Genomic DNA, 72,089 nt, shown 5'->3' on the forward strand with positions numbered 1-72,089 from the left:
TAAACTATTACGAGATCGTCATTTTTAAGGATAGACCTCTATAAGTGATAAATATCCAGTAAATGAAAATATCTTGTAATCATAGAGGCCAGCTTCATGAAAAATATTTTTCCATTCTTCTTCGGTTCTCTCTTTTCCGTGAATAATTTGCATATTTATATTCATAAGAAATTTGAGTCGAGTAATTTCAGGTTCATCTTGTTCTTCATTTATCACGGTCTCTAAAATTATTATTTTACCCTTTTTATCCTTGCTTGAAACCTTAACAGCATCTTTGCAATTTCTCAATATTTTTATGCAATTGTTGTCGCTCCAATTATGTAAGACTAGCTGCATAAGAAGATAAAGATATACATCACAACCATTTTACAATGTAAAACAATCACTACAAGAAAAGAGAGCTATTTTAACATGATTTTTTTTAACAGTCATAATTAAGTGTAAAAATTAATATATATTTTTGACAAATATCACAAATGTCAAATTCTCTATGTTTTTTGATGAACAATTTGATTGTAGAAAATTACTCCTCAATTTTGACACTCATTTGTTTTCAACTTACTCTATTATTCATTTTCTTCGTTGAGCTCCATCAATTTTGGCATCACACTGCTCTCAGTTTAGGATTATTCTACTCATTCTTCATTTTCAAAATCTCAGTTTATTCTTCAGTTTCAAGATCTCGTCTCATTCTTTGTTAAAAAATTTTTATGGTCAATAAGTGTTAAAATAAATAGTATTTTTGACGGTTAATAAGTATCACAAAAAATATATTCTCAAATTTTTCTAACAAATTATTTTTGACGGCCAATATTTATCAAAATAAGATTTAAACTTTTTTTTACAATTACTTATATGTTAAAAATACTATTTTTGACAAAATTTTTATTAACATATTTTCATAATTAAAATAGTGTCAAAATTTATTTTTTTGACAAATTTTAATTTTTTTGACACATAATAATCCTAAAATATAGTCTATATTGTTGTAGTGAATTCCGCTGACTAATTTTACAAATGAAATTGAGTGTCTTATTATTCAACTAGCTTTTTTAATTTGGTAAAAGAAAAAAGTTGACTTCAATTGTGTGATTTTTTGACAAATTATTGTTTTTAGATAAAAGTAAAAATAAAAAATTACATTTATATAAACTTTTTAAGAATAACCATCTATTCTGAATAGTTACTTAACCATTTGAAGCTATTCCATCCAGTGTCACCAAATGAAATGGCAAAGCATACATGGTGTAAGAAGAAAGTGTAGGGAGCTTTCCAAAGTTTTCAACTAAATATATATGTAAATTCAATTAATTAATGGCATGCATCCTTTTACTTTGGTATATATATAGAGGGTAAAAATTATTCAAAATTACTATTTGTAAATTAAAATTAGTTTTTATATATTTATATATAAATATATATTATATAATTTATTTTTAATATATATTTGAATATTTCAATTTATATTTATACTAGTGGCTCACGATTTCAATAATTAATTTTGGTATATAGCTAAGATAATTAAAAATTATTAGTTGTTGTAACATCTAAAAATTTAAAATATTAAAAAATCTAATTTTAATTACTTTGAGATTAATTTTAACAAATTAAGAATGATTATATTCTAATTTTTTTAATTTATTAAAGGTAATTATACTAAAACAATATGTTTTCGAAACTCTTATGAATATATATATATGGGTGTTTTGTTTGTATTTTTATTTTTTGTTTTTAAAATTTTATAAAAAAAAAAGAAAATAAGAGAAAAAAATATATAATTTTATTATTATTTTTATTTTTTTCACAAGATTTTAACTTAAAAATACTAAAAATATAAACAGAAAATAAAAACGTAAATATAGTTCACAATAAAAGAAAGTAACTTCAATAATCTAATCTAATTTTGAAATTAATTAAGACAAACATACTACTAATAATCCACTATAAAATGGTTACCTTAAGTAGAATTGCATCAGCCTTAGGAATGGAATCAAACATGTCTCCACCAACAAAGCTCAAATTGTTGAATCCCTTCAAACTTTCCACAACCATTGGAAGATCAAATACTATACATTTGAGTGCTGGAAATTTCTCACTGATAATTAGAGCTGTGGTTCCATTTCCACCACCAACATCCACAATTGTTTCCAACCCCTCAAAGACCATGTTGTGATCCTTTAGTGCCAACTTTATCATCTGAGAATCACCGGCCATAGCGTCATTAAACAAACCCAAGAGTCTAGGATTCTTGTCAAGATACTCCCACAAAGGTTTCCCCAAGGTGATCTCGTATAGACGGCGATCTTCGTCGGAAAACCACTTGCTCAGATAATTAAAGGAATCTGAAATAAGTGGATCCATAACGAACTCAACCAATGGAGCTATACAAGGGTTTTCAGTGCCTTTGATCAAGAGTTCTGATGCTGCTGTGAGAGCAAATGCTTCCTTTTCTTCTTCTTCATTGCCATCATGGATTCTAACCTTTGTCTTATAGATACAGATATAAATATTAATCTTTTCATATAATTAAAATGCGAATATTGAAAATTTCAAAATCAAAGTAACCTAAGTAAATACAAAATTAGAGAGATGGGAAAACATAAAGATATACAAAGTGTTTATATAAACACCTATGATTACAAGATATAGCAATGTGTATATTATAAAAAATTTCGCTAGGGAGCCAATGGAATATTTGTACGGCTATTTATTTGGCCGAATATGAGTTAAAAAATGAACATTCAAGATAAAATACTACTAATTTCTCAAACACAATACACCCATATTATCTAGAATAACCATCCGGAAATCAGGGATAATAAACATTTGATATCCTAATGAATCGAACATTCCTAAACCCTCATTGTATACATTGTACAGATATTTCATTGGCTTCTTCTATTATAAATACTTTTATGTGTTCAATAATTTTTTCATGATAAATATATTTAGTACTTATTAATTTTTTTGGACAGACGAATTAAATAATATATAGTGAGATTTAGGTTAATATCCAAAATAATGAGAATTGAAATCTTAGGTTAATTAATAATGCAAACAAATGAATTAAATAAGTAAATACATAAATAAAAAATGAGAAAATATTGATTATTTCGAACTTTATTTTGGAGGAAAAAAAGATGAATGAGGGAATTACACCTAATCTTAAATAATTTAAGATAAAACTTTTTTTTAATAAATTAAAGAGAAAAGAGGTAAAGTGATCTGAATTATAGAATCTTACTATATCAAAGTATCCAATATACGCCATGTAGCGCATGAAAACATGAATGCGATCAACTTTAGTTGATGGAATTTTGAGAACGGAGACCAATTCTAAAAGAGTAATAGGTTTTCCATGGTCGTGGATTATGTTTGGTATGCGAGAGTCAATGATCCACTTGAGACACATAGAGTCTAGGATGCTAAACATGTGCCTATAAACAAGTGCTTGAGCTTTGAAGCTCTCACTTGCGCTGCGCCCATTGTTTGAAGCCATAACCCTTTTGTGAATAGTTTTGATTGTGCTGGTGTTTTTTTTTTTTTTAATCTTTTTGCTGCATGCTCATGTTGAACTCACATTGGTTTAATTTATAGTATAAGGTTTCATCTTGCATGCAGCAGGTCGTTAATTTAATAATTTTCCTTGTTTACCCCGTTTTTGACTGTTGAGGTTGATATAGTTATTTTAAAATCGCTAATTTATATATTTATTGGACAATATCTGATGTTTAGATTTGAATATTTGCAGCTCCATTATGACGAGGTTGTTGATCTAGAAGGTAAGTAATTTTTTTTTATAAGATAAAGTACTATTTTAATTTAGGGGTGTTCATGGATCGGATCGTATCCGTAAATTCGCGGTAAATATCCGTGTCCAATTTGCGAATACGATTCAATCCGCAGTCTGATCGGATTGGATAGGATCCAATCCGCACTCTTTACGGATCGGATCGCAGATATCAGCTCTATATCCGCGGATCCGCACAATAATAACTAAAAAAAGTATATATATGGTATTATATTTACTTGTTTGTATGTTTTAGTTAGTAGTTATTATTTATATATTATTTTATTTTATTTTTGTTATTTAAAAAAAATTAATTATAAATATTTTAGGAATAAATAGATTTAAAAGTGTGAAAGAAATATTTTTATTGAATTTCTTTTACATAGAAATATGATTAAAAAGAGAATGTTCAATTATGCGGATATACCTGATATCCGATCCGATCCGATCCGCAAATGTGCGGGCGATCCGCAAATGTGCGAATCGAATCGGATCAGATCTGACACTAAAAAATGCGAATTCCGTATCCGATCTGATCTGCGTACACCCCTATTTTAATTTTTCAAATTTTAATTAAATCTTAATTTAATCTCTAACATTTTATTTTTATTTTAAATATTTTGTTTTGTTTTATTTTTTATCAAAATTATTTTTTTAAAATATCATTTATTTCTAATTTCTATTTTTTTTATATTAAAATATTAGCTGGTCTATTGTTATTGCAAATAAGAGCAAGGTTCAAAACCAATGCAAATTCCTATATATGGTTAGTTTCTTAGACTCACAGCTCAATCTGGAACATTTTTTTATAACTTCCAATTTGTATCGTACAATTGTGGGAAATTGGAATATGTGTTGACCATTAGACTTGACATTGCTTTTTCTATGAATAAATTAAGCCAATTTGTGACTACTCAACATTGGACAACAATTAAGAGAGTACTTAGCATCTCCAACGGGCAAATAAATAGAGCCCTCCCACTGTGCCTGTCAGAGAGAAAAGAGAGATTGGCGTTGGAGAGGAATTCATTTGAGTTCCTTCACGTGATTCAAAGCAAGGGAGTCCCTCTGAATGGGGACTCCCATTAACCAGTATAAATTTGCCAAATGGCAAATAAAATAAAAAATAAATAATTATATAAAATATTAATTAATTAAATAATTATATTAATTAATTAAATTATTATATTATATAATTAAATAATAATTAATTTAATAATAATTATAATGATTAATTATATTAAATATTGATATTTTTATTTAATTAATAATTTATATTAATTAATTAATTAATAATTTATATTGTTATATTAATTTAGCCGTTGTAAAACTAACCGTTGTAAAAATAGCTGTTAGAAACTAGCTGTTATTATGTTACCATTATTATTAATAAATTAATATTTTTTTACTCTATATATACCACTTAGATACACTTCTATTCTCACACTCTCTACTACTCTTCTTCATCTTCTTCCAAGTTTACAAAATCAAAATTCTGCTACTATTATTTTTTGTTCGAAAAAATGGATCCAAACCAACTCAACTCTTTCTTCATATGGCAATTTCACAATGCTTGTCGTCAACTATAGAATTTAATTATATATTTTTTTTGTATTAAGTAATTTTATAAATTAGTGTAATCCCGAATTATGTATTGTGTATTATTGTTATATATAAATTTATTTAATATTAATATCTGTTAATAGTGAATTATTTTTAAATTTAAATATTTAAATTACATTATTAACAAAAATTAATTACATTAATTTCAAGTATTTTAATTAATTAATTAAGTGGGACCACAACAGGGACTAAAGTTAGTTCCTCCTAATGGAGAAGAGAGAGATGCTTTGAGTTCCTATTTATTGTTTATGACGCAAAAGCTGATGTGGAGTTACTTTTTATGACAGGTGGGCCATAAACAGGAACTGAAATGAGTTCCCTACTGGAGATGGTCTTAAATATTTTGCTACGTCTCAAACCTGAATTTCATAAATCATCTAAAATAAGATTTATTGTTTTTTCAGATTTTGATTAGGCAAACAATTTAGAAGATTGAAAATCAGAAACAGATTATTATATTTATTATGGAACAAATCTTGTAGCCTGAAACACAACAAACAAATTATAGTCAGCAGAAACTCTCTGCTGAAATAGAATTTAGAACTTTTGATTGAACTAAATTCTTGTTTTCTTTATTGAATTGGTAAGTGAAGCTTAACTAATTCTGGTAGTTAGTTTAGTGTATGTTATAAATAGCTAGTTCTTTGTATTCCTTAATTGATTAACAAGTTACTGAGAAAATCTGTGTTAGGTACCAGACAAATGACACAGTAAAATATAAAGATGAAAAATTAGAAATTTGTATAAAATATGAAAACAATTAAATAACTTTTTTTTTTGAGAATTATAACTTCTCTTTATCATAAGGAGACTACAATAACACTCTCTCTTGACAAAAAAAGAACACACTTCTCTCTATCATATATAGAAAAAAATTATTCAAAGAAATATTATGTTATTCTATCTAGATGACTTGATTGAAATGAATTAAAAAAAACTCAATTTATAAGTGAGTCTCTTTAATATGAACCATCCGTTAATTAAAGGTATATAATTCTTCTCTTTTTCAACCATTAAAATTCTAAAATTATAAATTAAAATTATTTATTATCTTTTATTTTATTTAATTATTATTTATTTATTTTTTAAAATTAACTTTACTAATTTTCACCATCTGCAAATATAATTTTCATTCTTTCATATTAGTTTTCGTTCTCTCTCAATAATACTCTTACATGTCATACATGTTCGTCAGAAATTTGGATCCTCTAATTTATAATGTAAAATATATCGCAACATAAGATCATAAAAAACTTAATCTGATAGGCGATAGCTGCGATTTTTCACCACATAATAAATAGAATACAACACAGTTCAACAACGTACATAAAATATCAACTATATTAAACATGGTGGAAACTCAGATACAGTCGACTTCATGTGAAATTGATATCCGAAAGCCGTTAGATGAAAATTTAGTCAAATCAACTTGAGAACTGTTAAATGATTTGACTAAATTTTCATCTAACGACTCTCAGATATCAACTTCACGTGAAATCGTCATTCACATGGAGTTTTTACCATTAAACGTATATATATACAATTTAGAGAAAGCAAAAATTAAACACTTTATTGTCTCTAAGTCTATTATGTCGGCTCCGCATATAATAATACATAATTACAATTCCGACTGACAATATTTCAAGCGTCCAACACTTACAAGAAATTGAATGGTCCGTTCATATCTTAATTATTTTTTGGGTATGCCAGTCTCTATGTTAATGTGAATTTTTTATGAACTCTTCTGTAATTTTTTGTGACAAATTTAAAGTATTTTATTCTTAAAAAAATATCTGAAACAGGAAAATAAATATTGAATTATTTTACAAATACGTATAATTTTTATTCGATTTTATAGCCTATAAATTTGGAATATTGAGATCCGTAATTATATTTTGTGTAAGTTTTTCATTAAATTTTTATATATAGTTTAAACTTTTCTAATCAAGGTTTTATAAAATATAAACACGTAACACTTTGCAATCAAATCTTTACACTACACATATACATGATAAATCATTCAACGTTGTTCTACAGTCAAATTATTCATTGATACACTTGTCTAGTGCACAACATACATGATTTGCTTTGACCGCAACAATTAATATATTGATAATCAAGTAATCAACTAACTTTTATTCTCTCTCTCTCTGTTGCTAAAAAAACGTTGTATTTATTTATGTGAAAGTACAGAAGAGATGATATAAGGTAGAAGAGGAGAGTAAAAGAATGAGAAATTCTGATCTTAGACCTGAATTGAATGTGTGTATTTTTCAATATCTAATACAATTAGAGGGTAAACAATTAGTATGCATGTAAATATCAACATTGATCAAATGATTTCCTGGGCAGGTAAACCAACTTCTTTCAATTCTGTCCAGACAGTTATAACAGAATTGGGTGAGTTTGGTGTTGCTGCACTACTACTACTCCTCTCTACAATTTATTTTATTTTGGACAAATCGTTAAGAAAAACAAATTAATTTTCTAAATCGACAATAATGTATTCAAGTTGTATACACTTACGTTAATTATTAATGTAAGGTTTAATTATTCTGTTGCTCGTTATAATTTTATTAAATTTGTAATTAAGTATTTATATTTTTTTTCAATTGAATTCTTATGTTTACTTTTAATTTTATAATTAAATTCTTTTTAGTATAAAAATATTAGAATTAATCGAATATTTTTTTTGTAAATTAAAAATATTTATAATTACAAATTTAATTAGATATTTAACTGCATGTATTTTGAGAGAAATTTTTTATTAATTTTAATATTTTTGACATGAAAATGACTTAATAATTACAAAATTAAAAGTAGTATAAAAATCTAATTAAAATAAATACAAAGACCTAACTAAAAATTTTAATAAAATAAGTAAATCTTAGTATAATTACTAAAATTGAACTAGTAAATAGTAATTGACCAATAATATAATTTTGGCCACTAGTTCAACCTGTGGATTAGGGTGTTCAAAACTAAATCGATCTGAATTAAACTGCTTATCCAATTCAATCCAAATAAAAAACTGATTAAAATCGTACTAATTTGGATTTGATTGGATTCTATATTTTTTGCCAACCGTGGATCGGATCGAATTTCAGATCTAATTTTCATAACCGATCCAATCAAATCCAAATCGCACAATGTGTTATAATATTATTATTTTATTATTATATTTACAATCATATTTATAACATGTTTAATTTGTTATATATTTTTATATTATTTATGTATGATTATTTAATAAATATTTTATGTTCAAAATGTTATTTATTTATTTATTTTAAATAACTTATAGTTTAATTTCTATTGTTATGTGATTGTTGATTTTTAAGATATTATTGATACTTGTTATGTTATTGTTAGTTATTTAAAATTTGATATTGAAACTTGTTTTATATATATATATATATATATAATTCTTTTAATTTACAAAATCGTAAATCCAATCCAATCCAAACTACACCATAAATAAAATTAGTATCCAAATCAAATGAATTTTACTCAAAATTGATCCACACCGCAGACACTCCTACTATGGATCAGCATGGGTAACTTTGCACGGTAGTCTCAAGAGAGGGATACAAAAGTTGAGAATAATAAACCTGGGTAACTGTGCCACGGTGGTCTCATTCCTGTAAAATTCTGTAGAATGCTACTGCTATTTGAGTTTGTCATAAAACTTCAATCAGATCATAGCTAAAATTTCGTGGCTAATGACAAGTTTTTAGTAGTACAAATCGAATCGATTATTTTAAACTCGTATAAAACGCATATATAAATTAAACTTAAACTTATTTTAATACGTGGAATATGATTTATATTTTAAAAAGAGCAATATTATACAACTAATAAAATTTAAAATACTACAAAAAAAGAGTTTAAAATGGTATTGATATTTTGACAATTTTAAAGAATTGCCGTAATATTTAAACATTATGATATTTTTTGTTGCTGCCGTAATTGACTTTATATTTAGTGGCGGTTCTGGTGATTATGATGATTTTGAACCGCCATTATCACACATATAAAAATGAGAAAATTAAGATCTCTAGCTCATTGAAACACAGATACGACGTCTCGCTCTCGATCTCCTTTCTATCTCTCCCTCGTCTCGTCCTCCTTTATCCGTCGCTACCGCCGCTTTCAGCCTCCACCGTCGCTTCTTCTTCAACGGAATCGCAGGTTCCAAGCCACACACACCTTCTCGGATGTCTCTGGCCAGTGCAACAATCTCGGATCTTCTCCTATGACATCTTCTTCGACGAAAACCTCTTTTGGTGACATCTCCTCCCATGGTAATCTCCTTCGGCGAGGTCTCCTCTAGCTTCCTCTCCTTTCCATCTTAGTTCTGCGTCTTCTCCGCCAAATTCCTCGACTTCTCCCTCTGTGTCTCCTATTTGTTCTTGTGTTGCTTGTTCAATTTGAATAATAATTGTAGGTTTTGGCATGACATCTTAATTGTATAACTGTCAGGGTTTTGAGAGATAGGAATTGACGCATTGTGCGGCTTGGTGCATTGGTCACCAAGCCTTCTTGATTATATGTCACTTACCTTGTAGGTATGTCTTCTTTTTATTTTCTATTTTTGTGTCTATTATTGTGGCCTCTGTTTTCTCTTGATTTAGCTTTTTTTTTTCATCTTCGATTGTTTAATATAAGGATGAATCTTAAGTTTGTGGTAGTTAGTGATTTGATTTTTTTTATTGGTTTGAAATTGAGCTTTGGTTTGAATCTTTCATGTTTTGGTTACAATTTATTGATTTGCGTGTGTAAATTTGTGCTTTTACCTCAATTATTCATTTTGTCTTTTTATTTACGTGAAGAAGTTGAAGGAAAACTATTCGTGGTTCGCTGACTTGCTCTTGCGTTTCAAGCCACCAAATCAGAAGTCAAAGGAAGCTTTAAACTCGAAGAAGCTGAAAATTGGATCTCACAAGCTCACAATTCAACCTATAAAGCTCTTCAGATTAGCTCCCACTTAGTGAATTGCTTACTTGCTTGCTTATGTTATCATCATCGCGCTATAGTTTTGGTTTGGATTATTAGTTATGATATCGAGTATCTGAATTGCTTATATAGGAAAGTTCAATTATGTTTTGGAATTGTAACTTTGAAAGTTCATGGCAAGTAATGTTGTTCTAACTTATGAGATTGTGGCGCTGTTAGATGGACAAGTTTTTGATGTTTTTTAACGCATGTCTATTTTTTGTTTCAACTACTAGATGAGGTTCAATCATACATACTTGTGGAAAGGTCCATTAAAAATAATAGTGTGACTCTTAATTTGATGTTTTCAGAGTTTCTTCACATGGTTAATGTCATTCAGTCCCCTACCTACTATCCTTTATAACATAGATATAGTTAGATGCTGTCTTTGACAGTGGCCAATTGTTACGCAATTAACTTTATTAAATTGTGTGAAGTCATAAGCGGAAAAATTCTCTAAAATTACTGTTTTGTTTGGCTATTGTATAATAATTGATTATTGTTTTTGCCATGGTTGTCGTTGTTTAATAAACTGAAGATACCAGGTTCGGTTTCCCACAGTAGCCATTTTGGAATTATTTTTAAAGGCTAGCACAAACGACATGGTTTAACTTACTGAATCAAACAAATTCGTTCGTACTCAACCTGGTCGGATTTAATATCTATAGTAATATATATGTATAGATATGAAAAATAATAGAGAGTTGAGAAGAACTGGTGATGACAAAACCTAATTCCCAAATTTATTGATAGAATAATAGAATATATAGTCATATGAAGATTATAAATAGGAGTAGATAAAGAATCTAAATTTGTTAATTAATTCAACTACCAGAGTGAATAACTACTACTATTTGCACTTTTCATTTTAAGCAGATGGCAAAATTTTGGTGGAAGATATTTTGAATTGAGCAACCAGAAAGAAGATACACAAGAAAAAATAAGATCATGATATTATGTTATTTTTCTTACTTTCAAGGTATTAGCCAAACTAGTTAGGGTAAAAACGGCGATTTTAAATGCCGTTTTAACCAATAAAAATACCACTGTTAGGGTAAAAACGGCGGTTCAAAATGCCATTTTAACCAACCAAAAATGCTACTTTGTCAAGGTAAAAATGACGGTTCATAACCGCCATTTTAATCAACCAAAGACCCCATTTTTACCCTGAAAATAACGGTAGTTTGAACCGCCGTTTAAACCTATCCAAAACCGTCATTTTATTTGAAAATATTGGCGGTTTGAACCGCCATTTTAACCTATAAAAAAACAGCCGTTTTAACCCAAAAAAAATTGTGGCGGTTTTTTAAAAACTGCTGTAATAACCAAAATGGCGCCCAGAATTACGTCGCTTTCTAAACCACTATTCCTGGTAATAATGGCGGTTCAAACCTCCGTAAATACCCAAAAAAACTGCCGTTTTAACCAAAATTTTTTGTAGTGGAATAAAGTAACAATTAGGTTATTGAGAATTTTAATTTTGAACTAATTAGTCTTTGAAAAAAAAAGTTCTAATCAAGTAATCAATCTATGATAGTAAACAATGAATACGTTATGTCCTTAGTCAATTCATCATGTAAAATTTAATGATGGTGCTTATGTATACCATTATTTAAAGTGAGGTGTTTCATTACTGCCACATGAATATGTAGACAATATCATTTATAATAGTTTCTATATATATAATCCTCATCAATTACTCTTTATTTACCACAAATCCTAACGAAGCAAATAAAGTTATGCTCGTTGCTATCTTCGAGGCAATAATCTTTCGTAAACAAACATATTACTATAGTTAATGGTAGAGATGAGTACTGTTTTGGTCCCTAAGATTTAGGGTTAAAATCAAATTCGTCCCCAACATTATTTTGGATTTAAAATCATCCCCAATGTTTCATTTGGTATTAAAATCGTCTTTTTGACTTTTTACGAATAAAAATACCCTCCATCACCACCACATCCTTTACTCCCACCAAATACCAATAATCAGATTCAATAACACAATATTCAACACTAACAATAACACATTATTCAATTTCATAAACAACAACATCAAATTCAACAACAAATTCAACACAGAACAATAATGAAATCAGAAAAATAACAAATCAAAATCAGAATTAAAAGTAGAATCAGACGCAGAAGCAAAAGCAAAATCGAAAGCAGAAGCAAAAGCCGAATCGAAAGCAGAAGCTGAAGCAGAAGCCGAATCGGAAGCAGAAGCAGAATCGGCAAGGACGCGAAGTGGCAGCGAGGTCAATAGCAACAGCGGCAATGGCGGAGCGTGACGGCGAGCTCTCTCCCTGACTCGCATCTCCTCTCTTCCTCGCGAGCTCTCTCTCCTTCTAGTTTTGATTCCTGACAGTGACGGCGACTCCAAGCTTCGTCGGCGCCGTCTCCCCTTCCCCTTCCCCTCTTCTTCCTTCCCCTCATCTTCCCTTCCCCGGTTCCTTCCCCCTTATCCCCCTCTTCCTTTCCCCTCTTCCTCCTCTCCCCCTCTTGTTCTTTCCTTTTTTAAATTTTATATTTTTTTATTAGGGATAATTTAATAATAAAATTAAAAATTTTATTAAAAAGGACGATTTTAATACCAAATAAAAGGTTGGAGACGATTTTAAATTCAAAATAATATTGGGACGAATTTGATTTTGATTCTAAACCTTAGGGATCAAAACAGTACTTATCCCTTAATGGTACATATAAGCACGATTATTAAATTTTACTTGATGAATCGACGAAAGAACATAACATGTCTACCGTTTGTTATTATAGAGAACTTAATTAGTATTTTTATTTTTTTAAAAATTAATTAGTCCAAAATCAAAATCGTCAATGACCTAATTATCACTTTACTCCAAAATTTATTATTTTTGGTCAATACTCTAAATAATAAGTACTAATTAAATCCTTAATTTTCAACTTTAAATCCTATAAAAAAGAAAATTTATTATTTTTGGTCAATACTCTAAATAATAAGTACTAATTAAATCCTTAATTTTCAACTTTAAATCCTATAAAAAAGAATAATAAGAGTGTAAGAGTAATAAAATATTATTTAGTTAGTAGATACGAGTGTAATCAAGATTCTGTCAAAGATTGACTTGGTGGTTATAAGGTTCTGGTAGTTGTTAAAAGTTCCTATATCAGTGGCTTGTAACCAAATTAAAGTGACAATTGAATACAAACTGTCATTCTTTCCTTCAATAATAAGTGCTTTTGGCCATGGATCGATAATAATTCTTGATACCATATAAGATTTGTAGTAGTAGTAGTCACAAGTAGAAATAATAGAGTGAAAAGCAGAGAAAGAATCAATGATATAGTTTGTATTGAATTGTGTATCTTTAGTACAACACTGATATATATAGTAAAATTCAGGGACTTTTAACAACTAATAGAACTTTATAATCACCAAGCCAATCTTGGATATAATCTTAATTACACTCTTATCTACTAACTAACTCAACAATATCTTAATTATTCTTACATAGAGCGAGATTGGCTAATATTAATAAAAGTATTGGTCTCCTATTATTTTTCTTTTAAAAAAATATCGCAATAGGAATTCTAATTCAATAGCTATAAGGTTTAGGTGGACAAGTTGGAATCTCCTTATTACTTTATTAGTTACACTTATACAAATATTTCACAAAAAACCAGTGTAACGAATTTTCCCCTTCCAGCCAATTCATCCCAAAGTTTATCTGAAGACTGAGTTTAGGACCGAGTCAAACCGAATTTAATTACTATGATTCAATTAACACCGTTTGAACGGTAAAAAAAACCAATAGAAAAAGGATTTATATCTATTCAAGTTGTATAAAATGATAAAATATAGAAGAATATTTATAAGTGTTAAGAGAATCGAAATAATAAAAACGTAATATTCTATAATAAATATTTAGATATGCTAAATAATTTTAATGAATGCTAATTGATTCTAAATTTCTAATATATTCTAATAAATACTATTAGTTATTAGTAATTTTTTAAAAATTGTTATATTATTTTTAACTATATATATTATGAACGTTTAGTCCTTTTTTTTGGGCCAACCGTGAGAAGCTCTCGATCACCGGAAAGATTTCGAGAAAGAATCAAGTGAGAGAACATAAGATGAGAAGACACCACATCCAACTCAAAACCTTAAGGTAGTAAATTAATGAGTCTCTCATCTTATAAACTCCTCACTCTTTTATACTTTCGTTAATGTGGGACTAACTTCAATATCCCTCACACTTGCAACCCTAACACTTTTTATACTGTGTTGACAAAATAGTACAAAATTTTTTGTTTTAAGCCACACGTTTTAAGATTTTGATGTAGTCTTGTTCCAAGTTAAATTCTAGATCTCTTCAATCTCTGTTGTTGCCATAGAGTTTATCTAGCTAAACCTTATCTAGCGATTCCTCAAATTAGAGAGATCGATGAATTTCTGAAAATGACCTTAACCTAGGTGGCTTATTTAACATATATATGGATAATATGAACAAGCCGAAATATTTACAAGAAAAAAAGTGATTTAATTCATTCTTAGATACTTGACATTCTTCTTACATGCAAGTGGATATGTAAATCCCATGATAAATGCTTATGTGAGAGGAATCTAGAAATTTTAATTAATAGGAGTAAAAATTTTACACGTAGGCGCATAAATACATATAATCTAACATAATTATATATATTAATCTAAGATTTGTCATTTAATATATAAAAATATAATGATTAATCTAATTTGATTAAAAAATAAATTTATAATTAATTTTTTTACTGTTTATATTATAAAAATATTAAATAATAATTTTAATAATATTTATATTAGATCAACAATGGTATATTGAATTTATTTTTTTAGTACAATATTTAAAATATTTACTTTTTTACTATAATAATAATAATAATTTTTCGCACAATTAAAATTTTGTATCTCATTTGAATTTATACATAGTATGTTCTATCTTTTTTTTTTATCTTTAATTCAAAGATGTAATTTTTTCATAAAAAAAATACGTAAATAAAATAAGATTATTGTAGTTTTTTAAGATACCAAAAAATATTAATTATTATATTTTTTGTTAAAACTAACTAATTAAAAAATAAATAAGTCACTAAAATTTATCTATAGAAATTATATTTTAAAATTTAAAATAATTTTAATAATAGAGGCAATTAATAAAACTAATATAAACATCTATTATATATACTTATATATTAAGTAAAAGAATTACAAACTCTTGTAGGAGCACTTGCCCCAGCCTCTTAAACGTAGATTCGACTCTGCTGAAAGGGATATTAATTGTTTAAAAATCTCTCGTTCAACAAACTTATACAAAATACTATTAAGTACTAAAACCTTAATTCAAAAGCGAAACATTTAATTAGTAACATACATCAACTTTAAGGCTGTGTTTGTTTTTGAAAATAGAATAAAATAAGACATTAAGAATAAAATTTAAAAGATAAAGATACAAAATTTAGTATTTTTATATTTTTGTTGGTAATAAAGTAGAATAAATTATAAAAATATAATTTATTTTTATTTTTTTATTTAAAAAATTTTAAAAAAATATAATAATAAAAAGTATAATTATAAAAAATTAACAAGAATAATAAAAAAATAAAAAATAAATTGTGTCTCTTGTTAGTGTCTTTGTGTCTTTCCTATCACGATAAACACAAAATACACTAATTCAATATCTCTGGACAAAATATCTCTGTCCATATTTCATATGTCAAACATAATTGTGTCTCTGTGTCCCTATCTCAATGTCCCGTCTCTATAAATGCACATAGCCTAAATTCACACTATTAAGAGAGCTGCTACACAGTCAAGTCTTTTTGACAACCAAGTCCAATAAAGTTGGTCTAACCCCAACAAAAATCAATTTCATTAGTGGAGCATGAATACACGCTCCAACTACGTAAACGTTTCCGCGTTTCTTTCCTCCTCCACCTTCTTCTTCTACTTCTTCGCATTTTTCCTCCTCCTTCTTCGCATTCCTCTTTCTTCTTCTTCGTGTTCCTCTCCTCCTTCTTCTTCGCGATCCTTTTTTTTATTTTATTTCTCTCAAGAGAGTAAATCAAAAATAATTTTGAGAAAATAAAATAAGGAGAAGATGACAAAAAAATGACGAAAAAGAAGAAGACAAAGAGGAGGATGAGGAGAAAAAATTCAAGTGAAATAGAACCAAATGAACCTAAATTAAACTAAGAAATGAACCAAAATTTCTTAAGAAATAAAAAATTTGGTCAATACTTAACAGCAGCATCAAGTAAACCTCAGTTAATTCACAAATGAATCAAAATTAGTTTCGATTTGAACAAAAACTAACTAAACAATTACACATGAATAAGTTCAACAAATTCAAGGGAAACAAAACCAAATGAACCTAAATTAAACTAAGAAATGAACCGAAATTTCTTAAGAAATAAAAAATTTGGTCAATATTTACAACAGCATCAAGTGAACCTCAGTTAATTCACAAATGAACTAAAATTAGTTCAAATTTAAACAAGCAGTAAAAAAAACTCAATCATCAACAAAACCACATAATATTGGTGTTGTTGGTGATGATGATAATGAAAGAGAAAGAAGAAGAAAAAAATCCTGCTTGCGCGAATTTAGAAGAAGAACAACGACACTAAACGGTAAATTATTAGTTAATAAATTGAATTTTAATTAGGAAAGCTAAAAATACAAAACTAATATCAAAATAGGATAGAGCTCGTCAAAACGAGAATTTTGATACAAATTTCAAAAATTTAGCCCAAAATCGGACCGGAAAGGCCGAACCGGGGCCCAAACTGGGCTCGTGGGTCCAACCGGACCCAAACATTTAAATGAAACAGCAGCTCTCTTCTTCCTCATTAGCTGCTGGACGCCATAACAGAAAGGGAGAGGGAAGAAGAACCCTAACCCTCACCATTCCTTCCAACTACCATAACTTCCTCATCCGGGCTCCGATCGCTGCACCATTCGCGGCCACGCGCTCAGCGTGTCGAGCTCTACCTTCCTATTCGAACAATTCCACTGGTAAGTCTCCTATTAAGCCCAGAATCTCTATCCCTCTTTCTTTGGTAAACTTGGAAACCTATAGTGAATCTTGTCCAATTTTTGTGTTATAGGTTCAAGTTAGTTTCCAGAACTTGTGGGCTCAAGCTATTGAGCATATGGGTATGGTAAGAACACCCTAACCCTAATTCAATCTTGTTTTTGGTAATAGAAAATTGGATTAGAACATATATATATATATATATATATATATATATATATATATATATATATATATGTATTAGGTGTAGGTTAAGTGGGTGTTTATGCATTGGAATTGAATTGGGATCACTTGGAGGTTTGTTGGTGACCAAGGCTTGATTTGGGGCTGTTTGATTGAGCTTGGAGGGGCTGTAATTTTGCGTTGTGAGGCTGCCTTGGGTGAATTAAGTGATCGGCCAAGGTATGGTTTAAGTTTCGCACGTATAATAATTACGGTTGTGTGAAAACTTAGGCTAGAGTATTATAGGATATGTTGAAAAGCTTTGTTATGTTAAATGGTTAGTGTTTGTGATGTTGATGAATAAATTGATATGATATGGTGTTGAGTAATTAATAATGGGAATCAAATATATGTATGTGTATATGCTTGTATAATGGTGATGATTATGGCAAGGTAATGGTGTGGTTGAGATAGTAAATGGTATAATTTGAACTTGTTGGTATTGACTTGATAAATTAGTGTTGTAATGAGGATTGAAGGATTGTATGATAAGGGTAAGAATTAGTATGTGTAGTACTATGTGGGTTGTGGCTAAATTGGTAAAGTGGAAGGAATATGATGTTATTGAGCTAGGTTGTAAGAATGGTTGTACTATGGTTAAGGGTTGTTATATTGATGCTTGTGGTATATTAGGTTGGCTGGAAATGAGTTCTTGGAGGAGAAAATATGGTTTTTGGCAAAAATAAGGTTTGGGATACTTTTTGGTAAAATGTGAATTTTGACGAACTTCTGCAGTCCATATCTTGCTCTATAAATTTTGAATAAAGATAAGGTTTGTTTTATATTAAAGAGGATTTAACAAGCTTGAGATTGATATAAAGTTTGCAAAAAATCGAATTTTGTAGAAAAAGTTATGGTTGCCGGAGAATTGGTGCGAAAAACTGAATTTTTGTAACTTGCAGCAGAACCAAGTTTTCTGACGTGTGCCCACGCACAAAACTGTGCGCATGCACCCAACAGAAGCAAAAATCTACTTGTGCATACGCACGCCCCTGTGCGCACACACACCTGGTATTTTTCACAAAAGTGTGCGTACGCACACCCTTGTGCGCACGCACACGTCAAGATAGGCTTTCTGTTGGTGGCGCTAGCACAAGCGAAGCGTACGCACACGTGCTGCTTTCTTGTTGAGCTGTGCGCACGCACAGGTGTGTGCCTACGCACAGACCTGTTTTTCAGCACCTTTATTTTTCTGTTCTAAACTTGATTTTTAAACTCTAAAACCCCTATTTTTGCCCTGTTAACCCTAGATCCTACTAGTATGTTTGGTAAATAGCAGAAGTTAGAAGTATGAGATAACTTGAGAGTGAAGAAAGAGGCAAATGTTATGAAAAGTGTGAAAAGAAAGTGGTTAATGAATGAGGTTAATATGCCATGGCTTGATGAATGATTAAATAATGATTATGACTATGAAATGGCTTATGAATAATGATATCTGAGATACGAGTTTTCCTGGATAAAAACCGTGGCTTGCCACCACGTGTTCCAGGTTGAATCTCGATACTCTGTTGACCCTACGTCGTAAGGGTGACCGGACACGTATAAATTCTCGGGTATGGATAGCCCCCATTGAGTGATTATACGATGAATAAATGTGAACTCTATGCATAGACTCTTGGGGATGCGCGACGGAGGACAGTCTAAGATTTTCGGACTTGTTGGGTTGGTTGGATAACCGACAGATGGGCCCCATCAGCCATAGAACAGGCATGCATCATATGCATTTATTTGTTTGACTGCTATGCATTTCCTGGGTTTGCCTAATTGATATATATCACCTGCTATCTGTTATACTTGCTATTTGTATTATCAGCTCACTACTTGTGCGTGAACTTGTTTGGTTGCCTGTTGCTGTTGCATTCTGAATGATGAAAGGATGGAGGAAACGGAGGAAATGGATTGGTGTTAGGTTAAGTTTGAACTTGAGTAAGTTAGGTAGAATTAGAACACCTACCTCTGTTTATGGCTTCTGGTTAGTGCTTAAGTTGGTTAACTGAATAACGGAGTTCTAGGATTGCCTATGGCATTCTCATGACCTTATTTATTTACGCGTGGCACTTTTACCGTGCTGAGAACCTCCGGTTCTCATTCCATATTGTATTGTTATTTTTCAGATGCAGGTCGAGAGGCTCCTCGCTAGACGTCTGGATCCTGGAAAGCGAAGTAGTGCTTGGGTGTATTTTGGTTTCTGGTTGTATATATGTTTATATATGTTTAGCTTACTCTCCAAGTAACTTATGTATGCTGCTCCTCTTAGAGGTTGAGGGAGAGATAGGTGTTTACTTTGATATTTTGGTATATTTTGGGATATTTTGAGAACACTTATGTATGTTTATATGTATATATATATCCTCCGGCCAGCCTTAGCTTCGCAGGCTGAGTCAGGGGCTAGTTGTGCTGCTTCCTTGGTTGTCCTTTATTCTTTTGCTTATCTTTATCATGTTCCTATTAGGTTTCTTAGCACGCAAGTAATCCTTTCCTGAGCGTTGCGCTTTTTATTTTGCAATTTTGTTTTACCCATTTTTTTTCAAGGCTCCTAGTTAAGTATCCTTTTCTCTATTATATATATATATATATATATTACTATTTTTAGAAGTCGTAATACCTTACTATCTTAGTCTTATGACTTAAGCATAAGTTTAAGTATGGTAGGGTGTTACATTATAGTATCAAAGCAGTTTGTTCCTATAGAGCCTGAGGACGGACTGATTGTGCTTTTGTGCATTCTCTGTGTATGTGTTTATGTGCTATTAGAATATCTAACTGATATATGTGGGATAAACATTCATGAGCATGCATTTGGGACTTAAAGCACTGAACTTGAGATATTGAGACTGATCAACTCGATATCACTTGTTTGGTGTGTATAGGGACCAGATGTCTACTCGTGGACGCGGACGCGGGCGAGGTAGAGGCCGAATAGGCAATGCTATGCCTGAGGCATCAGGAAACACTGCTAACCCTATAGACTTCATGGCTGCATTAGGCAATATGGCAGCAGCAATGCAAGCGACAGCTGAAGCCCTGGGAAATCAAATTAATAATGGAAACAATGGTAACAATGACGAGAATGGTTCAATGTCACTGCATTCCTTCCTGAAGGTTCACCCTCCAAGTTTCAGAGGGACCTCGAATCCAACCGATGCTGATAACTGGATATAGGCCATTGAGCGAGCATTACAAGCTCAGCAGGTTCCAGATGATCAGTGGGTTGAGTTTGGAACCTACCAATTACATGGTGAAGCTCAGCACTGGTGGCAGGGCATGAGGCACATTCTGCAGCCTGATGGGATTGTGATCTCTTGGGAGTTGTTCCGAGATGAATTCTATAAAAAATATTTTCCCACTTCAGTTAGAAATGCCAGAGAACTTAAACTGCTTTAGCTTAAACAGGGACAGATGACCATCACTGAGTATACCAGTAAGTTTGAGGAATTGTGCCGCTTTTCCCGTATCTGTCATGGAGCTCCTGAGGACTTTGCTGAGTGGAAATGCATAAAGTATGAAGGAGGCCTTAGGAGTGACATTCAGAGCTTTGTGGCGCCTATGCAGATTCAGGTGTTTTCTGAGCTGGTTAATAGAAGCAGGGTGGCGGAGGATTGTGTCAGAAGGGATGCAGCAGAAAAAGGGGGTTTGAGGATGCCATTCCAGAGGACCACAGGGAGAAATTTTGCACCTAGGGGTAGACAGTTTAAGCGTGGTGGCTTTGTCCCTCAGAACAACCAGGGGCAAGGCAACTTCAAGAGGCCTAATGCTAGTGCTAACCAGGGAAGGAGACAGGGGAAGCAGCCACAGCAGGATATGAGTTGCCATAGATGTGGAAAGTATCATTCTGGGCCATGCAGGTTTGGGATTAGAGTTTGTTACTCCTGTGGGCAGCTAGGACACTTGGCTAGTAGTTGCCCAGAGAAGAAGAGGTATGAGACAAGCAGAGTGCAGCAACCATGAAGGGTATGCACTACTTCTTCTATAGGCGCTGAGGGGTCAGAGGCATTGATCCGAGGTAAATGTGAGATGGCGGGTAAAACTTTGAATGCTTTGTTTGATTTTCGATCTTCACATACTTTTATTGCATTTGAGAAGGCTGATGAGCTAGGATTGAAAATAGTAGTACCAGAGTACGATTTAAAGGTATATAATGCTACCCACGAGGCTATGGTGACTAGGTTAGGGTGCCCCCAAGCAGTGGCGGAACTTGAAACAAAATTTTGGGGGGGCCAAATAGAAAATAATTGTCAAAATATTTTTTTATATGGACCTCATTTAAGATAAGCTCGTCTAATCTCATCTCTCTGGTTTGGGTGATACTGCCAAATTTAAAGCCCTTTTTCAAGATCTCGTTCCAAAAAGTTAAAGTTAAAGTTATCAGATATAACTTTTTGAACTTTTGAAGGTTATATCTCACTTTCTTCGTGATTCATTAAAGTAGAAGAACTATCTACATGTGTTGATATTGTAAAAGTTATATGTTCTCCTTCTTAAATATTAGCCTTCCTCAAAATGTATCAATTCTTTGATTTTTCATTATTATTTTATAAAAATTTGAATATATATCCTGTAAAATATATAAAGAAGAAGTTAGAAGGACAAATATTAAAATTTATAATATTTATTGAATCTTTTTTATCAATCTATATAAATACAATAATATTAATACTTATTGAATATTCTATTATTTTTTATCATGTAAAAAATTAAATTAAATAAATAGTAAAATATAAAATAATATTAAATTAAATAAATAAAAGATATCTAATTTTTTATATTTGAACCTAAAGATAGAGAGAGTGTTGTTTATTGAATTTATTAGATACTTTAAGTCATAGTAATTAGTAAAGTATTTAAGTCAATTGAACTATTTTTTATCTTTTAAAAAAGTACTACTAAGTTTTTTATAAAAAGTTTGGGGGGCCATGGCCACCCCTTGTCTGAACTAAGCTCCACCACTGCCCCCAAGTTCCTTTTCGAGTACAAGGGAGTGATTTCGTGCATAACTTAATTTGTTTCCCGATGATTTGTCCTGATCTCATTCTGGGATTGGAATGGTTATCCAAAAATTGCGTTCTACTAGATTGCTCGGCAAAAACAGTGTATTTCATGCCTGAAGGCACTGAAGGGCCGGTTGTAGTGAATAACTACTACTTGAATTCCATGATGGTGAACTGTTCTGGGGCTGAATGTCAGGGGATATTGTTGTTAGCTGTGGGTATTTCGGGTGATGATCAGAACTTGGAACAAATCCCCGTTGTGTGTGAGTTTCCGGAAGTGTTCGCTGATGATATTGATGAATTTCCACCAAAACGGGAAGTTGAGTTTGCTATTGATTTAGTACTTGGGGCCGGACCAATCTCGAGCGCTCCTTACAGGATGTCGCCTCTAGAAATGGCCGAATTGAAGTCTCAACTGGAGGATTTGTTGGATAAAAATTTTATCCGACCAAGTGTATCTCCGTGGGGTGCGCCAGTATTACTGGTGAAAAAGAAAGATGGAAGCATGCACTTATGTGTTGACTATAGGTAGCTAAATAAAGTTACAGTGAAGAATAAATATTCGTTGCCAATGATTGATGACCTGATGGACCAATTACAGGGAGCTGGTGTCTTCTCTAAGATTGATCTGCGATCCGATACCACCAGATAAGGGTCAGAGATGAGGATATCCCAAAAACTGCCTTCAGAACGCGCTATGGTCACTATGAATATACCGTGATCTCCTTCGGAATAACTAATGCTCCAGCGATATTCATGGATTACATGAACAGAATTTTCCATCCATATCTGGATAAGTTTGTTATTGTGTTTATTGACGATATTCTTATCTATTCTAAGACCGAGGAAGAGCATGCTGAACACTTGCGAACAGTGCTACAAATTCTGAAGGATAGGAAGTTGTATGCCAAGTTATCCAAGTGTGAGTTCTGGAAGTCTGAGGTGAAATTTCTTAATCATGTGGTGAGTAAGCAAGGAATAGCAGTGGATCCTGGTAAGGTTGAGGCGGTGATGAATTAGGAGCGGCCAACTTCGGTAACGGAAATCAGGAGTTTCTTAGGCTTGGCGGGTTATTATCAAAGGTTCATCAAAGGGTTTCACAGCTTGCTTTGCCCTTAACCAAGCTGACCAGGAAGGATGTTCCTTTTGAATGGACTCCCGAGTGTGAGGAGAGTTTCCTTGCCTTGAAGCAGAGATTGACTACCGCCCCTGTATTAGTGTTGCCTGAGCCGAGAGAACCATTCGAGGTATACTGTGATGCATCCTTGAAAGGTTTAGGATGCGTGTTGATGCAGCATCATAAGGTTGTAGCTTATGCCTCACGACAGTTAAGGCCACATGAAAGAAACTATCCAACTCATGACTTGAAACTTGCAGCCATTGTCTTTGCCTTGAAGATTTGGAGGCACTATCTCTATGGAGTGAAATTTCAAGTTTTCTCGGACCACAAGAGTCTGAAGTACCTATTTGAGCAAAAAGAATTGAATATGCGTCAGAGGAGGTGGATGGAACTCCTAAAGGATTATGACTTCAAGCTAAACTATCATCCGGGAAAGGCGAATGTAGTGGCGGATGCCTTGAGTAGGAAATCCCTATGTGCGGCTTGGATGATGCTAAGAGAGGAAGAGTTGTTAAGAGCCTTCCAATGATTGAAACTGGGAATCAGAGAAGAATTTGGGACTTTATGCCTAAGCCAGTTACAGATCTCAAGTGACTTCAAGGCTGAACCGATAAAGGCTCATCAGAATGACCAAGAATTGTATAAGATTTTGCTGGCGATTGAGAAAGGCAAGCAATGGAGAGTGTCAGAAGATAAAGATGGGTTGTGGAGGTTCAAGGGCCGGATAATTGTGCCAGATGTCGGGGATTTGTGACAGAGCATATTGGAGGAAGCTCACAAGAGCAGGTTTTCCATTCATCCTGGAAGCACCAAGATGTACCAAGACCTCAAGATGATGTTCTGGTGGCCAGGAATGAAAAAGGATGTGGCGTTACATGTTTCCAAATGCCTAACTTGTCAGAAAGTCAAGATTGAACACCAAAGGCCAGCAGGAACCCTTCAACTTTTGGAAATCCCACAGTGGAAATGGGAGAGCATTGCTATGAATTTTGTATTGGGCTTACCAAGGACTCAGACAGGTTGTGATGCTATTTGGGTGGTTATAGACCGACTGACCAAGTCAGCTCATTTTCTGCCTATTCGAATAAGTTGCACTATGGAGGAGTTGGCGCGCTTATACATAAAGGAGATTCTGAGGTTACATGGCGTACCTTCCACCATTGTATCGGATAGAGATCCTCGCTTTACATCATGGTTCTGGGGTGCATTTCAGCGAGCTTTTGGCACTCAATTAAGCCTAATTACTGCCTATCATCCTCAGACAGATGGCCAATCCGAAAGAACAATCCAAACCTTGGAAGACATGTCAAGAGCTTGTGTTTTGGATCAACCGGCAAGCTGGGATCGATATATGCCTCTGGTAGAATTTGCTTATAATAATAGCTATCATGCGAGTATTGGAATGGCTCCATATGAGGCTTTGTATGGAAGAAAATTCCAGTCTCCATTATGTTGGTATGAGGCAGGAGAAAAGAGCTTGATAGGACCTGAAATGATAAGTGAAACCACTGAGCAAATAAAAAGAATCCGGAGTCGAATGCTTGAAGCTCAAAGCCGTCAGAAGAGCTATGCAGACCGAAGACAGAAGCCTTTAGAATTTGAGGAAGGAGAGCACGTCCTCTTGAAGGTTACTCCAACCACTGGAATAGGGAGGTCAATCAAAACCAAGAAGTTAAATCCCCGTTACATTGGGCCATTTGAAATCCTGAAGAGAATTGGACTAGTGGCGTATAGGATCGCGTTACCACCACATCTTTCGAACCTGCATGATGTGTTCCACGTATCGCAGCTTCGTAAATACACTTTTGATCCTAGTCATGTCTTAGAACCGGAATCAGTCCAAGTGAGAGAAGATCTGACGCTTCCAGTAACTCCGGTTAGGATTGATGATACCAGCATCAAGTGTCTACGCGAAAAGGAGGTTTCCTTGGTGAAAGTAGCTTGGAGTCGGGCTGGTATTGAAGAACATACCTGGGAGCTTGAGTTAGAGATGCGGAAGGACTACCCACACCTCTTTTCAGGTAATTCACTCTGAATTTTGAGGGCGAAATTCCTAATTAGGTGGGTAGGATGTAAACCCCGCTAAAAATGGTAAATTATTAGTTAATAAATTGAATTTTAATTAGGAAAGCTAAAAATGCAAAACTAATATCAAAATAGGATAGAGCTCGTCGAAACGAGAATTTTGATACAAATTTCAAAAATTTAGCCCAAAATCGGACCGGAAAGGCCGAACCGGTTGAACCGGGGCCCAAACTGGGCCCGTGGGTCCAACCGGACCCAAACATTTAAATGAAACAGCAGCTCTCTTCTTCCTCATTAGCTGCTGGACGCCATAACAGAAAGGGAGAGGGAAGAAGAACCTTAACCCTCACCATTCCTTCCAACTACCATAACTTCCTCATCCGGGCTCCGATCACCGCACCGTTCGCGGCCACGCGCTCAGCGTGTCGAGCTCTACCTTCCTATTCGAACAATTCCACTGGTAAGTCTCCTATTAAGCCCAGAATCTCTATCCCTCTTTCTTTGGTAAACTTGGAAACCTATAGTGAATCTTGTCCAATTTTTGTGTTATAGGTTCAAGTTAGTTTCCGGAACTTGTGGGCTCAAGCTATTGAGCATATGGGTATGGTAAGAACACCCTAACCCTAATTCAATCTTGTTTTTGGTAATAGAAAACTGGATTAGAACATATATATATATATGTATTAGGTGTAGGTTAAGTGGGTGTTTATGCATTGGAATTGAATTGGGATCACTTGGAGGTTTGTTGGTGACCAAGGCTTGATTTGGGGCTGTTTGATTGAGCTTGGAGGGACTGTAATTTTGCATTGTGAGGCTGCCTTGGGTGAATTAAGTGATCGGCCAAGGTATGGTTTAAGTTTCGCACGTATAATAATTACGGTTGTGTGAAAACTTAGGCTAGAGTATTATAGGATAGGTTGAAAAGCTTTGTTATGTTAAATGGTTAGTGTTTGTGATGTTGATGAATAAATTGATATGATATGGTGTTGAGTAATTAATAATGGGAATCAAATATATGTATGTGTATATGCTTGTATAATGGTGATGATTATGGCAAGGTAATGGTGTGGTTGAGATAGTAAATGGTATAATTTGAACTTGTTGGTATTGACTTGATAAATTAGTGTTGTAATGAGGATTGAAGGATTGTATGATAAGGGTAAGAATTAGTATGTGTAGTACTATGTGGGTTGTGGCTAAATTGGTAAAGTGGAAGGAATATGATGTTATTGAGCTAGGTTGTAAGAATGGTTGTACTATGGTTAAGGGTTGTTATATTGATGCTTGTGGTATATTAGGTTGGCTGGAAATGAGTTCTTGGAGGAGAAAATATGGTTTTTGGCAAAAATAAGGTTTGGGGTACTTTTTGGTAAAATGTGAATTTTGACGAACTTCTGCAGTCCATATCTTGCTCTATAAATTTTGAATAAAGATAAGGTTTATTTTATATTAAAGAGGATTTAACAAGCTTGAGATCGATATAAAGTTTGCGAAAAATCGAATTTTGTAGAGAAAGTTATGGTTGCCGGAGAATTGGTGCGAAAAACTGAATTTTTGTAACTTGCAGCAGAACCAAGTTTTCTGACGTGTGCCCACGCACAAAGCTGTGTGCACGCACCCAACAGAAGCAAAAATCTACTTGTGCGTACGCACGCCCCTGTGCGCACACACACCTGGTATTTTTCACAAAAGTGTGCGTACGCACGCCCTTGTGCGCACGCACACGTCAAGATAGGCTTTCTGTTGGTGGCGCTAGCACAGGCGAAGCGTACGCACACGTGCTGCTTTCTTGTTGAGCTGTGCGCACGCACAGGTGTGTGCGTACGCACAGACCTGTTTTTCAGCACCTTTATTTTTCTGTTCTAAACCTGATTTTTAAACTCTAAAACCCCTATTTTTGCCCTGTTAACCCTAGATGCTACTAGTATGTTTGGTAAATAGCAGAAGTTAGGAGTATGAGATAACTTGAGAGTGAAGAAAGAGGCAAATGTGATGAAAAGTGTGAAAAGAAAGTGGTTAATGAATGAGGTTAATATGCCATGGCTTGATGAATGATTAAATAATGATTATGACTATGAAATGGCTTATGAATAATGATATCTGAGATACGAGTTTTCCTGGATAAAAACCGTGGCTCGCCACCACATGTTCCAGGTTGAATCTCGATACTCTGTTGACCCTACGTCGTAAGGGTGACCGGGCACGTATAAATTCCCGGGTATGGATAGCCCCCATTGAGTGATTATACGATGAATAAATGTGAACTCTATGCATAGACTCTTGGGGATGCGCGACGGAGGACAGTCTAAGATTTTCGGACTTGTTGGGTTGGTTGGATAACTGACAGATGGGCCCCATCAGCCATAGGACAAGCATGCATCATATGCATTTATTTGTTTGACTGCTATGCATTTCCTGGGTTTGCCTAATTGATATATATCACCTGCTATCTGTTATACTTGCTATTTGTATTATCTGCTCACTACTTGTGCGTGAACTTGTTTGGTTGCCTGTTGCTGTTGCATTCTGAATGATGAAAGGATGGAGAAAACGGAGGAAATGGATTGGTGTTAGGTTAAGTTTGAACTTGAGTAAGTTAGGTAGAATTAGAACACCTACCTCTGTTTATGGCTTCTGGTTAGTGCTTAAGTTGGTTAACTGAATAACGGAGTTCTAGGATTGCCTATGGCATTCTCAGGACCTTATTTATTATACGTGTGGCACTTTTACCATGCTGAGAACCTCCGGTTCTCATTCTATATTGTATTGTTATTTTTCAGATGCAGGTCAAGAGGCTCCTCGCTAGGCGTCTGGATCCTGGAAAGCGAAGTAGTCCTTGGGTGTATTTTGGTTTATGGTTGTATATATGTTTATATATGTTTAGCTTACTCTCCAAGTAACTTATGTATGCTGCTCCTCTTAGAAGTTGAGGGAGAGATAGGTGTTTACTTTGATATTTTGGTATATTTTAGGATATTTTGAGAACACTTATGTATGTTTATATATATATATATATATATATATATATATATATATATATTACTATTTTTAGAGGTCGTAATACCTTACTATCTCAATCTTATGACTTAAGCATAACTTTAAGTATGGTAGGGTGTTACAACGTATGTGCTTGAATATAGAGCTTTATTCATATAATACCATATTACAAAATTTTAGTCATAAAAAATACCATGTAAACAATAATATACAACTACATAAAATAATAATACTAAAGAAACAATATTTAAAGTTATCTTATATTATATAACATAACATTTATAATTTCATACATATAGCATTCATAATTATATATTTATTACATCTAAAAGTACATATTTATTTTAACAATAATTCATAAATACTAAATAAAAAATACATTTTTAAATTTTATATTCAAAGTAGACATTTTTTTTTCTTAGTTGTTTGCATAATATTTATTTTATTCATAGAGCTGTAAAAGCTATTATGAGGTCATTTTTAAGGATAGACCTCTATAAGTGATAAATGTCCTGTAAATGGAGATATTTTGTAATTATAGAGGCCAGCTTCATAAAAGATACTTTCCCATTCTTTTTTGGTTCTCTCTTTTCCATGGAGAATAATATGCATGCTTATATTCATAAGAAATTTGAGTCGAGTAATTTCAGGCTCATCTTGTTCTTCATTTATCACCGCCTCTAAAATGATTATTTTACCTTTATTTTTATTTTTACTTGAAGTATTAACAGCATCTTTACAGTTTCTCAATATTTTTACGCAATTGTCGTCACTCCAATTATGTAAGACTAGCTGCAAATGAAGAAAAGAAATGTAACATTATATATACTAATATTATTTCATTCTTTATTTATTAAATGTATATAAAAATAATAAAATTAAAATTAGTTAATATGATAAATGACTTATAATCAAAGTTGTAAAAATCAAATCAGTCATTAAACTAATAAAATTAAAAATTTAAAGATTTAAAGGTAAATCGAGATTTAACCAGGACTGAGTCGAATATAATAGTAATATATTTATGTATAAAATATATTATTTAAAAAAATTATATTTTATTATTTAAATCAATTAATCATTAAAAAATTGTAATGGTTATCAATTAACCAAAATTTTTAATTTTTTAACCAATTCATTGTCAACCGATTTTTTATCATTCTCAATAAATTTAATTAAACCGACTAGTTCAATCTAATTCTCAAATGCATGCTTATAACTTAAGTAGAGATCTTAATTTTAAGACTTAAAAATAGCTAAAAAAAATATTTAAATTAATTATGGCAAACACACTACTAATTAAATGCTTACCTTAAGTAGAATTGCATCAGCCTTAGGAATGGATTCAAACATGTCTCCACCAACAAAGCTCAAATTGTTGCATCCCTTCAAACTTTCCACAACCATTGGAAGATCAAATACTATACATTTGAGTGCTGGAAATTTCTCACTGATAATTAGAGCTGTGGTTCCATTTCCACCACCAACATCCACAATTGTTTCCAATCCCTCAAAGACCATGTTGTGATCCTTTAGTGCCAACTTTATCATCTGAGAATCACTGGCCATAGCATCATTGAACAAGCTCAAGTTTGCAGGGTTCTTATCAAGAAACTCCCACAAAGGTTTTCCCAAGGTGATTTCATATAGAGGGCGATTTTCGTCATAAAACCACTTGTTTAAATGATGGATGGAACTTGAAAGAGTTGGATCATCGAGAAACATCTCTACCACCGGAGATATAGAAGGGTTTTCAGTGCCTTTGATCAACAGCTCTGATGCTGCTGTGAGAGCAAATGCTTCCTTTTCTTCTTCTTCTTGGTTGCTATCATCGTCACCATGAATTGTCACCTTTGTTGTACAGATGTAAATACAATATTAACTCCATATGCATGGTATATGATATAGTTGCAATTATAACATTTTGTTAAGAAAACTAAGATAGATAGTGCCTTATATATTAAAGAGAAAATCAACAAAAATATTCTCAAATGATCAAATTGCTGATAGAAGTGCCTTTCGAATTTTCTAACCATGAAAATATCTTTGAAATATTGTAAAATACAATAAAAATAATTAAATAAAGTACAATTTTTTGATAAACAGAAAATGACTTTTATATTTGGTAAATTTAAAAAATTTGAATAACTATTTAAAAAGGTATAAAAATTTGAAACTAAAATTCGATTTATAGATTTTCTTTTTACTTTTTAAAAATATGTTTTTTTTTAATTAAAAAAAATCTACTTAATGTCAAATAATGAAAATTTTAAAATAAAAATATTTATCTTTCTAATAATATTTACAAAAAATTACTACAACTTGATCTCTAAAATCTTTTAAGAATATATATCTAACAGTTGAGTTTTTTTTTTTTAATATTTTGGAAATATTTTTATTGTTATCATCAAATTTGAAGAATACTTTTTTTTATCAACAATTTAATAGCTTAGCTTTGAGAGCATATTTGGTGGTTTATTCTGTATTAAACAAAAAAAAATGACTTAATTAAGACAATGGGATTTTTTTCCAAAGAAATTATATAGTGAAAATATAAATATTTATAAAAGGACAAATTTGGCAAAGAATATGTGAGAATTATATGTGAAGTATATGTGAGAATTGTATATTCTTACTATATCAAAGAATCCATTATGTGCCATGTAGTGCATGAAAAGATCCGTGCTATCAACTTTAGCCGATGGAATTTTGAGAACTGAAACCAATTCTAAAAGAGTAATGGGTTTGCCATGGTTGTGGATTATGTTTGGTATGCGAAAGTCAACGATCCACTTGAGACACATGGAGTCTAGGATGCCATACATGTGCCTGTAAACAAGAGCTTGAGCTTTGAAGCTCTCACTTGCCGTGCGGCCATTGTTGTTTGAAGCCATAGCTCTTATTATGAACAGTTTTTGTATGTTAAAAACTTAAAATTTAATAAAACAGAGAAAGCTAAGCCTAAGAGATCTTTTCCTTTCTTTCTCTTTTCACAATACTAAAACAACACGCTTAGCACTCTTTATATAAGCATGGATTGCTAATATATAAAAAAAAGGAAACTATTGAACTTCACACCTTATTGCTATAATATTTATGTAAAAAACCGTGGCTTTATATAAGAAATTCGTTTCTATTACTTCAAATAATGGTGGCCAGCCATTATGGTATTATCTATTCCAATATAGAATAGCGCGCCTTCGTACCTAAGGTCACGGAAATTAATTAAAACCGCTGTCTTAATTAATATAATAGAAAACCCTTTTACAACATTGTCTTAAGGAACAGATTTTATTACTGTTGTCTGCTCTCGTGCAGTGGGTTTAGAAGATCATAATAAATAAGGAAATGGATTTGTGTGCTGCCCATATATATATATTGAATAGCTTTCTAAGGACTTATTGTATGGCGTTAATTAATTGATTGTAAACAAATTGTATATTTTTTTGTTTATAGATGTTAACAGTCATATGTAAAAAACTTTGCACATTTTGTGTGTTGGATTTTCAGGAAATAAAAACATTTTATAAGTAATTTTACGGTCAATTTTTATTTCAAATATATAGAAGAATGAAAGATTAAATGATAAATATTGTGAGCAAGAGATAGTATTAGTGTATTACCGTGGTCTAAACTGTAATATTTAAACATTGGCAGCTTCATTCTCGCACTGATCATCTAGAAGGTCAGAACCATTTTTTTTCCCGAAAAATAAACACAACATGCCATTTTATATATATATACACTTTGAAAACAGCATGCAAGGCCATTTCTATTTTTGTAAATTTGATTCTTGACAAATTTGATGTTAAAGAATTATATATTTTGTAGTTTAATATAAAGGTGGATGGTAAGATGAAGTGGAGACCAAGAAACGTTTTCTGATAAATTGGTAAGATTAATATAATTGATTTTGTTTGGTTAACAAAGGGGCTAGAGGCCCAAATTAGTACTACAAAAATTGTAAGCCCTCAGAATCTGGTTTATCTTTATCCATGAAGGAGGAAGTCTAGGGGTGTATATGACCCATCTCGGTCCAAAGATTCGATCCGGATCTGAATACTTTAGCAGCTAATTTAGTGTGATTTTATCAAATTTATAGTCGGGTAAATATCTCAAAAATAGATCCGATCATTATTTAGGACTAAGTCCGGGTCAGGACGAACCCGACCCATGTGCACCCTAAGAAAACTCAAAAAAGTATATATATTTTAAATTAATTCTAATATTATATTATATTAATTATAAACTTATTAATTTATTTTTAATTACACTTGTTGAATTAGAAAATAGATCAAAGAAGCATGAAATTAGAATTTATGGACAAATTCAAATTCAAATATGGATATCAACTTTTCGGTAATAAGTATTTTTTTTCTTCTTTATAAATAGAGTACATAATAATTTTTTGACATAAAATTTATCAAGACTCGTACTTCACCGGTTTAGACCCAGTTTTAGTGTGACCCGAAAGTAGTAAGATTTCACCAGATTTAAAGTTGGGTAAAAATCTCAAAAATAGACCCGGTCATTATTTAAGATAAAATTCGGGTCAAGACGAACCCATTTTACCCGTTCAATGTACACCCTTAAGAAGAACATTGCAATATTAAATAACTAAACCCTGATCTATGCTTATGTTGTTAGCCTCCCTATAAGTGTGGATGATACAAAAATTCTACGTGTATACTAAAATCAGTTATCAGTATAAAATACATAATGAAATATAAATATACATTAAAAATAAATTAAACCACGTATATATTTACATAAATATATTGATAACTGATTTTAATATACGAATAACACCTTTAGGAGATTCCGAAATCCTATGATAAAGAACGGATCCTGAATCCACTTTTAGGAGATTCCGAAATCCTATGATAAAGAACGGATCCTGAATCCAGTTTCTCGTTCAAACTCAATAACAGTACTAGAATTGCACTCCATCCACACTTCCAAACTATTGATATGGGCATTTTCTGTTAGGGTTGATCCAAATCACAATTTGGATGCAAAACATATTTGTTGATTTGAATAGATCATTTGTTGTTTTGGGTTTAAGATAGATTATCTTTGTCCATTGTTATTGTTTGGATTGAATTTGGGTCATATTTTGATATACTTTCATCGTTTAACCATGGAAAAAACTTGTAAGACCAAAAAAAAAACATGGAAAATACTTGAGACAATTATACATGAGTATCATTTGATAATTTTTTATTTTTTTAGTGAGTTGTGTTAATAAAAATAGTAGTTTTTCATTAATTTTCTCATAATTTTATCAAGATATTTTGAGTATTTTGTTTTTATATGTTTTACAGAGAATTAGTGAAAATTTGTCCAATAACAAAGAAAAATTTAAAGAAAAGTTCAAGTTACAAACCAAAGTAAAGTTAAAGAGCAAACAAAAAAATAAAGAATTAGAGAAAAAAATAGAAAAAAAGACACAAACAAAAACATGCAACGTGGAGGAGCCATGTTATACGTTGAGCTTAACTCTAGGAACAATTTCAAGTCACTTTGTTTCAAGGACGTGCAACATGAAGAAACCACATTACACGTCCAAGCTTATTTTCATCCATACATGCATCCATGTTTAATATGCACTATCTATATTACACGTTGGGCCAAGAACCAAGAGCCTCCCAGCACTCAGCCATTGCAGACGTGTAACGTGCATTATTTACGTTACATGTCTAAACAATTCAAGCCTCCCGAGCAACTTAAACGTGGGGAGTCCATGTGCAACGTAAAGGCCTCCCGCTCCATGTGGGTTCGAGCAAGTTAAATGTGGGGGAGTCACGTTACACATTGAGCCAAAGGCCAGTGGCCCCTTCCTCCCCTCCCCCTCCCCTCCCCCCTTCCCATCTAAGATCGCACATGTTTAACGTGGATTAGCTACGTTAAACGTTGGGCCAAAGGCTAACAAGTCCCCTTCCAGGTGTTGTCACACACGTTTAACATAGACCAGCTACGTTAAACGCTGGGTCAAAGGCCAGTAAGTTTCCTCCTCCTTGAGCTCACACACGTTTAACATGGGAAAGACATGTTACACGTTGGATCTCCTCCTCTTCTCCTTCTTCGCACACGTTTAACATGGATGGTCCAAGTTAAAGTTCCTTCATACCATGTTACACGTCCAAGCTTGCTTTTTCCACGTCCAAACTTCTTCTTCATCCAAGTTAAACGTGGACTATTCCACGTTGCACATGGGCTCATCTAAATTTTCTGGGAGTAAAAAATTATGAATAAATAAAGATTTGCTAAAAGAGTGGGCCTCAATTGAAAGGAATGATCTTTGTTTATAGAATTTAATTAAGGAAAAGATATTAGTTGATTTTGTTTCAATTAAGTTTGATTATTAGGTTTTGAATTTGATGAGTTTGGAAAACTTGAAATTATTGTGATGATCAAACATAATTAAAAATGTTAATTAGAAAAATTGTTAATTTAATTAATGCCAATTGTTTGTATGATGATTTTGTTTAGTGTGCAGATTTTGATTATTGGACCAAAGTCACATGAGCCCAAATTAATATATGAATTAATTTGCTTTGTACCAAATTGGATCATTCAAGTTGTTGAGGCTTGGATTGGAGAAAAGTCCATACCTCAGGCCCATTTTGATAAAACAAATAATAAAGAAAGTGACCCAAGAAAGTCATACGGTGATGATAAAACAAAGGGGTCCAATTTGTTGTTACACCATTCGGTTACCTACTTCCATGGGATATGGAATTCAAATTTTAATTAAATTAAACTTATGCATTGGTAACTGAAAGAGAAAATTTAAATTGCTTTAATTACATTAAATGCTCTACATGTTACTCACTCCTTGGGGATTGTTAGTGAGATTTCAATTTTATTTAATTGTATATTGAAAGCTTTGTATCTTCTCTCTTCTCTCTCTGTGTGTTTCGGTCATTTCATTGTCAGAGAAGAAGATAGCAAGAGCAAGTTATCAGAGATACAGTGATGCTATGAAGAAGCAAAAGGCTAGGATGAAGAAGGTCAGTAAAGAAAAAAGAAGATCCAAAGCATGGTGTGGATAAGATCTTTTCCGTTGAAGGCAAGATCTCAAGAAGAAGTTTCAAGATCTTCATGCCAAAAATAGAAGCAATCGGCCTCGGTCAGAGAAGAAGATCTCAGTGGTAAAGCTCGTTTCCATTTTTGTTCATCCAAGACAGAAGGTAGCTACTGGAGCTACGTGGAGGAAGAAGAAAATATGGAAAGGAAGGAGCTGTCAAGGATCAAAGATTCATCAAGGGTCAGAATTCATTCTTGGGGACAAAGTCAAGATGAAAGGCTTAGATTGATGAAGTTTGATGAGAAGGGATGAGAGAGAGGTACATGCATGTTGATTTATTTTCGGTTTTTCCTCTCTCTTCTCTTTGTCCGAACCGGCTATGTGTTGGAGAAGATGTTGGTGGCTTGGTTGAACCGTTTCAACCTTGGAAGCTTCCCCTTCTATAATAAGAGTGAACGGCCAAGGGTTGAGGAAAGGAGAGTAAGCACAGAGTTCTCATAGCTACCCTAAGCTAATAGAATTCTTTTCCTTCAATGGGTTTCATTTTGTTTTCTTTTCTTTAGTTTTGTCTGTCTGAGTCTCATGGTAAAAGGCAAACAGAGTGAGGTTTGTAAGAAAAAGCCAATGAGAGGAAAAAGGCAGAGAGAGAAAAATTAAAGAAAAAGCCAGAGATGTCTAAGAGTTCCTTTGTACATCTGTATGTTGTGTTTCATGATCCTGTGGGGATTCCCTTGCAAGTTGGGCTAGCACTTTGCGGTTGAAAGCTTGATAGGTGTCCAAGTCAAGTTCAAATTTGGGGATAGAATCTGGATTTGTCCTAGATAGGAATGGATAGTTCCTAGAGAAGAATTGGTGTATATAATCTGATGATTATAGTGAAATTTCGTCACTGTTGTGATAGAGATTGGATGTAGGCTGCATTGCACTTAGCAGCTGAACCAGGATATTTCTGGGTGTGATTCTCTCTCTCTTCTACTCCTATTATGTTTCTGTTACACTGGAGACAAAATTGAAAAATATCTCCTAATCGGTTACGAGACAAAAAGAAAATGTCTCTTGACTGGTTATGAGACAAAAAGCAGAAAGTAATATACAGCAAAAAAAAGGGGCTAAGATTCAACTCCCCTTCTCTTAGCCACTGATTACCATCAGAATTGATTAGTTTTTAGAGGTATTTAAGGGATTTTTAGAAACTCTTAAACCTAGCCAATTCCGCACACTTTTAAAATCTTGATTTGGTTTTTTTTATCATGAACAACAAATCTCCTCTGTTAAGATTAGAAACTTTGTTGATTCTTATGGATTAATGTTATTGCTTTTCTATTCTTGATTTATGCATTGATGTTTCTTAAGAATTAAGTTTCGCTCTTTATCACAAATATTTGAATATATTGAAAAATAGTTTGAATCTAAATTGAATTCTAAAATCACTTTGAGAAGGTTATGTGTTAGAATTAAGCTTGAAACTTATTCTCATGATTCTCTAAGTTTTGAAACTAGTTTGATAAGCGGAAGTAAATCATCTAGGGTTAGGACTTGTGAATTGTGTGGTTTTGAATCTATGCATGTGCTTAATCTCTTGTCTTAAATAATTGACTAAGGAAATAGTGATTAATTAGGTTAAAGAGAAATTGAGTTACCAAAAAATTGGAGGTTTGATTAATTGTAATTCACCGTAAGAAACATTCTTGCATGATCAAAGTAGAAAGTGAAAAGCATTATTCCTAAAAGTTTCAATATCTTTAAAATCTTAACGTTTTACTTCAAATTATTTTCTACATTTATTAACTGTTGCTTTCAATTACTTTGCTGTTTAGAATTTAAGTTATCTCAAATCAAAATTTTGATTGTCTGATTAGAATAATCACTTGATCATTGTTGCTTAGTTTGTTAATCCTCGTGAAAACGATAATTCACTTACCGTGACATTACTTAATACGATTCGGTACACTTGCCGATAGTTTGTGATTTTATAAAAGCAACATTTTATTTTATAGTCATAAAAAGTACAAAATTGGCTAGTATTTATTTATTAGCAAACTAGCATATTTGTTATTCAATTTATAAAAGAATTCCGCTAGAGAGACAATGAAAAATCTTGACAATGTGTACAATGAAGCTAGTTTACTGGCCCATGGTGGATTAAAAAAATAAGAAAACACCCCCTAAACTCTAGTAACAAAAAACTTTTACCCCCAACTTCAAATTTTAACCATCTCCTACCCACTACCAAACCCTAGCAGCGCCTGACCCCTCAGCAGCCCCAACAACGTCGTGACCCCCCTTTAGCAACCCTAGTAGCATCGTCACCCACCCCCAGCTAGCAGCCCCAATAGCGCCGTGACTCCTCCAAATTAAAATAACCATCCAGTTACATATAAAATTGATCACCCCTGAAAATGTTAAGTCTTTATGCTTCAACCAAAACTAATAAACTAATCATCCAAATGCTCATTAAAACAACCATGTGCATATCTACTACATTGAACAATCAGATTATTTTAGTTATACTTACGTAAATAACCATCCGCATCAGACATAAAAATAACTATCCGCTGACCTAGTGTAATGATCATTCGCATAGAAAAAGGCTTTCACTTTTGTACCTAATTCCCGTGTTGCGGGAGTTGTCAAATGCAGGATGGTGGAGCATTTTCTTCTCCCATAGTGATTGCGTGAGGAGAATGCAGGGGTTTGCTATTTATGAATTTCTTCCCACAGTGTCACCGCGTTGCTGTGGCGGCTTCCGCACAATCGCCAGGAGGTCCAGCGGTCAAGGGTAGCGACTGTGGTGGGATCGGGCATGGCAATGGGTAACGGATGCAGCGGAACTACGGATTACAGCAGAAAACAGTTGCCGATTGCACAGGAAATGAGAGTTGCAACGGTCTCGAGGGCTACACAAACGCCGCATTGAGGGGCTGCACGAATCACTCTTTGTGTGCGAAGGGAGTGCTCGGTCATCCGCGATGAGCAGAGCGGCGTTGGCTGGTGCTCTGGATGGCGGCGGCTTGTGTTGCTTACGGCAACGGACCGGTGAGAATGGAAGAAAAGAAATAAAGAAAAATATAGGTAACAAACAAGATTTTTGAACAATGTGTAAATAATATGAATTAATATGGTTAAAAGAGTAAATTTAATTAGTAGCATTAAATTAGGATGTAGTATATTTTCATTTGATTGGTGGTAGTTCATATTATTCAAAATTTTCATTGTTTAATTTTCATTGTTTACCTAGCACTCCCAAGAAATAAAATCACATGCGGAGAAAGTGGGATTGCTGTCTTTGTAACCAACCCCGGGCAAATCCTAATTTTAGTTTCAATTCAAAAAAGTAATTATTAAAAATTAATTAAATTAATTATTATATGATTTTTTTTTATTGTATACATTCTCCACTAAAATGATTGTCTCTCTATACCTTTTTTTTATAAAATGGCTTAGATGAAAAGCACAGCTAAAAAAAGAGAAACAACAGCACTATCGTAGCATGGATCACTTTCTTTATTCAAGTAATGAACTGTAGAATCACGTGGATTACAAAGGACAAAATAAAGCTTATTAATTTGATTCAATATAAGCCAGCATGAAACAATTCATTAAACAGATGCATCACATGCTTATTAAGAACGAGCCCCACTTGAATCCCCCCACTCCCATCTTTACTCTCTGCCATGCCAATGGTGATTCCTCTGTCCACCGAAGTTATCTCTACCTTTTCAGGCTTCCCCCATCCAAAATCGATTCCATAAACACCAAACCTCGCTGATCCCGCTACTCCTAGTGCTTTCTTCCCTTCTATCACCATCATCGCCGCTCTAAAGAACATCGTCTCTATTCCATCAAGCGCTCCTTCCATAGTACCAACCGATCTTATCTTATTGTAAATATTTTTCGCAACAATTACCAACGCGTTTTCTTCTCTGAAGTCCTCTGCTTTTATTGCATCAACGATATGTCCGGCAACACAGTTCCCAAAGTAGTTCTCGTGAACCGGAGGGTCCAATTTAGCCCTGCAATCCACAGTGAATCCAAACATGAATTTATTTTCATTATTGTTACCCCTTTCTTTGGATTCTTCATCAGTTGCTTTTACGATGCAAACAGAAACATAGGCACACGTGAGAAGAAAAGTCGACAACTTTGGTTGTTGCTTTGTAGAAGAATCATCCACCGTGGTGTCCCAATTAGACAACACCCTGTTCCTTATCTTCTCCAAATCTCCACGTGTTAACTCAAACGTGGATCTAACCCTGTCATCCACCAATGGAGGAAACGCAGCTGACATGATCTTAAGGGTTCTTCCTTTGCTGCTATCGTTGTTGTTCGGGTCCAACTGGGACGATATTTGTTTCCAATTGTTTATGAACATGATGCCACGCCCATTTGGGTCTTTAATGGCTTCCTTGTCAAAGATGGGAACCAATTCAGGAGCCAAACGTGGTGATTCTTCATTGGATAATTGACCTTCACGACATAGATAAGCCCAAGCCTTAACGAACATGATTGAAGATTTTCCATCGAGGACAGCATGGTGAGAACTGATCCCAATACTGAAGCCACTCTTTGGAAAGAGTGTGATCTGAAGAGAGATTACAGACGCATGAGAATCCGATGATTCCAAGTGGGGCACCAAAGAGCGAGAATCCAAAGCCTCAACGGGGGAATTCACCAAGAAATGGTTCAAGTCTTCAGTAGACTCTGCTACAGTGAGTGAAACACCATCGCCAACGTTATATTGGATTAACGGTTTGTTGGAATCAGAAGGCCAAACTATGGTACCTGCAAGAGGAAGGAAGTGTTGGAGGGTAAGAGAGAGAGAGTTTTTGAGAGTTGGAAGCACTTGGTGAAGGAGGGAATCGAGGGTTGAATGTGGAGTGGGAAGGGAATAGAAGAAGATGCGTTCAACAGGGTGGAACCTTAGCCACATGAGGTCGAAGAAAGTGAGTGGGAGAGATAATTGGGGAGAAGAATTAGGAGGAGGAACGAGACATTTTTCATGGATTTTGATGGCACTAGTGTTGTTGTTTGCAGAAGAAGCCATGCGTGAAAAAAAATGAAGGAATGAATGAAAAGAAAGAGAGATACGAAGATATAGAATGGAAGAGAAATAAATAAAAATAGAGGGAAAAAAAAAAGCGACCCTCTCTTAAACTGAATAAAGGATAACTTATCTCTACCGGTGGCAACCCGGCGGGTAGGAGCGGATTTTTGCTCTATCCTATTCTATCCCGTCGTACAACAACTCCCATAAAATTCATCCCGCTTTTACTCGTGAGTAGTAAAATACTAAAACGTTGAACTCTAATCTACTCCTGTAAGTACCCGCTCCGCTTCTATCTGCCTCTATAATTATTGAAATCCAATAAATAAAATTAAATTTCAAAATTTATATAACCATCATCACATACATAACATAAATTAAAGTAAAAATTTAAATATAATACAATATTATTAATCATTTACTTATTATTTTACATATTATATATTAAAATTATATATATAGCGGGACGGGTATTACCTAAACCCGACTCCGCTTCGTCCCTCCCAAAAACCCGCTCCGATGCGGGGTGGATAATTACCCGCCCTGAGTGAGTAGGAACAGAGTGAATACCCGTGAGTTCGAGTGGTATTGTCATCCCTAGTTATCTCTATAATATATCTAAAATAAGAGTGAATTTTATAGTTGTTAACGAAGTTGATATAAAAATTACCTAATTTTGTAGGTACAAAATTTAAGTAATTTTATTATAATTAATTAATTTGATTGTTAAAATTTAAATTAAATTAAAAATTAATATTAATCATTTTGATGATGTAATTTATTTTATTCAATAATTAATAAATTTATTATAAAAAATAATTTATTTTTTATTTAAAAAAATTAAATAAAATTTACCAAAAAAAGGCTTATGGAGCTTATGAACTAGCACGTATTAAGGTTCTATTATCTTGTCTATAATGTTTATATTTATGATTTTTTATGTTAAATATATATTAAAATTAATTATTTATATAAAATATATATTAAATTATAAAATATTTATTAAAAATAAATTAAATAATATATATTTATATATAAATATATAATAATTTAATTTTAATATATAAATAATATTTATTTAAGGATTGTTCAGAGTTGGCGGAAAGCAGAGTCTTAAACGTTTGTGCATATTCTTTTTGGTGCGGTAATCTAACTAAAGTCAAAAGAAGAAAAGAAAAAGCAACTAAGCTTCAATTTTTGTGCATATTTATTAATCTCTATTGAAAAGTAAAAGTTTTAAATTTTGAACAAAATTCAATGTATGAAAAATTGAAAACCGTATTTTTTTTATCTGAATAATAAAGAAGAATACAAAACAAAACATTTATCCTAAATCAAATATAATGATTTGTTAGCGAGTTTTATAAGACTCAAATTAAATAATATGGTTGAAATTATTTTTTGTTTTAGATATTGTCATTTAATCTACAATTTTGTTTGTTTTTTTACGTATCTAATCAAATTGTATATATTAGAGTTTTAATAATAGTTTTTGAATCTTATTAACTAAATCAATAATTTTTTATTTACACTCACTAAGAGAGTCATACAAAATATAAAGAATATTCAGATAATTCGTTTCACACATTATATCTCTCAATCTGCAATTCCAAACTAAAACAAGATTCCTAAAAATCATAAAAAACTCACATTGAATAATGAATAAGGGAGGATAACTACCAGAACAACTCACAATCCAATTCTCATTAGAATTTCTAATAAGACAACCAAATTCAATAAAGCTTAAATCCGTAACTAAATTAATATCACAATTAACTTTAAAGTTATTATCTACAAGAGGTTTCCAGGACAAACGGTTCCTGAAGGTACTAAAAGAAGTACACCTATTCATATATAACCCTAGATTTATGACCGTGCTTCTCATGAGAACAACCACCTTGTGATCTTTCCAATGATTTTCAGCATTGAAAATGTAATTGCAACTATACCTCCACAACTATCACACTTCAGCCCCTAAAAGAGCCTATTTACCAGATATGACCTTCCGAAACCAAGCTTCCATAGAAAAGTCTTCAACTGAATCAATAACCCGAGGATCTAGCATCTACCAAATAACTCTAAAATATACACAATCTATAAAGCAATGTTCTACTGTCTCCGGAGTCGCATTGCATCTCTGGCACATAACCGAACTAGCTAGATATCGCCTGAAGCGGAAGACCTCCATCGGGAGAGTGTTATGAACCCCAAATCACACAGTCAATTTGATCTTTTTCGAAAGATTCAAGTGTCAAAGTCAGTTTTAGTTGCTATTTTCATTCCAATTCAATTTATTTTTTAACAATTAACGATAATCCTCTCTTTTTACTATACCCTTTTATCCTTGTAGGCCACCAACTCCACTCCAGTTTCATGTCAGTCAAAGTCGGATAGTGCAAACAGTGAATGAAAATGCTTGACTTCAGGAGGAATTGTTGATGTAAGTCTCTCAACCTCTCAAGATCCATCATGCCAGAAATTTGCCATTACAAATTCATACTTAGATATGTGAACATAAGGAATAAGATCACAAAGCCTTCCAAAAAGAGTCCACTCATCATACTACACAGAATATTGCACATCCCCAATATTTCATCTAAACCCATCCTAATAGCATCAAATACTTTGAGAATGAACTTTCAAATGGCAGAAGCGTTCTAACTGTTGTGTTACCAAGAAAAGTTAAATTCCGAAAATATTTATACGTCATAACCTGAACTCACAATTTGTCTCTATTATTAAAGCAATCCCAAACCAATTTGCCAACAAGCGCCGTGTTAGTTGAGTAGGTATCTCTAACACCTAAACCACCCGTCTTTTTAGGAGTTATAACAACATCTTACTTAACCAACAATAACCCTCTCCCATTAGTTTGGCCTCTCCATAAAAATTATCTCATAAAAAAATCAATCTTTTCACAATCATACTTTGAAAGAAGAGCAAGCTGCATGTTGTAAACCAGAATCAAAGCCATTCCTGATTTAACCAAACAAAGTCTTTCTACCTTATTCAATAAACACTCATTCCAACTAGTAAGCTTTTTTTTGAATTTTTTCAATAACATCATGAGCCGTTCTCTTAGAACACCTTTCATATCCAATATTCACCTTTAAATATCTTCTCAAATCTTGGCAAAAACGAATAGTATAAACTCTCAAAAGCACCTCTTTCCTTCTTTTAGAAATATTCTTTGAGTACTAAGTCTTGGATTTACTAAGATTCACCTTTAATCCTGATATTTTAAAAAATAACTCCATAGTCTGGATAATATTTCCTACCTAAACTTTTGTAACTTTAAAAAAAGCATAAAAACAATATTTTAATGTAATGAAGTAATGTTAAGGTATTTTTTGTTGTTTTTTACTATACTTTTGTTTGGTTTGGAATGATTTAAATTAAATCATTGGCTGTCAGATTGTTTATTGGACTTTTTATACAGTGGAATGAGTAGGTATGAAAATGTCTCTCTTTTTATTTGAAGTATTTTAGAGTTTAATAAAGAGTTAATTTTGTTTAACCAATGACAAACTCTTAAATAGAGTTTTGATCCGCGACGGATTAGTGATTGAACGGTCATATTGAGAGATACCAGAAGTAACAAAAAAGAGTTAATTTTTTTAACCAATATCAATTAATTTTAAAATAATTTTTTATTTTAAATTCTAAAATCTAAATTTTAAATATTAAATTTTAAACCATCTAAAACATAAAAATTACAAGAATAATATTGTAATAAAAAAATAAAAATTAATTAATATTAAATAATTAAAAAGTAATCATTAATATTTTATAGTTATTCAAAATTTTATTTGTGCAAGAATTGTTCAGAATGGCAATCTTAAACAGCAAATCCATCCCTTAGTCTCTGCATGCTTTGGACTCTAACTTAATTCGTAATGGAAACTAGGGGCGTTCAAAATCAATTCGAACCGATCTAAACTGACCAACTAAACTGAAAAAATAAAAAATTGAACAAATCGAAAATAATATGTTTTGCTGTTTTTATTGTGGTTCGGTTCGGTTTCGATTCTGACAATGAAAATCTCAACCGAACCGAACTGGTATATTAAAAACCCTAAAAAAACTAACACCCTCCGTCCTCCCACATCCCCAAACGTGACTATCCTCTCCCGACTTACTCGTGACCTAACCCCACCCCCAAACTAGATCTAGGCCCCTAGCTGCTCTCTTCTCTCAATCTCGAACTCTTGCTCTCTGCACTGGAGTCTCGAGCTCGAAGCCCTTCCTCCCACCACCTGGCAGTGCCGCCAAAGCCTTCTTTCTAGCGAGCACCAACCCAGCAGCACCGAAGCCTTCTTCCCAGTTCCCACCGAGCCACCCAGCACAGCACAGCACAACACAGCACAGCCCAGCAGCACCGAAGCCTTCATCCAAGTCGCGTTTCTAGCCACCCACAACACAGCACAGCACAGCACCAACCACCGAGCCATCCAGCCTCCGATTCAAGTGAGATATGGAGCCCGAGCCTCCGAGTCAGGTATGTAATTAAGTAATTTGACTAATTTATGTTCAATAATCATTGATTCATTGTTGCTGGTTGTTGTTTAACTTGTTATTGTTTTATTTGTTTTTCATTGTTTAGAAAAATTGATTGTTTTATTTGTTTTATTATTTTACTTGTCACTGATTATTGATTTCATTGTTGCTGGTTGTTGTTTTATTGCTGGTTCAGTGATTGTAAGTCCTTTTATCTAGTATAGCACAAGTCAGTTAATATTATGAGATGCTGATTTTAATTTAATATTTCTGTGTTTTGCTACTCCTGCTCCTGCAGTTCATCCTAAAAGTTGGAATCCTATGTGGTCTGTTTCAATGTCAGATTGATTTTAGTTATGATGTTTCGTTATGTGATTTATTTTTTAATCTATTCATTTAACTTTTAGATTGTGGTTATATGCTTTTACACAAGTAACCTATATCTAAGAGTAGTTGTAGATGTTGGTTACTTTTCTGTAGTCTATACAGCTTTTTAATAGTCTATACTAAACTTTTTAATTTACGAATGCAGCATACTCATAGGACTTCTTTCATTCATGATGAGTGCCTTCTTTATATTCTAATTAAATTCTTATTCCTTTCATTTCCTATCTTATTTCTTTGTTTAGAAAATAGTTATCTTGACTCACCAAATCAGAGTTATGGGGTAAAAAATGCAAGTTATTATTCCTTTATAGCTTTAGTAGCTTGCAGTTGGTACCTTGCCATGTATAGAGATTTTCTTGAGTTTTTGGTATCTGATGGACTTCATTCTTTTAGATGGACAACAGCCCAACCATCGGCATTGTAAACACCACCACCGCCGAGAAGCAGCATTTAGCAAAATCTTCCCTTTCTTTCAATTGCAAGAAGTAGGTCTATTGCATCATCTTTTCACAAGTCACCATAGAATTTAGCAAGGTCTCTACAATTTGTCTCCCATTTTCTTTAATTGTTGTATTTGAATTTCTTTTGTTGTTAAATTTCATTGGATCAAGATTTTGTTAAATATTGTGTATTTGTGTTTGTCGATTTTAATGTTATGACTTTGTGAAATAGTATGGTAGTATTTTTTTTGAATTGACTGGAAAAATCGAACAAATCAAACCAAACCAAACTGATTTTAATTAGTTTGGTTTGGTTCGAATGGCTTCGATAAAAAAATTGAACCAAACCAAACTGCAATTTAATTAAACGATTGAATCGGATGACTTTTCTCTCAAAAACCGAACTAAACCGCACCACAAACACCCCTAATGAAACCTCCAACTTGCAAAACCAAAGCTTGACATGCCTTCTTATGAATCGCTACAAATATAGTTTACCTCTCTTGTAAATATATTTTAAAAAACAATTATACGTGACTAATAAAATTTAGAGAAACATAAAAGGGTTGGCAAAATTTATTTATTTATTATGAGTAGTTAATCAATAATATTTAAAATTATAAATTAAAAATATATTATTAAATTATTAGACTAAAAAAATTATATTAATATCTAAAAATATTGACAAAAACAATAAATTTAACTTTTTTTATTTTTATTTTTAGTTAATTTTTATAATATAAAAATAAAATATTAACCAAAATATTATTATATTAATTAATATTAATAAAAAGTATTAGTCTTCTAACATTACTTAATTTTAAATATTCACCATCCAATTAATTATCCTTACCGAGTTATTGTCATCATAATAGTTAGGGCAAAAAACAGAAATAAACCAATGGGGGGAAGAATATACACAAATCAGCCAAACTGAAAATTGCTTCACGAATGAGCCAAAGCACATTAATATATAATTCGAACCAGCATGGTTCGAACTACAATAACACATAATTCGAACCGAATCAGCTCGAATTGCTTAGGAAAAATTCACACTAATTCGAACCAATATGGTTCGAACTAAAAACACACATAATTCGAACTAGGTGAGTTCGAATTATACAAGGAGAAGCTTCCCAAAGTAATTCGAACCAGGTTGGTTCGAATTACACAAAACATATTTCGAACTAGACTGGTTTGAATTAGTGAGCACCAGACCTGTATATATATGGTTGTAAACGTGAGTTGCTCTCATTAGAGGGTGTAAGATGGCTAGTGAGGAGATTTTTGTAGTGTTGGTTCACCACTGAGAATCGATTAAGAGAAAAACTCGTTCCGGTGTTAAGTTCACTGATAAGGATCCTCTCTGTATTATCGTGAGGCCTACGACGAGCTATGATGACCTTGTTAGGTCTGTACTGATGAAACTTGGTCTGGAAGGTGCAAAGCGGGTTAAGAAGTTTTTCTATCGCATTCCAATCACGGTGCTCCAGGAAACCGTGAAGTATGATTGTTTCACGATCGGGAGTGAGGACACTGGAACTGTTGGCAAAGTTGGTTGATGTGGTATCCAGCTCAGGGGGTTCGAACCGGAATACCACCACTTTAGCCACGGCAGCCGGTTCTAGCTCCAGACCTGCCGTTGCTTCTTCGTCCGTCCCTGCGTACGAGCCACCGGTCCAACCTGTCGCCTCCCCTTCTTTCGCTGTTGATCTCAATGGCAGCGTAGGCGACAAGGTCGGAACAGGGAAATTTCTGTCGACCTCTTTACAGTGCGCTGCATCGCTTGGGGTTGGAGACGGATTGTTGGGTGATGCAGAGGATGATGACGTCGAGCCGGATATGATTGATGATGACAGTGGCGATGATATTGAAGCGAATGAGCCTGCCGGGGTGGGAGATGGTTCTAGCTCTAGCACACAGCAGTATCCACCACATTTTTCCTTTTTGGACTTGGATGCCATGAGGCAGGAGGGGGTTTCTGGGCAGCCTGTTGGATTTGGAGCTAGAGATGCGGAAGGGACTACTGGTCTGACAGAGTTCCAGGTTGGTCAGTAATTTCAGGATAAAGATAAGGCCCTGTTAAGTGTGAAGACTTACAGCATCCGCCGAGGAGTACAGTACAAGGTAGTGGAGTCTGACTATTGCCGGTATGTGGGCAAGTGTTCTGAGTTCGGGAATGGGTGCACATGGTTGATTCGGCTGAGTCTCCGGCAGCGCAAGGACATTTGGGAGGTCAAACGGTACAATGGACCTCATACCTGTCTTGCCACCTCCATCTCGAGCGACCATAGGAGTTTGGATTATCATGTGATTTCGGCGTTCATTATGCCAATGGTTAGGGCTGATGCATCTGTCAGCATCAAGGTGCTCCTAAATGCCACGGCCGCACACTTTGGGTTTAGGCCGACGTACAGGAGGGTCTGGTTGGCGAAGCAGAAGGCTATTGCCCTCATCTATGGTGACTGGGATGAGTCGTACAATGAGCTCCCCAGGTGGGTGTTGGGAGTCCAGTTGACGATGCCTTGTACTGTTGTAGTCCTAAGGACAAGCCCTGTTCGAGTTGGTGGACAACTCAACGAGTCTCAAGCTTATTTTCACAGATTGTTCTGGATGTTTTCACCGTGCATCGAGGCATTCCGTCATTGCAAGCCGCTGGTTAGTATTGACGGCACCCATCTGTATGGCAAGTACGGGGGAACGTTGCTTATCGCGATTGCACAGGACGGGAACTCCAACATACTACCTGTTGCATTCGCACTAGTTGAGGGTGAGAATGCTGAGTCTTGGTCATTCTTTCTCTCCCACCTGCGTCAGCACGTGACACCGTAGTCGGGTCTGCTGGTTATATCGGACAGGCATAACGGCATCAAGGCCGCGCTTGAGGCTCCCGACGGAGGTTGGTTACCTCCATCTGCATACCGTGCATTCTTCATTCGACATGTAGCGGCTAATTTTGCCCTTACCTTCAAGGGCAAAGATGCACGGAGGCTTCTTGTCAACGCGGCGTACGCCAAGACCGAGGTTGAGTTTGATTACTGGTTTGATATTCTGCAGTCTGAAGACCCGACGATGTGTGAGTGGGCGAACCGGATTGAGTATTCCTTGTGGACTCAGCATTGTGATGAGGGGCGGAGATTCGGGCACATGACGACGAATATCTCCGAGTGTGTGAACTCAATCCTGAAGGGTGTCAGAAACCTCCCTGTGTACTCGCTGGTGAAGGCAACATATGGAAGGCTCGCGGAACTCTTTGTGATGGTCTAGGGTCGGCAACAACATCAAACCTGAGCACGTGGTCCGCACGGGACTCCCAATGGAGATGCCATGACTGCAAAGCGTACGGGAACCATCGATCACCGCCTCTGCCGTCTTCGACATCAGAAAGTCGATGTTCAGGGCGGGATGCAGACAGGGCTGGACCCCGCCGAACTGCGGTAGAACCTTATCTATCTGATGCCACTTTATGACGGCAAAGTATATCAGTGACGTCACAGACCGCCACAACGCCGTATGCCGAGGCTCCAAAGCCTCTGGATGCACAACCTGAAGTACCTCGGGGCTGCTATATGGCATCCAGATAAACTGCACAGAGAACTCAACATTGTCAGGCCAACTCATGCACCCAATTCATAAAGTTTGGTTAACTAAATAAACTTAGGCAGTAGCGTACTCACCTCCCTGTCCTGTAACATATCTATCCTCAGCCTCCACATCTGCACTCTAGGACCCTTCTCGCTACCGGAAGGGTTGTAACCTGGCCACCTGCATCTCACTTGTGTCTTATGGCTAATTAAATGTGTGAGAGATTTGTAATACATTATTAATGAACATGGAATTAGCTATGTTAAATTGAAATAGAGAAGCCTGAATAAAGTACCTCGAGGCCAACGGCCAGCTGAACGTGTCATACCTTGCAGGCCTAAACCTAGGAAAGCGCCAGAAGATCCAGGACTGAAGTAGCTGTAGTGGGCCCGCTAACTTGACCACATGTCTGTTCGCCACTCGGTACATGCACCGGTACAACCATGCCAGTGCTGCAGACCCCCCAGCTATAGGTACCCATCTCCTCAAGCCTAGCTACGTAGGGAAGCCATCTGATGTGAATGTGGTTGCCGGACTTGTCGGCAAACAGCTGCGTGCCCAACAACATCATGATGTAGGCACGAGCAAATCGCCGCACAGTCTCCTCATCGGCTCCCTCAGGGCACTCTCCAAAAGTCTCCTGGAACCAGCTGCAGTTTACTGCGTACTTCTGAACTTGGCTCGGAGGAGGAATCACTCCAAGCAACTTCTGGAACCACACCCAAGCTGGACGGCCACCCTGGATGTATATCTGGAAATCTGAAAGGCAGCCGCTGACATAACGCCCGTCCACTGGCAACCCCAACTGGTACGCCACGTCCTGAAGTATGATCGTGCACTCTCTGAACGGTATATAGAAGGTGTGCGTCTCTGAACGCCAGCGCTCGACGAAGGCACTGACAAGGGCCTCATCTAACCAGAACCATCTATCGTTCAGTCTCGCAAGATGGTATAATCTGGCCATCTGCAAGTACGGAACGTATCTCTCATCGAGTTGCATGCCCAGCTGCCGCCGCATGCTCCTGATGCATCGCTGTGGCTGCGCATTACATGCAACGCATTATTAGAACCAACTTAATAACCAATGACAAAAATAACCAACACCATAAACCACTAAAGGAAACCGCTAACAGAATCTACATGCAAAACCAATATATCAAACCACTTGGAAAACCACATGCTCAAACCGCTAACATAAACCACAAAGAAATCCACTTATGTCAAACACATGCAAAACCACTATCATGAATCGCTTACAAAAGCACATGGTCAACCACTTCCAATACCACCAAAATAAACCGCCAAAGTAAATCATCAACAAAACCGCATACAAAAGTACTAACAAAACCAATACTAAAAACACCTAACCTAAACCGCCAACAAAAGCACATGAATAAACCACTATTATAAACCGCATAAAAATCCATTAACGAAAACCACATGCAAAACAACTATCATAAACCACACAACTAAACCACTAACATAAAACAACTAACAAAAACCACTAACATAAAACAGCTAACATAAAACAACTAACATAAACCACTAACATAAAACAACTAACATAAACCACCAACTAAACCACCAACTAACCCGCATGCAAAACCTCTCAACTAAACCACTTGCAATACCACTACGATTAACCGCTAACATAAACCGCCACTAAAACCGCATGCAAAACCACTAACTCAGATATACCGCTAGCACGAAGTTTTTTATGTACTAACCTCGTCGTTGATGACCCCGGCTATATGAGCAACTCCATCCAACCGATATAACCTTGCCGGATCGTCCCCCATCGGCTGAGTATTCCGTTCAAGTCTTTGTCGGATCGAACCCGGGTCGTTTTCTCTTGGATTTGGTGGGGTATGAGGATGGAAAAGTGATTCGAGTGGGGCTGATTCGAACTCCTTTTATAGCTGCAAAACGTGTAATTCGAACCAGCCCGGTTCAAATTACTACTCGAGGAAAACTTTTACTAATTCGAACCAAGTAGGTTCGAATTGCTTTGTGAAGCGTGCAAGTACGTAATTCGAACAAGCCTAGTTCGAATTACTCTCAAATCTAGTTCGAACCATGTTGGTTCGAATTACATTCATCAAGTGTTACATCCTAATTCAAACTACTCTGGTTCGAATTATGTGTTATTGTAATTCGAACCATGCTGGTTCGAATTATATAGTAATGTGCTTTAGCTCATTCGTGAAACAATTTCAATTTTGACTGATTTGTGTAAATTCTTTCCTCCTTGGTTTAATTTCATTTTTTGCCCTAATAGTTAATTAGACTAATCAGTAATATCCATGTTATTATCACCTTTTCTTTAGTCAAAGTTAAAAAAAAAAAAAAAATCTTGTTTGACAAGTGCATACGTTGTGTCTTGTCCGGCAAACTTTCCACCATGACCACTAAATCAGCCATATCTAAAGTTAAAATTAAAAAAGAATAAAAATAAAATTTAATATTTAAAGCAGATAAAAAAAGTTTTTGACATTTGTATATTGAGATTAATAGATTTGTTCACATTGTTAGATTCAAATCATGGCCGGAAAAACTTTCTATATTCTCTATTTAAAAATATAAAAAATTTATTTATAATTAAATTTGATAAAAAAAAAAGACTTAATTATTTTTACAATAAAAAATTGGGAACTTGCTATTAACAGACACCCGTGATATAGGGAAATCCTGAATTAGAATGATTGCTTGCATCAGAGTGATAGAAGTTAGACAACTAACTTAGATTTATTAGTCTTTTTCAAACCTTATTTGAGACGAAGTGTTTTGATATTTTCTAATTATTTATTACATGAATATGACAACCAAAAAGCAAAAATGCCATTCTCCGGCAAAGTGGAAAACATATCTAGAACTATAGAAGCCGTGTCAACCATGTATTTGACAACGAATATAAAAATATATATTAAAATTAACTGTTAAAATTAATTATTAATATAAAATATATATTAAAATATAATAATATATTAAATTAAATAAATTTAATTATATATATTTATATATAAATATATTAATATTTAATTTTAATGATTAATTTTAATATGCCTATAATATTTTTGCAAATGTAGACCCCTCGTTTTCTTTGAATAATTCGTCATCTGTGATGTAAACTAGGCAAGGCCAAGACAACAACAAAAACGCATTTCGCTACCATGCATACTTCTCTACTCTTAAGTTTTAAAAATTAAAATTATAATATCAAAGCTCAATTCCACTTAAATTTCTAAAATACATGAAAAGTATCGACTACCTGTCTACGAAAAATTAACAATTAAAATAATTATTTATATAAATAATATATATTTATGTTGATATATACTATGACTAATCTTTTATGTATATATTAACTCTAATTTGTATGTAGCTTATTTAGACTTATGAAAAGTTAGCTCATTTATCTAATTTTTTTATGTATATATTAGCTCTAATTTGCATGTAGTTTATTTAGACTTATGAGAAGTTAGTTCATTTATCTAATTTTTGGCACATATAAATAAAAGTTAAATTAAATTAATGTAGATGATATTATGCAAGTACTTAATAACAAAAATTTTATTTATATATTAAAATTAACTATTAAAATTAATTATTAATATATTTATATATAATTTTAATTTATTTTTAATATATATATATATATATATTTTAATAAATATTTTATACTAATAGAATTGATTGAATGATTTTAATATATAGCTACTTAATAATTGTGATGTGACCATAATTTATAGAGAAAATCTAGGAATTCAATAAAATTTATCCAGCATTTAATCAATAAAAGAAAAAGTCTAAGAAGTCAGTATTTTTATTAAAATTTAGTTGATACTTAATCAGTAAAAGAAAAATGAATAATCTCACCGAATTAGATGAAATCTCATATCCTTAAAAATACTAATAATAACTAATTAATGACTACAAATCACAAAACTGATTAGGACTAGCATTCCTCGTATTTCATATAATAATGAGCTTTCTCATCACATTCCAATCACATTATTCTACAAAAAGGGATCCATTATAACCGCCATTGCAGGCCGCCCAACCATACCATACATTTTTCCTCTGTTTCTCAAATTTCCACCATCATCATCATCATCCATGGCTTCTTCTAACAACAACATCTCCATCAAAATCCTTGACAAATACACAGTTTCTCCACCACCAACGCCATCAACCGGTGTTACTGTTTCTCTACCTCTCACTTTCTTTGACTTGTTCTGGGTTCGCTTCCACCCCGTTGAGCGTGTCTTCTTCTACAAACTTCACTCTCCTCCATCTTTCTTCATCGAACATGTGCTTCCCAAGCTCAAAACCTCGCTCTCTCTTACCCTCCAACACTTCCTCCCTCTTGCTGGAAACCTACTTTGGCCTTCTCATTCAGATAAACCAATTCTTCAATACAATCTTGGTGATGGTGTTTCACTTCTCATAGCAGAATCCGATGCAGATTTCAACCATCTTTTGGGCTATAACTCACCGCGTGAAGCTTCTGAAACTCGATGCTTTGTACCAGAACTGGAAACACTGGAATCTCGTGCTGCTCTTATGTCTCTTCAGATTACTCTCTTCCCGAACAGTGGATTCAGCATCGGAATCAGCACCCACCATGCTGCTCTCGATGGGAAATCTTCCACCATGTTCATCAAAGCATGGGCTTCCATATGTCAAAGCCTTGAAGAAGAACAGAAAGAATCACCCACTTTGGTTCGCGAATTCGAGCCTTTCTTTGATAGAGAAGTTATCAAAGATCCAAAGGATGTTGGACTCTTGTTATTGAACCATTGGTCGGATGTCATGTCCAAAATGTTCCCTGATGAGAACAACATCAAGAAAAGCTTGAAGATTCTACCGTTCGAACCCAAGGTGAAGGACTCGGTTCGTGCAACGTTCAAGCTCACGCGTTCAGATTTGGAGAAGGTGAAGAAAAAGGTGTTGTCCAATTGGAACAGCAACGTTAATAACGGTAATGATGAAGAATCTACAAACACACCACCTAGTACTCTTTCTACTTTTGTTCTAACATGCAGCTATGTCTTGGTTTGTATCGCTAAGGCGATTAATGGAGTTTTTAAGGAGAGACAAAAATTCGGGTTCGCTTTCACTGGTGATTGTAGGAAGAGGTTAGAGCCTCCAATACCTGAAAATTATTGTGGTAACTGTGTGTGGGGTAATTTTGTGGATGCAAAACCAGAGGACTATGTTAAAGAAAATGGAGTGGTTCTTGTCGCTAAGGGAATTTACAAGACGACAAAAATGTTGGGTATTGAAGGTTTTCGTGGTGTAGAAGCATCAGCGTTTGATAAGTACATGAATATGGCTAAAGAAGGAGTTGAAATAATTGGTATTGCTGGTTCCAATAGGTTTGGTGTTTATGGTATTGATTTTGGTTGGGGAAAACCTGAAAAAGTTGAGATAGCTTCGATTGATAGAGGTCTAACGATGGGTTTGGCTGAGAATAGTGATGGCAATGAAGGTGGGGTCGAGGTTGGTCTTGTTCTTAACAAGCAGGTGATGGATCTGTTTCGGACTTTGTTTCGTGAAGGACTTGAAGATGATTAATTGTTTGATTAGTGATTGTTATCGGACTTAGTTAATCAACTAAATTAGGTCCTGATGATAATGAGTTTGAGCCAGCAGTATTTTATTGTTGTTCTTTTTTTAAAAGAATAAGAAATGAGTAAAAGATTTCTCTTGGAATTTCCAATGTTTTTTATTCAGTTCATGCTTTCATGCCTGAGACGACAACGCATCAACCTATCATATACAATGTATGTGTGACTTTCTAAGATTTGTTTGACTTGTTTGTAACCATTATCATAAGCAGCACATTGCACAGTACGGATTGAATGATATGATCCGCGTGGAGATTTTCTATATAGATTTTACCCCAATAAATTAAAATTATTTAATTTGATTTATATGAATACTATATAGCATTATTTTATATGTTATATATTCAAAAAAAAAATATATATATATATATATATATTATTAAAAATATTATTTATACGTTAAAATTAATCTATATATATTTATGTACAACATATGTATAATTTTATTTATTTTTAATATATATCTTATATTACAATGTGTATTTTAGTATCTAATTTTAGTATATATTTATCATGGTTAATATTTTATAATAATAATTTATGAATTTGATTTTGATGCACTATTAGTCTAAAATAATTTTACATCTGTATTTAATTACATAATGGCACATCAGTAAAAATAACCACTTTTTACATTGATCGTATAAATGATCATAAAAAATAGATGTGATTATACAATTGTGTAAAATATTTTACAATATTAATACATCAAAATTAAATTTATAGTTAATTAATATCTATTTTTAATAAATAATAGGGCAATTCACATAAATAAATTGTTTCACTTTTAAAATTACGCAAATGCATTGTTTTCAAAACGAAGACGCAAATGCATTGTTTCATATATCAATAGCGGTTTATACAAAACACAGAATCCGCTGCTGCCAGCCGCGGATTACGTGTGATTATAGTTGGTCATAAACTACTATACTGCCAGTAGCGGTTTATGTGCATTGGGACACGTGTGAAAACCGCTAGAGGCAGCAGCGGTTTACGTTGAGTATGAAAATAAATAGTAAAACTAATTTTTATCTAAAAAAATAATTACAAAACAAATAATTAATTGTATATACTATTTAAATAATATCATAAATAAAAAAATTTAATTTATCATTTCACAATATAATTTAAAAAATATAAATATGCATGTAATAAATTTTTTATTTGTATTTATTATTAAAAGTGAGACCAAATTACAAATAAAAAAATACAATAGTACTCAAAGTATTAAATTATATAAACCAAGACTAATTTTTTTTATTCTCATCTCTTTTAAAATTTATAAATAATAAAATAATTTATTTTTAACCAAAAGTTCATGATTTTTAAAAGGAATGAAGATAAAAAAAGGAATGAAGATAAAAAAAATTATTTTATAGAAAAAATGTATGCTTTAGTGAATTTTTTACTAAAAATAAATTATTTTATCATTCATGAGTTTTAAAAGGGATGAAGATAAAAAAAATTAGTCTTAGTTTATATATTTGAGTACTCTGTCACTCTTTGATTTGCTATTTAGTCTCATTTTAATAATAAATACAAATAAAAATTTATTGCATGCATATTTATATTTTTTATTTTATTCATCAAAATTATGATGCTATCACTATTATTTATCCAATCAATCAACTATAAAATACAAATAATTTTTATTTTTTGGCATAAAACAAAAAAGTTGCACAATAAAAAAAAAATTATTTAGCTAGAACCTCAATTGCAAATCAACAGCAAAGAACACAACCCATGTTCCAAACTCTCCTAATCTCCTTTGTATGGTTGATATAAATAAAAGAGAATGAAATGATTTTTAAAGAAAAAAATATATGATTTAGTGAACTTTTGGCTAAAAATAAATTATTTTATTATTTATAAATTTTAAAAGAGATGAGAATAAAAAAATTAGTCTTGGTTTATATAATTTAATACTTTGAGTATTGTATTTTTTATTTATAATTTGGTCTCACTTTTAATAATAAATACAAATAAAAAATTTATTACATGCATATTTATATTTTTTAAATTATATTGTGGAATGATAAATTAAATTTTTTAATTTGTATATTATTTAAATAGTATATACTATTAATTATTTGTTTTGTAATTATTTTTTTAGATAAAAATTAGTTTTACTATTTGTTTTCATACTCAACATAAACCGCTGCTGCTGCCTCTAGCGGTTTATACACGTATCCCAATGCACATAAACTGCTACTGGCAGTAGCGGTTTATGACCAATCATAATCATACAGAAACCGCGGCAGTCAACAGCGGTTCCATGCTGCCACAACTCAACGTAATCCGCGGCTGGCAACAGCGGATTCTGTGTTTGTGTAAACCGCTACTACCAGTAGCGGTTTCTATAGATATATGAAACAATGTATTTACGTCTTCGTTTTGGAAACAATGCTACATAATTTTAAAAGTGAAACAATTTATTTAGGTGAATTGCCCTAAATAATAATCATTTAAAAATTGACGAATTCTATCCATGACCCAAAGAATTTTGGTTGTGAGGATAAAAATATACCAAAATAAATTTTATTAAATATTGATATATTTATATTTTGAAAACTAAAATCATATATATAAGGGAATAAGTATTGTTTTTATCGCTAACGTTGAAAGTCAGAATCGAAACCGTCATGATATAATTTTTTATTTAAAATTGCTCTTGCATTTTATTTTAAAATCGTCATTTTTAATAAATTTTTTTAAATGACAAAAATATCCTTTTTTATAAAACGTCTTTTTTATTAAAAAAGATAAAATAAAAAAAGTAAAGATACGACGGGGAGGGAAGATAGGAAAAGGGGAAAGGACGCGCGGGGCAGAGAGTAAAAGGGGAAAGGGGGAAGGGGAGGGGGACGCCGCCGGCAAAGTTTGGAGCCGCCGTCGCGAGCCAGGAAGAGAATTTCTGCTTCTGCACTGCTGCTCCTCACCGCCGTATTCTCGCCGCTGCTCCTCGCCGCTTCTACTTCTTGCTTCGACCTCTGTTTCTGCTTTCTCCTCAGCTTCTACTATAACCAACTTCCTTCTTCCTCCTTCATTTCTTATTGACCAGTATTTTTCATACCTAATTAGATTATTCTCAAGTTTTGTTAAGGTATCTCCTACTGTTTCTCTACAAACAAAGACAACTATTTGAAAAATACCATAAACTTGTAAAACCATTCAATGGTGTTTTGTTTTAAATACAGGATTTGCATAAATTGGGAGATCTTCATATTGTTGTGTTTGATATTTACAAGTCTCTCTATAACCTTGTTTAATTTCCTTCAAAATTTGGTAAGACTGGAATACAATAATCTCATACATGGCATTCATGTCTTGCTGAAAAATCATGTTGTCTAATCTTTTAATTAACAACATAGGTTTTGCGAAGGCAAGGAAAGGCTGATGTGGTATTGTGCAATCCAAAATCACTAGGAGTTTGCTCCAATGCAACTCTGTTTCAGATTATGGGATTCATGAGTGACATTGGAAATGGATTTGGCCATTTTTTTTGTTTCTTTTGGTGATCAGGTGATGTAAGTTTGCCTAACTTTTGTGTCAACTATCATGTGCTGTGATTTTTATAAATATATTGGTCCTCCCAATTTGTTGGTTTTGTTCTTGTTCTTATTTTTAAATTTCTGGATTCCTGTTGCTTTTCTTTTGTTTTTGGATTTCTTCTTTCTCCTTAATTTTTAGTCTTATTCTTGTATTTGATTTTTTGGTAATTAAATTTATAGATTTTTTATTTTTATAATTGAAGATGAATTTGGGTATTTTTAATTCTTGTAATTGAATTTTGTTAATGGAAGAAGAAGAACAAGAAGAATGAAATGGTAGAAAAAGGGTAGTTTTGTCATTTATAAAAAAATTTATTATAAATGACGATTTTAAAATGAAATGCAACATTAAGGACGATTCTAAATAAAAAATTACATTAGGGACGGTTTCAATTCTAACCTTCAACGTTAGAGACCAAATCAATACTTATCCCTATATATAAGTATCCAAAAAAAATTAGACCCATGTATAAAAACTAAAAAGTATATTAATTTAAAATAATAAAAAATTAATTGAAATATTTTCTTCTCTTTATTTTAAAATAATTAAATATTATATTTATATATTTTTTAAAATTTAATTTTGATATATTATTAATTTAAAAAATATTAATTAATAGATAAATAACATTCTTTCTTATCTTAATTAATTTTTGATAAAAAAAATAATTTTATTTTTGTTTAGAAAATTCAGTTTTAACTTAATAATTAATTACTTGGTTAGTTTTAAAAATATATTATTAATATTTATTTAATGTTAAATTTATTTAATTATTTATTTATTTTTAATTTTGATATTTATAATAAGATAAATATTGTTTTATGTTAAATTTAATACAACAACAACAAAGTCTTATTCCACTAGGTGGGGTCGGCTACATGAATCAAACGATGTCATTGAGTTCTATCATGTATTATGTCAATAGAGAGATTGTTTACATGTAGATCTTGTTTGACCACCTCATAGATGGCCTTCTTAGGTCTTCCTCTGCCTTTCATCCCTTGTCCATCTTTCATCTCATCCACCCTCCTGGGTGCTCTGTTGGTCTTCTTCTCACATATCCAAACCACTTGAGACGCGATTCTACCATCTTTTTCACAATAAGTGTTACTCCAACTCTTTCTCTTATATTTTCGTTCTTTATTCTATCTAATCGCGTATGATCACTCATCCATCTCAACAGTCAACATCTTTATCTCTGCCACACTTAGCTTATGTTTGTACTCCCCTTAAGCTGCCCAACACTCTGTACCATAAAGCATAGTCGGTCTGATAGCAGTGCAATAGAATTTACCTTTAAGTTTTAAAGGCACTTTTTTGTCACATATAAACCAGGCGCACTCCGCCATTTTGACCAATCTGCTTAGATCCTATTATTTACATCCTGTTAAATCTCTCCATTATCCTGTATGATGCATCCAAGATAATTAAAACTTTAATTTTTCATATGCTATTTTCTCCAATATTCACTTCTATATTAGGGTTTTCCTTCGCAGACCGAACTTACATTCCATATATTCCGTCTTGCTACGGCTTATGCGCAGACCATACACTTTTAGAGGTTATCTCCATAAATCCAACTTCTTATTTAGGTCTTTCCTTGACTCTCCCAAAAAGGACGATATCATCGGCAAAAAGTACGCACCATAACACAGGCTCTTGGATATGCTCTGTGAGTACGTCCAAGACTAATGTGAAAAGATACGGACTTAAGGATGATCCTTGGTGTAATCCTATACTAATAGAAAATTCCACTATCACACCATCTTGAGTCTTCACACTAGTTGTAGTCCCATCATACATGTCTTTAATTGCACGAATATATGTGATCCTGACTTTCTTCTTTTCTAAAACCTCCCATAAGACCTCCCTTGGTACCCTATCGTATGCTTTTTCCAAATCAATAAACACCATATGAAGATCTCTTTTATTACTACAATACCTCTCCATCATCTTTCTTAACAGGTATATCATTTCAGTGGTGGATCTGTCTGGCATAAAACCAAATTGGTTCTCTGTTATTTGTATCTCTTGTCTCAACCTCCGTTCTATTACCCTTTTTCATAACTTTATGGTATGGCTCATAAGCTTGATCCCTCTATAGTTTTTGTAACTTTGTATATCACCCTTATTCTTGTAAATAGGTACCAAAGTGCTCTTTTTTCACTTATTTGACATTTTCTTTGATCTTAAAATCTCATTAAAAAGCTTGGTTAATCAACTGATATTTTTCTCTCCAAAGCCCTTCCAAACTTCAATCGGGATATTATCAGGTCTTATTGCTTTGCCATTTTTCATTTGCTTTAGAGTCTCTTTTACCTCGAAGCCTCGAATCCTTCGATAGTAGTCAAAGTTTTGATATTCTTCCCTCATGCATAACCGACTAAGGCGAGAAAGAGTCTTCTATCCTTCATTAAATAACTTGTAGAAGTATCTCTTCCACGTTTCATTGATCTTCTCCTCTTGAGCCAACACCTCTCCATCTTTATCCTTTATGCACTCAACTTAATTCAAGTCTCTTGTTATTCTTTCACGACTCTTTGCGATTTTATATATACTTTTTTCTCCTTCTTTCGTGCCTAAAGACTAGTAAAGACCCTCATATGCTCTTATTCTTACTTTACTTACAATCACTTTTGTCTCTTTCTTAGCCACCTTATATTTTTTCTAATTATCTGCATTACGGCACAAATACCACTCTTTAAAGCACTCTCTTTTTGCCTTTATCTTTTCTTGTACACTTGCATTCCACCACCAGGACTCCTTGTCTCTTAGTCCTATCCCTCTAGATTCACCAAAACTTTATTTTACTGTTCTTCTAATAACTTATGTCATCTCCCTCCACATCTCCTCCGCACTTTCATTCCCATCCCACTTTGCTTCTTCTCCTATCCGTCTTAGGAAGTTTCTTTGTTTCTCACCTTTCATCTGCCATCACCTCGTCTTTGGGTTCTTCGTATGATGTCTTTTTCTCAACTTTTGCTCAACGTGAAAATCTATGACAAGCATCCTATATTGTATTGTTAAACTTTCTCCAAAAATAATTTTACAATTAATGCAAAAAAATTTTGACTCGCCTCAATAAGAAGAAGTCGATTTGAGAGTTTGTCATGCCACTCTTATAGGTTATAAGATATTTGTCTCTCTTTTTAAAACATGTATTAGGAATGAAAAAGTCAAAGGTTGAGAAAAAGTCCAAAATAGTTTTATCCTCGATATTGACCACCCCGAAACCATGGCTTCCCTGGATTCTTCCATACATAGTCACTTCTCTTTCAACATGGCCATGTATTTAAATCTCCTCCTGAAAAAATCTTATCTCCAGAAGGTATGTCTTGAACCAAACTCTCTAGATCCTCTCAAAACCTTATATTGTGTTGCTCGTTCGAACCCACTTGCGGTGCATAGGCGCTAATCACATGAAAAGTACCTCATTCCACCACAAGTTTGATAGAAATGATCTGATCTCCCACCATTTTGACATCCACTACGTCCTTCTTCTACTGCTTATTCACGATAATATCTACTCCATTCCTATTATTCATATTTCCTGTATACCATAGTTTGAATCCGAAAGTATCTAACTCCCTAACTTTCGCACCAACTCATTTTGTTTCTTGTAGGCACACGATGTTAACCTTACTCCTTGTCATGGTTTCTACTACCTCCATGAATTTTCATATAAATATTTTTATTAAAAAATGATTTTTTTAAATAATATTTTTATTTTTGTAATAAAAAATTATCAAACCTTTTAACAGACGTTAAGTCGGGCCAAACTGAATAACAAGTCAAATTTAGTACTTAAAAAAAAGTCTATATCAGATTATAGGTCAGGCTCAAGCCAATTTAACTACATGACATGTTAAGTTTATTAAGAATAAAGTTTGATCTGACCTGTTTTTATCCCTACTAAAAAAACCATTCAAAAGTGATCAAACGAGATCTATATGTAAACGGTCTTTTTATAGATATAATACATGATAGAACTTAATAACATATTTAATTCATATAGTCTATTATAGTTAATAGGACAAGACTTTGTTATTATTGTTTTAAACCGTTAAAAAAATCTCAACATATTCGAAACACTAAATGACGAACTTATTTATTTTATTTAATAATTATTTAATATATAATGAAAAATAATTTAAGAAAAAAATACATAGAATTAACTTTTAAAATTATGTCAAATGATTTCTAGTTATGTGTACACCGGTAAGCCATATAATATTTTAATATTTTATACTTTACCTCGTGCTGAGAACTCCACAATTTTGAACAGTGAACACCATACTCTTCTCTACAAAATGAGATCCATTAGAACCGCCATCAACCATACCACACATTTTTCTCTGTTTCTCAAATTTCAACCACCATCATTATCATCATCCATGGCTTCTTCTGACAACAACATCTCCATCAAACTCCTTGACAAATGCACAGTTTCTCCACCGCCAGCACTATCAACTGATGTTACTGTTTCTCTGCCTCTCACTTTCTTTGACATGTTATGGGTTCGCTTCCACCCCGTTGAGCGTGTCTTCTTCTACAAACTTCACTCTCCTCCATCTTTCTTCTTCGAACATGTGCTTCCCAAGCTCAAAACCTCGCTCTCTCTTACCCTCCAACACTTCCTCCCTCTTGCTGGAAACCTACTTTGGCCTTCTCATTCAGATAAACCAATCCTTCAATACAATCCTGGTGATGGTGTTTCACTTCTCATAGCAGAATCCGATGCAGATTTCAACCATCTTTTGGGCTATAACTCACCGCGTGAAGCTTCTGAAACTCGATGCTTCGTACCAGAACTGGAAACACTGGAATCTCGTGCTGCTCTTATGTCTCTTCAGATCACTCTCTTCCCGAACAGTGGATTCAGCATCGGAATCAGCACCCACCATGCTTCTCTCGATGGGAAATCTTCCACCATGTTCATCAAAGCATGGGCTTCCATATGTCAAAGCCTTGAAGAAGAACAGAAAGAATCACCGATTTTGGTTCGCGAATTAGAGCCTTTCTTTGATAGAAAAGTTATCAAAGATGCAAAGGATGTTGGACCCTCGTTCTTGAACAATAGGTCGGACGTCATGTCCAAAATGTTCCCGGATGAGAACAACGTCAAGAAAAGCTTGAAGATTCTACCGTTCGAACCCAAGGTGAAGGACTCGGTTCGTGCAACGTTCAAGCTCACGCGTTCAGATTTGGAGAAGGTGAAGAAAAAGGTGTTGTCCAATTGGAACAGCAACGTTAATAATGGTGATGATGAAGAATCTACAAACACACCACCTAGTACTCTTTCTACTTTTGTTCTAACATGCAGCTATGTCTTGGTTTGTATCGCTAAGGCGATTAATGGCATTTTTAAGGAGAAACAAAAATTCGGGTTCGCTTTCACTGGTGATTGTAGGAAGAGGTTAGAGCCTCCAATACCTGAAAATTATTGCGGTAACTGTCTGTGGGCCAATTTTGTGGACGCAAAACCAGAGGACTTTGTTAAAGAAAACGGAGTGGTTCTTGTCGCTAAGGGAATTTACAAGAAGACAAAAATGTTGGGTATTGAAGGTTTTCGTGGTGTAGAATCATCAGCATTTGATAAGTACATGAATATGGCTAAAGAAGGAGTTGAAATGATTGGTATTGCTGGTTCTAATAGGTTTGGTGTTTATGGTATTGATTTTGGTTGGGGAAAACCTGAAAAAGTTGAGATAGCTTCAATTGATAGAGGTCTAACGATGGGTTTGGCTGAGAATAGTGATGGCAATGAAGGTGGGGTCGAGGTTGGTCTTGTTCTTAATAAGCAGGTGATGGATCTGTTTAGGACTTTGTTTCGTGAAGGACTTGAAGATGATTAATTGTTTGATTAGTGATTATTATCGGACTTAATTAGTCAATCAATTAGATTAGGTCCTGCTGATAATGAGTTTGTGCCAGCAGTATTTTATTGTTGTTCTTTTTTTAAAAGAATAAGAAATGAGTAAAAGATTTCTCTTGGAATTTCCAATGTTTTTTATTCAGTTCATGCTTTCATGCCTGAGACGACAACGCATCAACCTATCATATACAATGCATGTGTGACTTTCTAAGATTTGTTTGACTTGTTTGTAACCATTATCATAAGCAGCACATTGCACAGTACGGATTGAATGACATGATCCGTGTGGATATTTTGTATATATATAGATTTTATTTTACCCCAATAAATTAAAATTATTTAATTTGATTTATATGAATACTGTATAGCATTATTTTATATGTTATATATTCAAAAATATATATATATTATTAAAATATTATTTATACGTTAAAATTAATCTATATGTATTTATGTATAGGGGTGGCAATGGGTAGGGTAGGGTAGGGTAGGGTTTGGATCAAACCCTAACCCTACTCGCGGGTTAGAGATTTTTATATAAATTCAATCCTATTCTATCCGCGGGTTGATAATATCCCAATCCTAACTCTACCCGCTCTTAACCCGCGGGTACCCGACCCTACCCGCGGATTAAAAAAATATACAATATTATTCTATAACTTGATGATAATTTAAAATAGAACTAAAACACACAATTAAACCAAACCTAACTCAATATTACACAATTTACCCAAATAAAAAAATGTTACATAGATCTCCCCATTCACTTCTCTATGTAAATCGAATGAGCTAGACTAGATTTAGCTTTCTATGTAAATCTAATCGGTCTATTTTGATTTATGCATGCATGCATACTGTCCTGGTAAATCTAATCACGCTGTTTCGATTTATGCCCTGTCTTAATAAATCTAAACAGGGTGATTAGATTTACTAGGACAGCATGCATGCATGCATAAATCGAAACAGGCTTATTAGATTTACAATATGTAATTTGAGAAAAATAATTAAAATACTATATCAACAAAATTAGGCTATTTTTTACATCTCATCTATATTTTAAATTTTAAATTAATAACTTTTTTATGTTTATTTCTACTAAACTTTTTAAAATAGATGGTTTCAAATAACGATAGAGATAGATGGTTAGTTTTAAATTACTAGCGTACATGTAAAAAATCACTAGTTTTTAGAAAAACAGATGAATTTACGTAAAATTAGTGATTTAAAGCTGTCCATTTAAAACCAGTTTATTATATTTCTAGAAACCAACACATTTGAATTTTTAATTATATATGTTCAAATAAAATTTATTAAAATTTTTAATTTTTTTATAATTCTTTATTCTTTTGGAATACTTTTTTTTGAATACCAATCTAAATGTGTTTGTTTTTATGAAAATAATGTGTTAGTTTCAAATGAACAATTTTAATAGCTTACACGAACAAAAAATTACTAATTTCTAAAAAAATTGATGTGATATAAAATTGTTCATTTGAAACTAACACTTTATTTTTATAAAAACAAACACATTTAAATTAGTATTAAAAAATTAGTATTTCAAAAGAATAAAAAATTATAAAAAAATTAAAATTTTTGATAAATTTTATTTGAACATATATAATTAAAAATTCAAATGTGTTGGTTTTTAGAAATATAATGAGCGGATTTTAAATGGACAGCTTTAAATCACTACTTTTATGTAAATTCATCTATTTTTCTAAAAATTAGTGATTTTTTACGTGTACGCTAGTAATTTAAAACTAACCGTCTATCTCTATTGTTATTTGAAACCATCTATTTTAAAAAGTTCAGTAGAAATAAACATGAAAAAATTATTAATTATTTTTTAAATTTAAAATATAGATGAGATATAAAAAAATAGCCTACTTTTGTTGATATAGTATTTTAATTATTTTTATCAAATTACATATTGTAAATCTAATAAGTCTGTTTCGATTTATGCATGCATGCATAAATCGAAACAGACTAATTAGATTTACATAAAAAGCTAAATCTAGTATAAATCATTCGATTTACATAGAGAAGTGAATGGAGAGATCTATGTAACGTTTTTTCATTTGGGTGAATTGTGTAATATTGAGTTGGGTTTGGTTTAATTGTGTGTTTTACCGTGATTTTTATGTAAAAAAATATTAAATTATCAATTAATGATTTTCTTTTAGTGGTTAAGGATCTTTTGCATTTAGTGAGAAGTCTTTGATTCAACATCCACTTAAAACATATTTTTATATAAGTATATAACATAAACATATATAGAGTGCGGGTTGGTCAGGTAGGGTTGAGGCTCAACCCGCACGAAAATCCTACCCGCACCCTACCCTACCCGCTGTGGATCGGGTTGGCAACCCTACCCGATCGGGTGGGGTCGGGTTGGGTACTCGCGGGTAGAGTACATATTGCCACCCCCTATTTATGTACAACATATGTATAATTTTATTTATTTTTAATATATATCTTATATTACAATGTGTATTTTAATATCTAATTTTAGTATACATTTATCATAGTTAATATTTTATAATAATAATTTATGAATTTGATTTTGATGCACTGTTAGTGTAAAATAATTTTACACATATATTTAATTATGTAATGGCACATTAGTAAAAATAATTACCTTTCACATTAATTGCGTAAATAATCATAAAAAATGGATGTAATTATACAATTGTGTGAAATATTTTATAATATTAATACATCAAAATTAAATTTATATTTAATTAATATCTATTTTTAATAAATAATAATCATTTAAAAATTGATGAATTCTATCCATGACCCAAAGAATTTTGGTTAGGAGGATAAAAATATACTAAAATAAATTTTGTTAAATATTGATATATTTATATTTTTAAAACTAAAATCATATATAAGGGAATAAGTATTGTTTTGGTCCCTAACGTTGAGGGTCAGAATGAAACCGTCCTGATGTAATTTTTAATTTAGAATAATCCTTAACGTTATATTTCATTTTAAGATCGTCCTTTCTAATAATTTTTTGTTTCTAATAACAAAAATACCATTTTCTTATAAAATGTCTTTTTTATTAAAAAAAATAAAATAAAAAAAGAAAAGATACGAGGGGAAGAGACCGTCGTCGCCGTTGCCGTCGCGAGCCAGGGAGAGAGCTTCTGTTTCTGCACCGCTGCTCCTCATCGCCGCTGTTAGAATATATTTAGGATCAATTAGTATTATTTAGTAGATCTGAATATTTATTATAGGAGATTACGTCTTTATTATTACTATTTTCTTAGTACCTATAAATACTCTTTTATATTGTATCATTCCAGACAACTTGAATATACAACTTGAATAGACAACTTGAATATATCCAATAATATACAAATCCTTTTCTCCAGTATAGTCTCTTATTTCTAACATGGTATCAGAGCCATGGTATCCTCCTTGAAGATGATAGATTGTGTTCCTTGCGGTGAAATCACCGTAGTTTTTACACTTTTTTTTTATGCCATTTTTCCTTAACTTTTGTCACTCATTTGATACCTTTTTACCTCGCCGACTAGCCTGTTCTCTCTATTTTGTATTTTTTCAAGTCGAATGATCAAACACCATTGTCATCCGCTACTTACCTATTCTCATGAAGAAATCATATAGTTTTCTCTCTCTTTTGGCAGTTCCATCTGCGTTTTCTTGTGACAGTTCTATCCGCGTTTCGTTTGTATTTCCTTGTGGCAGTTTTGTCTGCATTTTTTTGTGGAGCGGCAGTTCCATCTGCGCTTCTTTCTGGCAGTTCTATCTGTACTTCCTTCAGACAGTGGCAATTCCGTCTGCGCAGCAGTTTTGTCTGCTCTTCCTTCAGACAAGCAGCAGTTCCGTCTGCGCTTTCTTCAGACTACGCTTCCTTCAAACTAGCGGCAGTTTCGTCTGCGCTTCCTTCAGACTAGCGGCAGTTCCGTCTGCGCTTCCTTCAGACAAGTGGCAATTCCGTCTGCGCTTCCTTCCGACAGTTCCGTCTATACCCATTTTATCAGTTTATGCAGTTTTTTTATTTCGTTGTTTTAAATAAGTTTCAAACTCAAGTTGTCACTTGAGTTTGAGGGGGGATGTTAGAATATATTTAGGATCAATTAGGATCAATTAGTATTATTTAGTAGATCTGAATATTTATTATAGGAGATTATGTCTTTATTATTACGATTCTCTTAGTACCTATAAATACCCTTTTATATTGTATCATTCCAGACAACTTGAATATACAACTTGAATAGACAACTTGAATATATTCAATAATATACAAATCCTTCCTCCAGTTTAGTCTCTTATTTCTAACAGCCGCGTTCTCGCCGCTGCTCCTCGCTGTCTCTGCTTCTTGCTTCGACTTCTGTTTTTGCTTTCTCCTCTGCTTCTGCAATAACCAACTTCCTTCTTCCTCCTTCATTTCTTATTGACCAGTATTCTTTGTATCTAGTTAGATTATTCTCAAGTTTTGTTAAGGTATTTCCTACTGTTTCTCTACAAACAAAGACAACTATTTGGAAAATACTATAAACTTGTAAAACCATTCAATGGTGTTTTGTCATGAATACATGATTTGCATAAATTGAGAGATCTTAGATTGTTGTGTTTGATATTTACAAGTCTCTCTATGACCTTGTTCAATTCCCTTTAAAATTTGGTAAGACTGGAATACAATAATCTCATACATGGCATTCATGTCTTGTTAAAAAATCATGTTGTCTAATTTTTAATTAATCGTCTGATTTAAAATGTTCAACATAGGTTTTGTGGAAGCAAGGAAAGGTTGCTGTGGTACTGAGATAGTTGAGACAACATCTTTATTGTGCAATCCAAAATCACTAGGAGTTTGCTCCAATGCAACTCTGTTTTCAGATTATGGGATTCATGAGTGTGACATTGAAAATGGATTTGGCCATTTTCGTGTTTCTTTTGGTGATGTAAGTTTGCCTAACTTTTGTGTCAACTATTATGTGATGTGATTTTTATAAATATTTTTGTCCTCCTAATTTGTTGGTTTTGTTCTTGTTCTTATTTCTAAATTTTTGGATTGTTGTTGCTTTTCTTTTATTTTTGAATTTTTTGTTTCTCTCTAACTTTTAGTCTTGTTATTATATTTGATTTCTTGGTAATTAAATTATAAATTTTTTATTTTTGTAATTGAAGATGAATTTGGATATTTTTAATTTTTGTAATTGGATTTTGTTAACTGTATTTAAAAATTTGAATTTTTGAATTTTGTTAATGGAAGAAGAAGAACAAAAGAATTTGTTCTTGTGGAAGAAGCACTTTCATTCCCATCCCACTTTGCTTCTTCTCCTATCCGTTTTAGGAAGTTTCTTTGTTTTTTACCTTTCATCTGCCACCACCTTATCCTTGAATTCTTCGAATGATGTCTTTTTCTCAATTTTTGATCAACGTGAAAATCTATGACTAGCATCCTATGTTGTATTGTTGAACTTTCTCCAGAAATAACTTTACAATTAATGTAAAAAAAAATTTGACTCTCCTCAACAAAAAGAAGTAGATTTGAGAGCTTGTCATGCCACTCTTATAGGTTATAAGATATTTGTCTCTTTTTTAAAACATGTATTAGGAATGAAAAAGTCAACCGTTGAGAAAAAGTCCAAAATAGTTTTATTCTCGGTATATTTGGGTGTTCTATCAAATAGATTATAATAGAAAAATATTAAAAAATTATCAAAAATTATTATTTTTTATTATTATTTTTAGTTATTAATTTATTTTTTAGTTTAATAATTTAATAATATATTTTTGTCTATATTTTTAAATATTAATGATTAATTAATAAACAAATATCATAATAATTTAGCATTTCTCTTTATGTTGATAGTTTATTTAATATATAGTTTTAATAAATAATAATCGTTTTTTTTTTGTCGGGTGGATTGGACAACCTCCAATACTAGGTACAACACACACCCACACGCTCCTCACATACTTACTAGGGATATTCGCGATGCGGTTTGGTTCGGTTTTAAGGAAAAGAGTCATTCGATCCGAACGCTTAATTTATATGCGGTGCGGTTTGGATTGGATGAAATTTTTTTGGAAATCCGATCCGATCCGATCCGATTACAAGCGGTTTGGATCGGTTTGGATTTGCGATTTTTTAATTAAAAAATTAAATACATATAACAAGTCTCAACATCAAATTTTAAATAATCAACAATGACATAACAAGTCTTAACAATATCTTAAAAAGCTAACGATAACATAACAATAGAAATAAAATTATAGGTTAGTTAAAATAAATAAATAAATAACATTTTGAACATAAAATATTTATTAAGTAATAATAAAATATGAATAATAGAAAAATGTATAACAAATTGAACATGTTATAAGTATAATTGTAAATATAATAATAAAATAATAATATTATATCACATTGTGCGATTTGGATTTAATTGGATCGATTATGAAAAATAAATATGAGTACGATTTTAATCGATTTTCAATTTGAATGAGCGGTTTAATTTGGATCGATTTAGATTTAAATACTCTTAATACTTACCATTTTTTTCTTTTTCAATTACAATTGGTAGGAATTGAGCTGGAACCTTTTATTTAGATGGAGAGGAAACGGAATGTCATGTGAGCTAAGGATCATTAGTAAATAATAATCGTTTAAAAGATGTCAAATGATTTCTAGTTACGTGGACAACTGGACACCGGTGAGCCATATAATATTTTAATATTTTATACTTTGCCTCGTGCTAAGAGCTCTACAATTCCGAACAGTGAACACATACTCTTCTTCTTAAAATAACCAATTTTTATATATTTTAGTTTTTTACATTATTAATGTATTTAAACAATTCTAAGAGTTAGCGAATTAAAAAAATGAAAAGTGACAATTATATGAAAAATAGCGAGTATTTAACAATATATATACTTTTCTTGCCTCACAAATATTTAAAATTATGACTATATATTAAAAAAATTAAATGGTGTGAATTATTTAAAACATCCACTGATCCACACCTGTGGATACAATAGGTGGGAATTCCGTAGTTTTTTTTTTTTTTTTTGGTCAAGGGGAATTCTGTGGTTTAATTCGACGATTAGTGGTGGATTATAAAAGCGCTTCTAACGGGCCAAAAATTAGAGTCCTTTTTTAATAGATGCAGAGATTAATTATTGAAAAAAAAATTAAAGTCTTCTTTCTAATAGATGCAGAGACTAACTATTGAAAAAGAAAAAAATAAAAGTTTCT

At 33.0% G+C, this 72,089-nt stretch overlaps 4 protein-coding genes, 1 long non-coding RNA gene and 1 pseudogene across 7 annotated transcripts; 3 read left to right on the forward strand and 3 right to left on the reverse strand.

Moving 5' to 3' along the window:
- Window positions 1-24: 24 nt before the first annotated feature.
- LOC148569513 (isoflavone 7-O-methyltransferase-like) lies at window positions 25-3,499 on the reverse strand. 2 transcript variants are annotated; one of them, XM_088484107.1, is made up of 3 exons: window positions 3,245-3,499; window positions 1,957-2,481; window positions 25-330 (listed from the first exon to the last, which is right to left on the reverse strand). In XM_088484107.1, exons 1-3 carry the CDS (start codon window positions 3,497-3,499, stop codon window positions 25-27), a joined length of 1,086 nt encoding a protein of 361 aa, XP_088340233.1. The 2 variants fall into 2 exon arrangements, with proteins under 2 accessions (XP_088340233.1, XP_088340232.1); XM_088484106.1 differs by having other exon boundaries at window positions 1,957-2,487.
- A 22,647-nt stretch (window positions 3,500-26,146) lies between these two features.
- LOC107635417 (uncharacterized) lies at window positions 26,147-26,629 on the forward strand. The gene is made up of 3 exons (XR_001619247.3): window positions 26,147-26,275; window positions 26,368-26,421; window positions 26,503-26,629. It is a non-coding gene; the product is annotated as an uncharacterized LOC107635417 (long non-coding RNA).
- Window positions 26,630-29,292: 2,663 nt separating this feature from the next.
- LOC107637334 (isoflavone 7-O-methyltransferase-like) lies at window positions 29,293-31,783 on the reverse strand. Its single transcript, XM_088484105.1, has 3 exons — window positions 31,449-31,783; window positions 30,124-30,663; window positions 29,293-29,604 (listed from the first exon to the last, which is right to left on the reverse strand). Exons 1-3 carry the CDS (start codon window positions 31,704-31,706, stop codon window positions 29,293-29,295), a joined length of 1,110 nt encoding a protein of 369 aa, XP_088340231.1. The 5' UTR covers window positions 31,707-31,783.
- A 7,394-nt stretch (window positions 31,784-39,177) lies between these two features.
- Window positions 39,178-40,956, reverse strand: LOC107637335 (malonyl-CoA:anthocyanidin 5-O-glucoside-6''-O-malonyltransferase). The gene has a single exon (XM_088483295.1). The coding sequence runs from the start codon at window positions 40,884-40,886 to the stop codon at window positions 39,414-39,416; it is 1,473 nt and encodes a 490-aa protein (XP_088339421.1). The 5' UTR covers window positions 40,887-40,956; the 3' UTR covers window positions 39,178-39,413.
- A 12,818-nt stretch (window positions 40,957-53,774) lies between these two features.
- On the forward strand, window positions 53,775-55,510 carry LOC107635421 (phenolic glucoside malonyltransferase 1). The gene has a single exon (XM_016338895.3). It carries the CDS (start codon window positions 53,912-53,914, stop codon window positions 55,370-55,372), a length of 1,461 nt encoding a protein of 486 aa, XP_016194381.1. The 5' UTR covers window positions 53,775-53,911; the 3' UTR covers window positions 55,373-55,510.
- A 7,675-nt stretch (window positions 55,511-63,185) lies between these two features.
- LOC107635420 (phenolic glucoside malonyltransferase 1 pseudogene) lies at window positions 63,186-64,972 on the forward strand (annotated as a pseudogene). Its single transcript, XR_015880665.1, has one exon. The product of XR_015880665.1 is annotated as a phenolic glucoside malonyltransferase 1 pseudogene (transcript).
- The last annotated feature ends 7,117 nt before the right edge of the window (window positions 64,973-72,089 follow it).

Source organism: Arachis ipaensis, chromosome B4, assembly GCF_059453495.1.
Source record: "Arachis ipaensis isolate K30076 ecotype BB chromosome B4, ASM5945349v1, whole genome shotgun sequence".
Taxonomy (NCBI): Eukaryota; Viridiplantae; Streptophyta; class Magnoliopsida; order Fabales; family Fabaceae; genus Arachis; species Arachis ipaensis.

Coding starts and splice junctions, on each gene's coding strand:
- LOC107637334 (XM_088484105.1), bottom strand. CDS start 31,706: ATGGCTTCAAACAACAATGGCCGCACGGCAAGTGAGAGCTTCAAAGCT. Junction 30,664..31,448: donor ATAATGGATTCTTTGATATA/GTAAGAATATAC, acceptor TGTACAACAAAG/GTGACAATTCATGGTGACGA. Junction 29,605..30,123: donor CTGATGCAATTCTACTTAAG/GTAAGCATTTAA, acceptor CTTCATTTGCAG/CTAGTCTTACATAATTGGAG.
- LOC107635421 (XM_016338895.3), top strand. CDS start 53,912: ATGGCTTCTTCTAACAACAACATCTCCATCAAAATCCTTGACAAATAC.
- LOC148569513 (XM_088484106.1), bottom strand. CDS start 3,499: ATGGCTTCAAACAATGGGCGCAGCGCAAGTGAGAGCTTCAAAGCTCAA. Junction 2,488..3,244: donor ATATTGGATACTTTGATATA/GTAAGATTCTAT, acceptor TGTATCTATAAG/ACAAAGGTTAGAATCCATGA. Junction 331..1,956: donor CTGATGCAATTCTACTTAAG/GTAACCATTTTA, acceptor CTTCTTATGCAG/CTAGTCTTACATAATTGGAG.
- LOC107637335 (XM_088483295.1), bottom strand. CDS start 40,886: ATGGCTTCTTCTGCAAACAACAACACTAGTGCCATCAAAATCCATGAA.